Source organism: Ostrinia furnacalis, unplaced genomic scaffold (genome assembly GCF_004193835.3).
Source record: "Ostrinia furnacalis isolate ACB-3 unplaced genomic scaffold, ASM419383v2 OfSCF3052, whole genome shotgun sequence".
NCBI classification, from domain to species: Eukaryota; Metazoa; Arthropoda; class Insecta; order Lepidoptera; family Crambidae; genus Ostrinia; species Ostrinia furnacalis.
In genome coordinates this window covers 1-66,839 of record NW_021133291.1, presented here as the reverse complement: position 1 = coordinate 66,839, position 66,839 = coordinate 1, and the positions used below count along the sequence as shown (strand labels likewise).

General features: G+C 40.1%; 2 protein-coding genes across 3 annotated transcripts; one reads left to right on the top strand and one right to left on the bottom strand.

Annotated features, from left to right (window-relative positions):
• Positions 1-3,455: 3,455 nt before the first annotated feature.
• LOC114357139 (dipeptidyl peptidase 8-like) lies at positions 3,456-11,088 on the bottom strand. 2 transcript variants are annotated; one of them, XM_028310621.1, is made up of 3 exons: positions 10,491-11,088; positions 4,588-4,789; positions 3,456-3,671 (listed from the first exon to the last, which is right to left on the bottom strand). In XM_028310621.1, exons 1-3 carry the CDS (start codon positions 10,775-10,777, stop codon positions 3,471-3,473), a joined length of 690 nt encoding a protein of 229 aa, XP_028166422.1. In that variant the 5' UTR covers positions 10,778-11,088; the 3' UTR covers positions 3,456-3,470. The 2 variants fall into 2 exon arrangements, with proteins under 2 accessions (XP_028166422.1, XP_028166423.1); XM_028310622.1 differs by lacking the exon at positions 3,456-3,671 and adding an exon at positions 3,897-4,010 and having other exon boundaries at positions 10,491-11,082.
• Positions 11,089-14,861: 3,773 nt separating this feature from the next.
• On the top strand, positions 14,862-62,188 carry LOC114357138 (metal transporter CNNM4). The gene is made up of 14 exons (XM_028310620.1): positions 14,862-15,579; positions 27,510-28,109; positions 28,785-28,887; positions 31,364-31,936; positions 32,366-32,482; positions 34,067-34,238; positions 41,112-41,303; positions 44,156-44,302; positions 45,299-45,439; positions 46,585-46,724; positions 49,446-49,572; positions 50,150-50,279; positions 51,435-51,531; positions 60,907-62,188. Exons 1-14 carry the CDS (start codon positions 15,125-15,127, stop codon positions 61,105-61,107), a joined length of 3,195 nt encoding a protein of 1,064 aa, XP_028166421.1. The 5' UTR covers positions 14,862-15,124; the 3' UTR covers positions 61,108-62,188.
• The last annotated feature ends 4,651 nt before the right edge of the window (positions 62,189-66,839 follow it).

Below are 66,839 nucleotides of genomic sequence, written 5' to 3'. Positions count from 1 at the left end.
AGGCGCGACCGATAAGGATGGGTAGCTTGGGGTCATTGGACGAAATTCTATCTGCTCGGTGACCAGACTTTACACAGGAATTGCAGCAATGGGCACGAGAGGTGGAAATAGTGGCGTTGAGCACATTTATTTGTTGATTCACTAGGACATACACTTTGCCACCGCGGTCTAACTTAAAGACAGCGCCATCTAGTTTCCAGAAAAAGAAACTGCTGTTAGATTAGTGTTGTGTTTAAAATCGAATTACAAATTAGAACGGAAAATAGAATGACAGGTCGCGAAAGGCGATACAGTGTTGATCTCTTTTCAAGTTGATAGGTCTGTTATGACCAGTTGGCTGAGTGTGAGTTTACATAGAACGTCCTCACTAGTGAGCGCGTTGTAAAAATATATGAACATTTTAGTTTTTGAAAGCTTCCGCTAGGGGCGCTGTACAATCCGTCATACATTAAATGTCTTTTTTTACGACGTTTGATGCAAAACTCACACTAAGCCCTCAGGTCAAAAAGTAACCTAAGATAGAGAAACACGGGTCTCAACGCGACATTTTTTATCTGACTTACACTTTTACTCAAGGGCTTACGTTTCGGATGCTTTACTATGCTGCTTGAATAAAAAATGTAGCGTTAAGACCAGTGTTTCTCGTAGTTCAAATGAAACGCGAAAGTTTAAAGTTAAACCAACAAACCTGTCAGGGTGGTGTCCTTTAGCAGCGTACGTGAGCCTCGCAGGCCGCGCCACCGCTCCCGCCAGCCATACGTCGCCTCGCGCCGCGTGAGCCACCAGCGCCGGCGCCCGCGGGCACATAGCGGGCGTAAGGGCGCAGCCCCCGCCTGTGCTGAGCGAGCGAGGGACTAAAGGCGGAGACTGGAGAAAAAAACATGAAGCTTTTTACTTCTCTACAGCACTGCTAGAGAAACAAGTACTAAGTTTGATCAAGAGATGGCGCTGTTTTGCTACACGTCGCATGCGTCGCGTGAGCGAGTGCGGGAGACTAGGGGCGGAGACTGGACACAATAAAGTTCTGAGTTTGATCAAGAGATGGCGCTATTCTGCTATGTCTGGTACGTCGAATGTGCTGAGCGAGCGGGGGTCTAATGGCGGAGACTGCAGGAGACTAAAGTTCTGCGTTTGATCAAGAGATGGCGCTATTCTGCTACGTTGCCTGTGCTGAGAGCGAGGGACTAGGGGCGGCGACTGGAGAGAAAAAGTTCTGAGTTTGATCAAGAGATGACGCTGTTTTGCTATACGTCGCATGCGCCGCGTGAGCCACCAGCGCCGGCGCCCGCGGGCACATGGCGGGCGGCGTGAGGGCGCAACCCCCGCCTGTGCTGAGCGAGCGAGGCACTAGGGGCGGAGACTGCGGGAGAATAAAGTTCCGAGTTTTATCAAGAGATAGGGGTGTCCACTTTTAAAAAACATCGATGTTTTTTTCGATTCGATATTTTAAAACTGTACATCGATTTCTTTCGATGTATTGGAAGAAAACATCGATGTTTTGTATAAATCGAGTACTTTTTTAAGATTTTTTATAATCCACTAATTTAAGCATTGTACCTATTATTAAAAAACAGTAAAAGCCATACATGAGAAAAATCTTCATTATACAGTGTGAGTCACGTTAAAGTGCACATATGAAAATAGGTGAAACTAGACCTATTTTTATCGACAAAAAAGAGGTCAAAATTTTTTTTTAATTATTTTTTTATTTTTTATAGAATTTTTTTTCTTCCAATTACTTCTCGTAAAGAAAACGTAATAACTTTTAAACTAAGAGGTATATCCTTATCAAATGAAAATAGTAATAATGCTAAATAATAAGCGATACTAAAAAAATACATAAAATACCTAGAAAATGCCAACAAATAATAAAAAAATATACTTTTTGAAAAAAATCTGCTTTAAAATTCGTGTTTTTTTGGTTATTTGATCTCCAAATAATGCCCCCATAACAAAAGATTTCGAAGTAAAGTAAGCATTTTAGTTAAAATTAAAATTGTCTCCACCTGTAGTGGAGAATAATGTGTGTGGTGGCAGGCCTTTGTTTAAACGATCATAGCAAATGTTGTGATAGGGATTGAGACATGCAATTTTTGGTTTTACAAAAGTAATACGATAGAGAATAATACAAAGTAATAAAAAATACCTGTTAAAGGGGCATTTTTTGGAGAAATTTATCAAATAACCAAAAAAACACGAATTTAAAAGCAGTTTTTTTTTTCAAAAAGTATAATTTTTTATTATTTGTTGGCATTTTCTGGGTATTTTAGGTTTTTTTTTAGTATCGCCTGTTATTTAGCATTATTACTGTTTTTATTTTATCAGGATATACCTCTTACTGTAAAAGTTATTACGTTTTCTTTACGAGAAGTAATTGTAAGAAAAAAAAATCTTTAAAAAATTAAAAAAAAATCTCAAAAATTTTTTGAGCTTTTTTTTTGTCGATAAAAATATGTCTAGTTTCACATATTTTCATATGTACACTTTAACGTGACGTGACTCACACTGTATATTAAAGTAAGAACAAAAAAAAACATCCGCATTTATTTTTATAAGTTTGTTATATCCTAAGTATTTCCAGTGTTCTTTTGGAAGACTTTGCAAAAACAACAGTTTATTTAAACGTTTGCCTTTCAGCCTATTTCTTTGTTGATTGACACAAACAAACTCGCCAACCGACACGCGTGACGCGACATTGACATAACAGAGCCCCGATCATAGAGAAAAGTAATCCCGATTACGGTAACTTTTATAACGTCTACAATCCAGACGCGTTTCTGATTCTGCGATACGATTGGTCAAAACAGCTGACGTACGCTGTTGAACGACCAATCGTATCGCAGAATCGAGAAGCGTGTCTGGATTGTTGACGTTAAAAGTTACCGTAATCGGGGCTCAGTTTTTTTTTATTGTCACTAGAGACACTACTCACTGCACTCGTACGCAGTGTTGCCAACATTTTTAAAATACAAGTTGGGTTGTCCGTATAAGTAAAATTTTAGTGTTCAGACTTGAGTTTTATGAAATTTTAATTGGTTATCATCGATTCGATGTTTTAACACTGAAAACTTAAAAACATCGATACATCGAGTATTTCGATAGCTTTTCAAAACATCGGATCCATTCGATGTATCGCATTGTAAACATCGATGTTTTCGATACATCGATGTATATCGAATATCCCTATCAAGAGATGGCGCTGTTTTGCTATACATCGCATGCGTCGCGTGAGCGAGTGCGGGAGACTAGGGGAAGCGACTGCGGGAGACAATTAAGTTTCGAGTTTGATTAAGAGATGGCGCTGTTTTGCTATACGTCGCATGCGCCGCGTGAGCCACCAGCGCCGGCGCCCGTGGGCACATGGCGGGCGTGAGGGCGCAGCCCCCGCCTGTGCTGAGCGAGCGAGGGACTAATGGCAGCGACTGGAGAGAAAAAAGTTCTGCGTTTGATCAAGAGATGGCGTTGTTATGCTATGTCGCCTGTGCTGAGAGCGAGGGACTAGGGGCGGCGACTGGAGAGAAAAAGTTCTGAGTTTGATCAAGAGATGGCGCTTTTTTGCTACACGTCGCATGCGCCGCGTGAGCCACCAGCGCCGGCGCCCACGGGCACATGGCGGGCGTAAGGGCGCAGCCCCCGCCTGTGCTGAGCGAGCGAGGGACTAGGGGCGGCGACTGGAGAAAAAAACAAGAAACTTTTCTGCTAGAGAAACAAGTACTAAGTTTGATCAAGAGATGGCGCTATTCTTATATTCTGCTATGCCTGCTACGTCGGCTGTGCTGAGCGAGCGAGGCACTAGGGGAGGCGACTGGAGACAAATAATAACTTTTTCACTTCTCTACAGCACTGCTAGAGAAATAATCAAGTTCCGAGTTTGATCAAGAGATGGCGCTGTTTTGCTATACGTCGCCGCGCGCTGCGTGAGCCACCAGCGCCGGCGCCCGCGGGCACATAGCGGGCGTAAGGGCGCAGCCCCCGCCTGTGCTGAGCGAGCGAGGGACTAATGGCGGAGACTGCGGGAGAATAAAGTTCTGAGTTTTATCAAGAGATGGCGCTGTTATGCTATGTCGCCTGTGCTGAGCGAGCGAGGCACTAAGGGCGGAGACTGGACAGAAAAACAAGAAGCTTTTCACTTCTCTACAGTACTGCTAGAAAAATAATCAAGTTCCGAGTTTGAGCAAGAGATGGCGTTGTTATGCTACGTCGCCTGTGCTTAGCGAGCGAGAGACTAGGGGAAGCGACTGCGGGAGACAATTGAGTTCCGAGTTTGATTAAGAGATGGCGCTATTCTAGTATGTCTGCTACGTCGAATGTGCCGAGTGAGCGGGGCACTAATGGCGGAGACTGGAGAGAAAAACAATAAATTTTCACTTCTCTACACTCTATAGTACTGCTAGAGAAACAATCAACGCCACTCTTGTAGCGGAGTTTTGGGCTGACACTGTATAAGGTTTGTTGTCGCCACGACAAAAAGAACAATCAAATTAAGAGTTTGATCAAGAGATGGCACTGTCTTTCCAGCAGAAGTTGTTTCTTCGCGCGACCAAGAGATGGCGCTGCTACATTTTACATCGCGGTATTGTTAATTACCTGATTAGGTCCCTCTTCAGCTACGAACAGCGACGAAGCGCACGGGAATAAAACCCGTCCGGTGGCTGCATGTAGTTCGTACGATGCGATTCCCCAAGCGGCCACTCTCTGTCGTTCCAGTAAGAGTTGTTCTTCCCGCGACCACTTGCCAGATGTCACGCCGAGGGCTACGTTTGACTCGATGAGCGGCTTCCATTCTAGTCTGGAAGAGAATGACAATGATAATTAAGTTATTGTTTTTTTTAACATAAAGTAATAAACTAAATAAAACCGTTTAAAAAAAGTTACGAAACTCTGTAATTGGATTAAGTTTCAATGTTCCTCAAGCCAACATGTAAAATATATAATAAGCTGTTGAGTTTCTAAGAAATAAAATAAAATTAATATAATCTGAGGATGGGACCTATCTAGTCAATAAAGATATTACCTGTGGAATCTGATGCAGAATGAGCACTTTGCAAACAAGTTCTTAAAAAAGTGCGTATTCTGCGTCACTCTCATGTGAAATCATATTAAGGGTTTTAAAGATGTTATTAGCAATATTATTATTTGTATCTTATATGAACTTATTGCACTTGAAAAAATTTTGTATTGTGTAGACTGAATAAAATGTCACCAAAAGGTCTGGTTTTACATTCATTATAATAATACATTGAGAGATTGCTTTATAGTGATAAGACCACCTAAATTATACTGTCCTTTGTATCTCTTGTTTTCTTGTTTTTGAGTGTACACCACAGTACAATAAAGTATGTTTATTATTATTATTGATTGCTAATTATCTATTTACTTAACACATTTATTGAAGTATCAAAGTGTTTGTTTTTCTAATTGGTTGACAAGTCATTTACAATACTTTATGAATCAGTAAATCTATATACAGGGTGTCCCAAAAACAATGGATAACCCTGTAACCATCGATAGGCCTCGCCATGGTCTCCCTAACGTCCAATTTTGACCTCAGTAAAAATATCACCGTTTTCAAGATTTTTAAGTTATTGTGCATTTTTAGAAAATTGCCACCTGTGATTACTTTTTCTCATGCCATTTCTACAAATGAGGATACTTTTCAATCTAGTTTTTTTGGATTACTAATGTTTGGCCAAAAAACGTTTCCCAAATTATCACATCGCAAACAACGTTTCGCAAATTTTCATTTGGCAAATTTTCGTTTGGCAAAACAACTTATTGCAAATTTTTAATTCGCAAATGTCGTGTTTGGCATATTATTGTTTACCAAATTATTGTTTGGCAAAGTATGTTTTGCCAAATGTTTCATTTGGCAAAAATATTTCACGATAAACAATTTACAAAATAATTTGATTGGTGCATAGAATGGAATACATATAAGCCTGTGGTTATTATTTTGTTTCGTGAGTAGTAAATATAAAAAAAATCTATATTAATTTTCATATTTCATTCTTTTTTTTCGAAATTTCCAAATGATTCATTATCAATAAAAGTGATTCTAGCGCTTGGCGGCCGCTACCGCGGCACGCTTCGCTCGCCTTCGCGCGTTAAAGGTCACTGTTCTAACCTAACCTAACCTACTATTCTGCAATACCAACTTTCTGCAACCATACTGTTTTCTGCAATCTCTTTGTTTTACATAAAATTCTTGTGAAAACCATGATCATGTGCCTATGCTTTGATTTGTGGGTAACGGTGGGTATGTGAAGTGTCAATTTGACCAAACAAATTATTTGGGATATAATATTTGGCAAAATAAAACATTTGCTATATAAACATTTGCCAAGTAAAATTTGGCCAAATGATAATTTGTTTGTATTTAATGCCACTATGCAGTCCTAGTTTAACTATTACGAGAAAAACTCATTTTTGCAGTTTTCATACTAGTTGCTATTCAAGTAGCCATAAGATAAAAATAATACAAAATACATAGGCTTGTGATACCTTTTTAGAATCTCAATTAACCAAGGAAGTTTTTAAGGTAATGGGCACGATGGTCTTCCTACATTATTTTTACACGATGGCTGATCAAAAGTGCAAGACAATGAATTAATTTTTCCTTCTCTTCTGCAATTTCTTAAAATTTTCATACTTTCAAACTAGTTTGTTGAACTTTAATCTTTTCTTTTGATAGCCCAACTATCCCTTGTGATAAGGAAAAAAACTAGATTGAAAAGTATCCTCATTTGTAGAAATGGTATGAGAAAAAGTAATCGCAGGTGACAATTTTCTAAAAATGCACAAAAACTTAAAAATCTTGAAAACGGTGATATTTTTACTGGGGTCAAAAATTGACGTTAGGGAGATCATGGCGAGGCCTATCGATGGTTACAGGGTTATCCATTGTTTTTGGGACACCCTGTATATAAAAGAAAGTCGTGTTAGTTACTTCGCTTATAACTCAAGAACGGCTGAACCGATTTAGCTGAAAATTGTCCGGGAGGTAGTTTAGAGCCAGGAGAAGGACATAGGATACTAATTTTTATCCCTTTCGAAATTAAAAAAAAGTCTGCTTATTTATTGCCATTAAGGCGGAACAAAGTTCGCCGGGTCAGCTAGTTAATTATATAAATAAGATAGACTTTGTTTAACTTTAATCAACAAGTAAATTTTATGATATGTATACGGAATAGTTATGTTAATATTCACACTTTTATTATCTAGTTATTTTACTCTTGACCTGGTTTACCAGACCCAGAGTATTAAACACATGGTCAATGAAAGATAAAAATATGCAATTTTATCCTGTCAGTATTAATATTTGGTTTAAATATTATTTCTTACAATAATTTTAAAAATCAAAAAAGGCATATCAAAGCCCAGTTTAGTACCAAATAAACATTTTTTTTCTTTCTTTCTTTAAGTTGCCACCAAGGCGGAGCGGAGAAATGTTTTGAATAACCAATCTTTCAAATGCAAAATTCAAATAAATTATTCAGTACATAGGCTCTTTCTAGGGCACTTATACACAGTCAGATTTCATTCTTCAGAATGATTTGTTGGTAGTTTAATTTATAATAATGCAAAAACCAAGTAAAACAATCTATTTTACATTATTGTTTGAATTGTTGCTAAATCAAGGCTGTAGACAACAAAATAGCCCATTGAATCGCATTATTTTCAATAGCACAAACACCTGCTTATCTAACCTTGCACTGATTGTTGGGAAGGTTTCGAGGGAGGTATGTGCGTAGAATTGATAAGAATTCAATCCACTTGGAATCTAATTGTGAACAGGAGCATGCAATAACCAAAAGTTTATGGTTTTTTATTAGATCCTGGCATTGTCATGATTATTGCTGAGCCAAGGGCCTTTTGGCAAAAGACACTATGTTATTTAATTTTAACTATGTTATCCTCGTAAGCCCGGATGTGCATCAGAAGGAACTAAAACTTTGTAGTCAGTAACGCCGAGACATTTTCGGAGGTGATTTCGAAGTATCGCCGGATGTGCCTTCAGAGGAACTAAAACTTTAGCGATAAATTTAAGTTCAAAAATTCGCGCCTATCGAAAAAAAAGAGTGATAGTCTATGGCTTAAAGTATTCAAAATCAGGTATCCAAACTTATTAATATAAAAAAAACAAAACGTCACTGTCAAATTATCATTTTCCTTTGACAAGGTGGTTCGTCCGAGAAGACGTGATGTGCGATTATTATTTTTTCTTCGCATTAACGTAGTTTAATTGCAAAACTGATCAGTATAATTTAAGTTAAAATACTGCTAAACAAGCAAAAAAAATATTTTTCCCAATTTAAAGTAGTTTTGTAAGATTTTTTTTCGTTTGAAAATAATAGTTCTTTGCAAGGAACATTCGGTCTTGATGGTGAAAGTTTTATTTTTGTATATTTTTTCTATTGAGATGGAATTGAGTATTGGACTTTTAAAATTATGATATGATTGAGAAAATTTATCATGAGAACGTTCTGATTTTTAGTTTAGTAAATAATATAATTAACATGAATTTTCACTTTACTTCTTATACATTCTAACCTATCATTAGTGTATGTTATAAAACCGATAGTACTTTTAAAAGTACTAATTATGAAACATTAAATAAAATAAATACTAGAGATGAAACGGATAGTTGTTTGGCCGGATACCGGATACCGGATATCCGGCGAGCTGCTAGGCCGGATAGCCGGATATCCGGCGGCCGGATAGTTGTCCCATTGTCATGTTGCATGTCGTAACGAGTTTAGCGCCGCACAGGTGCTTCGAACGCGATCAGTGAGTCTAGTAGACTAGACAAGTCACACTTTTCGAAAATCGAATTCGTTCGAATAGAATGTCAGATTTTGCCACTCGCCTAAGGGGCAGATCAATTCGGGCGATTTCGGTTGCCATCGTGAGTATGTGATTGAATAGCGAAAATTCAATTAGTTTACTTGCTGCGTAATCTGACTGAACTGCATTATACAAAGTGACTTTGAAATCGTTGGCATTCTTTTTAAAATAAGACTCTACTCATGATTCCCCAAATATGAGTCACATCAAATGAATTAAAATTTCAATATTTGAAATCTTGTACAGACGACAGCACATCAATCTTCATACTGTGGCATCTTATTTCAATGTATTAAGTGTTATTTTGCAACAAAATGTATAGGATGATGTGCTGTTGACTGTACAATAGTTTTAAACTCTTTTTAAGAGCACACTAATACAAATACATAGTTAAAATAACGACAAAAAATCTCATTGGATTTGTCTCATATTTGGGGAATGCACTATGTATCATGAGTAGTCTTATATTAAAAGGATGCCAACGATTTCAAAGTCACCCTGTATGTCATCAGACCATCAGTGAAAAAAAGATCGCCTATTTTATTTGGCAATATTTCGACATTAAAATATATTTACTATGTATTTATGTATTCGTCATTAGAGTGAATAGCCCAGAAAGGAAATTAGTTTTTTGAAAGGCCCTTATAAGGCTTTTTTGTAACCTTTTGGACTTTAGATAAAAACCGTCATTATTATAAGCCATTTTATTGATATTTAACTCAAATATTATTGTGTTTCATTTTATTATAGGAAATTTTCGTAGATTTTTAATATCCGGTATCCGGCCGGATAGTGAGCTACTATCCGGTATCCGGCCGAATAGTAAATTTAGGCCGGATATCCGGCCTACCGGATAGTTGCCGGATATCCGTTTCATCTCTAATAAAAACCGTTGTACCTTTTCAGTTACATTTATTAATATCATTATTGTATCTTTATGTAGTATTAATTTATTAAGAAGGTTACATTTATGTTTTACTTTAAAGTATAAAATACAATTTATTTACTTTTCCTTTTTAAAGTCTGTAATACCGAATGTTCTTTTAAGAGAAAACATTTTTTTATTATTTTTCACCTAAAATAAGCTCTATGCACTATTATATAGGGCCCCTGAAAATATGAATGCAAAAGAAAATCTCTAACATAGAAATTTTTTTACTCGAAGTGCTCGGCGTTTACTACTTCAAATTATTCGTTCTTCTGAAAGCACATCCGGCGATACTTAGAAGTCGACAAAATTTACTCTTCGGTCTTACGAGGTTATGGATGTTTTTTTCCAATTATGTATTTTTCTGGTATTGTGTGCCTTCCACTCATATTGCTACAAAACCTTTAGATTTTATTACTAAGTAGTTTTTAAAGTTATAGTTTAGTTCTTTAAGTTAATTCTAATTGAAAATATAAACAAAAACAAAACTAGTTGGAATTTGGCTGTATGTTTACAATTTTAATTAATGATAGAAAAAGTCAATACATGAGAGTTAAAAAAGAAATAATTTGAAAGAAATCTGACCCATTTGCATAAAGTTCATTAATTTTCTAGAGTTCAGTGTGTATTATGTTACTAATGCATGCGGTACATAGTTAGAAAGCTGTAAATGTTACATATAAGCCTAGAGTAATGTTCTTTACATAACAAAACATACCTGGCATTAGTGGCCTGCGCTGTATGTGTTATATCAGTGTACAACAATGTAATTTCCCATCCATTCTGAGGAGTTCTCAAGAAGTAGATCCTCGTCTTTCCATTTCCAAGTTTTCTGAACGAAATTGCCATTGGTACCATCGTAGCCAACGACGATAACTCCTTCCTCAAATCATGAACTGCTTGTCTCACTTCTGCCCAAGTATACCTTTTTGAGGGCGGGCGCACGTATTCGGCGGACGCCGCGCCATCTCCTGCTTCCCGCACCTCCATACTGACAATATCCATCAGTAAAACAACTAATAAACTTCTACAAATCCCCTAAACAAAGCTATTCTCATAATGATATAACAATTTTCGCCTAACAAAGAACACTAAGCAACTCCTTCCGCTTTATTACACTTAGCTAATAAATTTGACTAATTAGCGCGAGTATTTACAATTGGACAGCATTATATGTGATAATTAATTACAGAATTAGTATAAATTAAAACTAGAAGTAAGCCAACACATTCGATTTCGTTTTTGACTTTTCTTGCCAAATGGTCGCTCGGCAGATTCTCTTTTGCAGCTGTCCGCTGCCATCATTGCAATTAAAACTCGAACGATTGTCGATTGAAACTCATTCTATTTACCTATCCCGCTCTATTTCAAACAAAAAGTAGAAATGAAAAAAATAAATCGGTCGAGTGAGTTTCTCTGTTGTCAAGTGAGTTTTGAGAGTACCGCAATACGTTTGGATACACAGTATAATAATTTTGTTGAAATATTTTTGTTGAATGTGTAGGGTGAAACACGAGCTGTAGTCCAGTAGAATTAGATTTTAAATCGGAAATAATTCCTATAGCCTGACCAGGAACATAAAAACCCTCGCCATGTTGCGGAAAACTAATGGTACTCAGGGCCGGATCGTGAATTTCTGGGGCCCTGGGCTGAAACTTCTTATGACGTTGTCACGTAAAAATATCGTCCGTAAACCGACTTTACAGACAACTATTTTTTTTTTTTTTTTCAAATTATGGCCTACTTTTTAGCGGGATCTGGGGGCCCCTTGTAACCCCGGGGCCCTGGGCTGCAGCCCAATCAGCCCATAGGTAGATCCGGCCCTGATGGTACTAATTTCTTTTAATGGCAACAGTAACTGAAAACTTCATTGACATGTCACCTTGCATGTCAGTCTATTGTTGTCAAAGTGTAAACAAACTTTATTTTAAATGTGTGCAATTGATTTTGTGAATTAAATTGCTAAAATATTTTTATAGTCGTGAAAGAAAAGTGGTTCACGATGTGTTAATGTATTTGTCGAAGAGAAATACTAAGGGTTCGGACAATATTTTCATTGAATAATGTTTCCGACAAAGGTTGTCAAATTGACTGACATGTTTATCGTATGGTACAGTCCACTATGAAAATTAGCTGTAGTCTGTTTCAACTACCTATTTTAAAGTTTTTTGTCACTTTCTAAGTTTTGGATTTTATGGAATTGGGAAAGAAGTACTGAGTTTGAAGCGTTCATGAGCAGACATTGCAGTTGAATTGAATATTCATGTTCTGAATTTGATTATTGATGAATAATAAAATAAATCCTACTAGCTCGATTGATGGTTTCATTTAATTTATTTAAACCAGGTTATCTTTAATAATATTTTTCGTTAATTTATCAAAATATCAAATTAGCCCGTAATCCTGAATCCTGATACATAAATTTAGCCTATTAATTTAACACATGTACGACTGTACTCAGTGTTGCACTATCAAATGCAATTGAAGCGCCTCTGTGCCAGGGTTTTTATGTTCCTGGTCAGGCTATACAAAAGATTTTATTGCTTTAATGGCTTCATTGGTTGCCCATTAAGACTCTCCTAAGTTTTCAACTTCGACGGAGTTGTGCTTAAGTGGTGGGGGCCCCCGAAAGGGGCGCTTTTTCGGTTTTCTGATTTACCGCGTAAAGGACTTACCCTATCGAAAAGTGGTCTTCCTGACGGTTGAAGAGCATTTAATCCTGCATTAAATAAGACTAAATTCATATGTTTTGGATAAACCGTTCTCGTGCAAATGTTCGGCAAAGTAGAAAATATGTGTATAATTAATGACCCTCTCCACGTCCAATAGCTCGTCACCCGTAGGCTCCCAAGCCTTTTAAAGGGTCGCCTTAACCAGCGTATCCCTGTCAAGGCTCACGAATTGGATTTGCTTATCCTTGTTCGTCCCAGCCGTTCCTTAACTGATTTTTGGCGACGAACCTTAGACCAGGCATAGGGCTAGGCAACGTAGTCGTGCAGGAGGATACAAGGAAGAGGGGCAGCCACAGTAGGTAACACAGAGTCGTTCAGGTGAGTGTCAGGAAGAGGTGCAGCAACCGCAGTTAAGGAACGGCTGGGACGAACAAGGATAGGCGCATCCAGCTCGTAAGCCTTTATGGGGTTACACTGATTGAGGCGCTCCTTTATAAGACTTGAAAGCCTGCGAGTAACGAGCCATTGGACGTGGAGAGGGTCATTAATTATACACATATTTTCTACTTTGCCGAACATTTGCACGAGAACGGTTTGTCCAAAACATATGAATTTAGTCTTATTTAATTCAGGATTAAATGCGCTTCAACCGTCAGCAAGACCACTTTTCGATAGGGTAAGTCCTTTACGCGGTATAACCAGAAAACCGAAAAAGCGCCCCTTTCGGGGGCCCCACCACTTAAGCACAACTCCGTCGAAGTCGAAAATCTAGGAGAGTCTTAATAGGTAACCAATGAAGACATTAAAGCAATAAAATCTTTTGTAGGAATTATTTCCGATTTAATTCATTTTTGTGTTTAATTCTACTGGCCTACTGGGGAACCGGCTTAAAACATTAATTAAGTAAAAAGGTATTGACATTTGAGATTTAAAAAACTAAAATCATCCAACTGCGGCTGGTAGTGTTTTTGTTGCCCTACACAATGAACAAAAACATAATAATCTCCTCCTCCTCTTCTTCTTCTCCTTCTCCTCTATGGCTATTGTGTTTCCACGTGTGCCTCAAAAAATATTTATTGAGCATTTCGCACGTCATTTAATATGTAAAACTCAGTGTTGCCAGAAGGTTACTTTTGTAACCTTTTAGGTTACTTTTGAACTGCATTGGTTACTTTTAGGTTACACTAATGAAAAGGTTACTTTTAGGTGATTTTTCAAAAATTGTAGAATCAACTTTAACCTGTAAAGGTTATTCAGTAAAAAATATTAATAGTGACAATTTAAAAATTATGTCATAAACTGCACTTAAACATGAATTTGATTTATTTTATGAAACGTTTTTATACGACTGGTCACTTTTCGGTCTTCATGGAATGGTCAAAATTTCGAATTTAGGTAAACGATTGATGATCAATTGTATTCATTTTCCATCCATGAACAACCTTACACAATCGCCCCGCCCCCCCCCCCCCCCTCCCCCGTATGAAGGTTACTTTTTATTCAAAAAGGTTACTTTTTTATATTTCTGGTAATTTCTGACAAGACCCGACTGGCAACACTGGTAAAACTACAAAGCGGAACCGTACACTGTAGGTGTGGCATCTCTCTTTGTTACTCTTGATCTTTATACATTAAACAACTTGAACAACTCTTTTTAGGGTACCGTAGCCAAATGGCAAAAAACGGAACCCTTATAGATTCGTCATGTCTGTCTGTCCGTCTGTCCGTCCGTATGTCACAGCCATTTTTTCCGAAACTGTAAGAGCTATACCAAAGAGCATAAAAAGAGTAAGCTATACTGTTGAAACTTGGTAGGTAGATGTATTCTGTTAACCGCATTAAGATTTTGTTTGATGCAAAAATAAAAAAATAATAATAAATATTGGGGGCTCCCCATACTCAGAACTGAAACTCAAATTTTTTTTTTCATCAAACACATACGTGTGGGGTATTTATGGATAGGTCTTCAAAAATGATATCGAGGTTTCTAAAATATTTTTTTTCAAAACCGAATAGTTTGCGTGACTGACGCTTCCAAAGTGGAAAAAAGTTGGTCTCCCTCTAACTTCTAAAATAAGAAAATGAAAAATCTAAAAAAAAACATAATGATGTACATTACTATAAAAACTACCAACGAAAATTGTTTTGAACGAGATCTAGTAAGTAGTTTTTTTTTAATACCTCGTAAATCGTAAAACGCTTATTACCGCGTATATAATCTTTCATAAAAATAATTTAAATAAAAAAAAAATCATAAATCAATGGTACGGAATCCTTTGTGCGTGATCTGACACGCACTTGTTTTAAACCTTAATGTGTGCATCCGATCACAAAAAGATACCAACATTCAGAAATGAACGCAAAATATTTTGACAGCTTCGTTCTGAAATAACAAAAAACAAGAAAACTTGAATGATTATTGATCGTGTTCGTGGGTGTAGTTCTAAATCAACTAAAAATAACTTACAGTTTTGCAAAAATCCGAATGAATTTTTCATTAACATAATCAATATAAATACTCACATCTAGTGCGGCGCCGGATATGACTAAAGTCCAATAGCACTGCAGTTCCGCTCGCACAGGCAACAATTGCCGCCGAACTGTCAATCGTAGAAAACATGTCGTGAAAACATTCGATCCGACTTGTCGTTTTCTTTTTGGATTATTAAATCTTGTGAAAATGGCAACAGTGTGTAATGTGTTACGGACTTGTGGCTTAACATTTTGTTTTGTGCTGTGCGCGTTCGCTGTGCCTGAAACGAACTTAGAACCGTGGATATCTTCGATTGAAATAGCTACGAAAAAATGTTCGCAAAATAATTGTAAATATTTACTAAATGTGCGCGGTGGTGAGTTTCTCGGGCATTATTCTTGGAGATTAACCCCTAGCAGTGGTTCTAGGGGTGATAATTGTGATACAATATTCCCCAATTACGAATTAAAAGAAATTCAAACGTCGCAATGGTTTACTAAAGTTGAGGTGACCGTGCCTTCTTCTGATGGTAGGATTTACTTCTGTCTGCATCATAGAAGAGAGAAGAACAACCCTTTCGGTGGAAAATGGGTTCACCAAGGCGAGAAGCTGTATTTGGATCCGAAATCCGATGACATTTCATCACCAATGCAGGAAAAAATGTAAGTGTTGAATATTAATAATCAATAAATAAGACAATACTCTCATTATAGGAAATTACACATGGAAAATTGTTAAAGATTATAAAGCAATTGGTATTCAGTAGGCTTAACAGGTTTTTAGGTCCAATTTAATTTAATTTTTTAGACTTCCTTTGTGTTTGCTATTAAATGAAAATTTTAAATTAATTTTTTTTATTAGTTTATATTATTGACAATTTGCAACGTTATTGAAATAGTGTACAATACAAAGTGCACATTCTGCATCAGATTCACCTACTACTGAAATTAAAAATTATACATCTTCACTTACACTTCATCAAATATTTAGTTCCTTTAAACCTTGATGCAGATTTCAGCACTATTACGCTACACGCACGCAGAATGGAAAAACATGTAGAAAATTAAAATAGTAAGACACGGTCTTAACGCGACATTTATTAATGAGTTACATTATGTACTCACGGCTTGACAAACGTCGCATTAAGACCCGTGTCTTACTATTTTAATTTAAATAGAACGCAAAAGTTAAAATCTTACATGTAGAAAATGAAATGCGGACAAACAGATATAGGCACTAGAGTTATTTAATAATATTGTAAACATTACAGCAGTCTTGAACATATCACATACCTAAACATAGTAATTGTATTACGCTCGAGCGAACAAATAATTAAATGGTGTGCGACTTTCTAAAACCTGTTAACAATTGAATATTTTCAGTGCGTACAGCAAAATCAAATCGTCTTCCCTTTCAAATATTAATGAAATTCTATTGTAATACAGAATTTTTCTTTGTGACTCACACTTTCTTACCATGGTTTCTTCTTCTTATTTTGTTTATTATCCAATAAACAAAATAAGAAAAGTCATGGGTTTAATTACCACCAGAGGCAGTAATTTTTTTTTCCTCAAATGTTTTTCTTTTAAACTCACTGCCAAACGAATTTTCCTATACATATAACCCAAAGGTTACCTGGCAGAGAATGCCCAATGACATTAAGTTCGCCTTATGTACCAACTATATGGCATGAAAGAATAAATAAATAATTAGTAAGTAATGCAAGTCATTGTAACATTCAATACATAATTTCAATGTTATCAAATGGCCTAGGATAAGGTATAACATGTCTTTGTTACAATTGGAATTTAAGTTTTGTTGCCAACTTTATGGCCACTTTGGGTGTCACAAGCTATTTGATGCTGACTGTACCATGACCATGACCAACACTATCTCCGAATCTGGCATTCACTCTATTATCAGCTAGATAAGCAAACCATTATAATGGAGAGGCTTATCTTCAGGATATTGCATTACCATGGTTTTGTTGATTATAAAAAAGTGGCACCAAATGGTTAGTGGAATATTACACTCGGCGCTGGCTAGCCAGTTCATTTGCTTGAACTTGGCTTGACACGCTGCCGCGTGTCTAGATTTTAAGCTTGTACAGCGTCACATTCACCTTGGGTTTGCCGACGATATTGTGGTCATGGCAGAATCGAGTTTCCCAACAGGTAGGCCTGCGAATGAACATGGACAAAACGAAGCTTGTCGAATATCCACGTTGCGCCTTACCCAGTTTCGGTTGGGAGCTCAATTCTAGATTTTTGACAAGTATGTCTACCTCTATGTATTGCACGGATGAACCAGGATCGCTGGGCCAGAAAGACCCTGGAGTGGAGACCCCGCAACAACACCCGCGGCAGGGGAAGACCGCCTAAACGATGGACAGACGATATCCGGCAGCAGGCTGGAGTGAACTGGATGCGTGTGGCCAGGGACAGAAAACGGTGGAGGGTTGAAGAGGAGGCCTATGTTCGAAGGCGAACCCAAAGGCTGACATAGATAGATAGATAGATAGATGTCTACCTCGGACAAACGATTCAGCTAGATAGGTCCAATTTCGAGAAAGAGGTCAATCTTCAAATCCAACTCGGCTGGACAGCGTTCGGGAAACTACGCAACATCTTTTCGTCCAAAATACCTTTGTGCCTGAAGACGAAAGTCTACAACCAATGTGTATTACCAGTGATGACTTATGGTTCGGAAATGTGGCTTCTCACTACAGGCCTTATACAGAAGCTCAAAGTTGCACAGCGTACTATGGAGAGGGCTATGCTCGGAGTTTCTTTACGAGATCGAATCAGAAATGAGGATATCTGTAAACGAATTAAAGTCGCTGACATAGCCCGACAGATTAGCAAGCTGAAGTGGCAATGGGCAGGGCACATACGCAGAACTGACGGCCGATGGGGCAGCAAGGTTCTGGAGTGGAGGCCGCGTACCGGAAAACGCAGCGTGGGAAGTCCACCAACAAGGTGGACCGACGATAAACGACGGTAGTCATAAAGGTAACAAGAAGGCGCTGGACGTAGGCCGCTGACATGGAAATCATTGGGGGTGGCCTATGTTCAGCAGTGGACGTCCTGTGGCTGAAATGATGATGATCATGACAATCAGCGTCAAATAATTAAGATACCCTAAGTAGCCAAAAAGTTCGCAACAACGTCTTATATGGTTGTGTTATATTAACTTTATAGCCACTTTGGACGTGACGATCTATTTGACGCTGTACCAGCAAAACCTTTTTCATATTTAATAAGAAATATATTTTTCCTTGAGACGCCCGCCAGTCATCTAAAAATAAAAAGGACACCCTTGAAAGGCATAAATATCGCGTTTGATTTTGAGACTTAATACGAGCCAATTAGCGTCGAAATACGATGCCGCCACCCACTGCCTTTTAAGGGAGAAGGTGACCCGAGTCCTTGTATACCTGGAATCAAACTACGCAGTAGTCGCGATACGCCTCCCACAGTTTTAGGGTTACCAAGATTTCGGTTTTCGGGATAGAGCACCTTCTTTATTGTCCCAAAAATAAGCATTTAAACCTAGGCGCAGACCACCGACTTTAAGCTGGCCGATAGTTGGGCCCGAATTTAATTTGTATGAAGAATCGGCCGATACCAAATCGGTCTAATGTGCGCACTTTCATATGACTCCATACTGAATTACTGATTAACAGCCCGACTCAACTATCGGCCAACTAAAAGTCGGTGGTCTGCGCCTAAATGAGGCTTTCGATTTACACTGAGCGAGCATCTTATTGGCATGGAAACTATGCGCCAAGTTTAATCGTTAAAACCTCCGTATTTTCTCTAAATCGCTTTTAATGGGATAACGGAAGGTCCATGTTTGGATGCACTCCTTTAACATCATCAACTTCGTCCCTCTAATTTACAAAAGAGGCAAAAATGGAATATTTGGCCTACACTCCCGATGCCTGGCCAGACGGGTTGACTAGGCTTGAAGTTCGCATATTTCTGCCTAGTTGCCTCTTACGACATCCACGGAAAGATTGTAGCCTTATTGTACTCACAGACATTCCACTATCGTTATGTGCATGTACACGTACACACACAACTAAAGCTCACTCGCCTTCGTGAGTTGCAAGAAATAATACGCGATTTTTTTAGCCGTTGCTGAAATATTTTCTTCTACTATCAAGGTGTGTCCTGTTTTTATCCCAGAATTTTCTCACCCAAATCTGGTCGCCCTACACCTTTTACGTAGGATTCGTATTATTATTGACACTCAATAACTAACAAGCTGCTACATATCTATCTAAATACAGACAGTAATTGCGAGTTTTCATATAACTTAGGGCTTGTTCCCATGGAGACGTCTGCAAGAAAGGATTTTTTTCCTGGCGGCTTGGTGACTGGGATTGAACCGCCACCGGTGCAGACGGAGAAGATGGTGGATTGTCTGCACGTGGAAAAGAGGTTGTCCGGCTTGCAGAAATTTATATAAGTACCGTTCCTTGTGTGAAATTAAAAAATTTAAATAAAACAGCTCCCTCTCAATTGACACAATTTATTTTTGTCTTGTAAGCTTGAATACAGTTGACAATTACGATATTATAACTACTGTAATAGATAGTGCCAATCTCAAGGGATTCAGGGTCGTTAATTAGGTTCGGTTTGGTGAATATTACTGCCACTACAAATTTCTTAAAACTCAGCCTAAATATTTAAAGACTCTAATAGTTAAGATAACTGCGCGATGTCAGGTCGGAAAGACTCCTACTTGAAGGATGGAAAAGTGGGTACCTTGGAAGCCATGCGGTTATAAGCCGTTACCCTGAACGTTCCTCTCTTCTTCCGGGGTCCAACGGGTCTCGCACACTTTTAGGTTACAAGCAGCGTCCTCCACGGCCTCAAGCGCGCAGTGCCAGATGAAGCTCTTGCATCTCTTTGACAGGTAAGCGTTCAAACTCTTGCAGAGACAGAGGTTTGATGACAAGGAGGAAATGCGAAGAGATCAGCAGTTCAAATCTATGAAATGTTTGAACTATAAGATATTGTGAAATATGAAATTTATGAAATATAAAATTTGAAATCCCGCATCTGAAACGAAAAATACACTGTCAGCATCACATGTGGAACGTGGCATTAGGTTATGAAAAACCCCATTGCGGAAAGAAATACTTACGAAGGCTGTTCACTAATTTGAGCTTCGCTCGCAGCCCTCAGCAACCCAATACCCTCATCCGAACAGAATTTAGGGAATTTCTGGAAGAAACCATCACATAAAATACCACGTACTGGAATACGAAAAATATCAATCACGAAAAATAAATAAATTCTCCGACGGGAACTTACCTCATGTGTGATTATTTTAAATTATATTATGAAATTATCGTGGATGCATTCTGCAACACACGATTTAAAACACAGGGGATTACATCCCCGAAAATAATAAAATTGCGGTTGCGCACGATCGACAAATTCCTAAGTGATTTGACAGCTCCACTGACAGCCGCTCTGTCATAGACATCGCGATACGTTTCGTTTCGCCGTTTGAAAAAGTAGGTAAATACTGTACTAATTAAACCATGATGAAAACAATCTCCTGAACACTGAAAATATTCTATTAAAAAATAGAATAATCAAAACAAAAACATTAGGAAATGTTTCAATAAAATATATTTGAATTGACTGAGCAAAAAGCGCCATCCATTGCAAATTAATTCAAAATCACGCCAATAGATGTCGCTAGTGGTATCCAAAATCAGAATATTGAGAAGAAATATTAATTTGTGAAAAAACAGCAAACGGCAACGTTACACGTCATACCATTTTTTTGTAGGATCCCGTTTAGTAGTACTAAGTTTTAAATATTAATTAACATTACGACCTGGCTTGGACTGAATATTGGAAGGCTGGACTAGATTGCTACGTGAATTAGTCAAAACCGAGGGAGAGAATTTACTGGAATACCCCTCCTCATGAACACAAACAAAAAAAGCAAGACAAAACATCTGATTATGACCTAAGTCGATTGCAGATATAAAAAGGGGTAAAAAAACATTACGACCTGAGAGTGAGAGAGTTTACGTTCTAGCACAGAATAAATTGGTTCTAGTTTTGGAATTCGAATTTCAAACTCATTTAAGTAATAAGTATCTTCACAGGACAGTCCAGTTTTGCGTGATCCCGTAAAACTGGATTGCCGTAGGAACGGGTCCTTAGACTCCTTGCAGAATATCTGCAGAATAGGTACAGACTTTTTAAAGGCTGATTGTTTGGTCGGCTTCTCATTTATATGAGAAATCAGCCATTACTGTGCAATATGCGTACTTCCATACGTGTTCATACTGATTAACAGCCCGACCAAACTATCGGCCGGCAAAAAGTCTGACTACAGCCGGGTGTCTAAGCTAAACGGGATTCCCACCTCTCGTTCCCACCGCTGCAACTCCTGTGTAGCCAGGATCTACAGCTTGACCGCCAATAAAAACCCAGTGAAGGTCAAAGTCCCGGGGGAAGTTAAACTCTCCTTGGACAGTGATCAGGACACGCAACGAACTTAATCCATCCATACATTGTCGACATTCCACCAGCTCGCACTAAGCGTTTCGATAATGCCAACAGCTAGGGACTGGAATTCGCTGCCTGCTGCGCTGCTGTCTTTCCTGAACACTATAATCTGGGCCTTTTCAGGGCGAGAGTGAATAGTCACAGGGCAGATTTTTTAATAAAATCAGAAGAACATAGGAGGAGTTCGAAGTTAAGGTTCGGGTGTCTAAAACTAGGCTCAAGGTCACCCAAAGGGTGATGGAGCGGGCTATGCTCGGAGTTTTCCTGCATGATCGAATCAGAAATGAGGGGATCCACAGGAGAACCAAAGTTACCAACATAGCTCGCAGAATTTCTAAAATCAAGTGGCAGTGGGCGAGTCACATAGCTCGTAGAGACGATGGCCGTTGGGGCAGAAAAGTTCTCGAGTGGCAACCACGGGCCGGAAGACGTCAAGGTCGCGGGAAGAACCTGGATGTGGGTAGCGCAGGATCGTGGTCGTTATGGAAAGCTTTGGGGGAGGCCTTTGTCCAGCAGTGGACGTCATTTGGCTGAAACGAACGTCTAAACTAGGCGAACTAGAGGCGTTCATTCGAGCTTAAATAGCAAACGTTACGTGAAATTCGACTGAGTTACGTGAACGAGGTTAAGGTTAAACACGTCATCGCAGTATTTGAGGCTTCCCATTTAAGTTCGAGTGCCGCCCTTGAAATATACTAAGGGTTAGGCACCCTTGGCGAATATTTCCGTGTTTCTTTTTATAGCGTTCTGTATTAAATTAAACTAGCGACCCGCCCCTGTTTCACACAGGTACTTACGCCCGTATTCACAAACGATGCTTGCGTGAAGCAGCAAATCGAAAGCACAGCGTTGAATAGAGCTGCTTGATTGGTTCGTGTGTCGCGCTGTGCGTCCACGCGCACTGTGAGACCTCATAGTTATGTTTGTGAAAACCTTCCTCTTGCTTGAATCATTCTATCTAATTAAAAAAAACCGCACAAAATCCGTTGCGTGGTTTCTAATAAGCATACATAGGGACAGACAGAAAGCAAAGCGACTTTGTTTTAAAATGTAGTGTTATGATATTATATTATTATGGTATTGGATATCACCAGAGAATTCACCAATAAATTGACGTATTTTTAACCGACTTCTAACAAAAAGGTTCTTGTTCGTCTGTATCTTTTTTATGAAATAGATTTTGCACGTCAAACCCTGTGACTTCTCTAGTGCACGAACGCAATTGACTAAGTAATTGTCTATTTTAAAGCCATTAAAAAATTTATTTATGAGCAAATAGAAAACTAACTGTGCCAAGGCAGAGATGAGTGTTTTCAAACTAAGTGTTTTTAATCTTTTTTAGTCCTTATTTAAAAAGTTTCATGGATTGGTTGTAAAAAGCCGAGATTCCAGATACATCATCATCATTTCAACCATAGGACGTCCACTGCTGAACATAGGCATAACATATGGGCCTCCCCCAATGATTTCCATAATGACCAGAGCGGCCTGCATCCAGCGCTTTCCTGCTACCTTTATGAGGTCGTCGGTCCACCTTGTGGGTGGACGTCCTACGCTGCGCTTTCCGGTACGTTTCCGTCGTCCGGTACCAACCGTGCGTCCGTCCAGACATAATGCGAAAATAATTACGTCACATCCTGATCAGTATGATTAAAAGTTGTAAACAAGATTTAAAATGCAGATATTTGACGCCAGTCTGTCTGATCAGGCGCGTTAAAAATAAACAAGTGACAATCAATGCCAGAATAGACAGACACTGCACAGTCACTGGGGCGTAACGAGGGCGGCCATTTTTTTTTCTCAAATAATAATAAGTTTCTTTGATGGGCGCCGCGGCGTCGTACAGTCTGAAACGAATCAATACGACCACGCGCATAAGATTATACATTTTTGTTTAAAAATATCATTATTACAACAACGTAGGTTGCCACCGTATAAAGCTTGATTGACTTATCTATTAAGTGGACAAGAAAGTTCAAATTCAGGCACAGACTGATGACACATAATTATATGTTATGTGCTAGCAGTTTTTTGGTCCTTCAAAGACGTGATGCTCTAAGTTCCTTTTTTGTTATTCCTCAATTTCTTAGTTCCTTTTTACTGTGATGCGGATTTCTGCACCCCTGCGGATCATCGGAGGAAAAACATGAATGCAATAATGAAATGCGGAGGCAGTCCGCATGAAGACCAGATCCGCACGCGTGCCAAAATCCGCATATACAGAAAAAAGGCACTAAGCAATTACTTAAGTAATTTACTTTAGGGCTATATTTCACCGGGACAACATGGCGGCGCAACCAGTCGCCGGCTACCAACAAATTATATGCAGCTCTATAGAGAGTTAGGGCTATATTTCACCGGGACACCATGGCGGCGCAACCAGTTGCCGGCTACCAACAAAATGTATGCAGCTTTGCGCAACCAAATGGACGCCAGGTGAGTAACTCTCTATAGAGCTGTATACATTTTGTTGGTAGCCGGCGACTGGTTGCGCCGCCATGGTGTCCCGGTGAAATATAGCCCTTAGGGTAAATCCGGCACTGCCAAGCAGTGATCTGACTACAAAACAAAGAAGCAACGTATTCTGGCAATATATCCAAAATATGATATAACGTATAACGAATACGCCAATATTGCGAAGGGCCGTGTGCGTCATTGCCCAGGAAATAGGTCACACGTCACAACACCGCCCGGTTGGAGAACTGCCGGTTAATGGAAAAATATTTAACCAAATAAAACCTGTGTGATTCCTGGATCACTTCAGAACCGTATTATACTAAAGATCCTGGGTATCGAAGGTCAAAGGGACCTTGTTCTTCTAAAACATTAATGCGGACAGCTAGAGACTGAAATTCGCTTCCTTCTGCTGTCTTTCCAGTACACTAATTCGGGTCTTTTCAAGGCGTAAAAGCTGATAGAAAGCAACTTTCTGGGATGTTCCCTCGTTCCCACCAGTGCAACTTCTGTTGCCAGGATCTACAGCTTGACCGCCAATAGTGACGTGAGTTTTGGTCCTGGAAGAAAGTTAAACTGTCCTGGGATCCGTAACCAAAGAACATAGGAGGAGTTTGAAGCTGTTATAACTGTTTCATCTAATTTATTGTACCAAATAAATGCATTATTGTGCATTCCTCATGCATCTGCTGCTTCTCATCGCGTGTCAAATATCAGAACACCCGCAGAACACGTGCGCCGAGAGTGATTTGTTATGCAAGCGTTATGTCTAGTGGGTGCACCATGGTTTGTTAATAATCGCGGATATATGGGAGTTATGGGACTGAAGACATATTGTGGGCAAGCCCCCCATTAGGTAAACCGACGATCTGGTGAAAGTAGAAGGGAAGACGGGAAGTACCTGGATGCGGGCAGCGTAGGACCGGTCATTATGGAAATCCTTGGCCTCCTGAAAGGCCTCCCTTTGTCCAACCGTGGACGTTATTGACTGAAGGGAGTAGCCAACTAGAGATGGGTTTATCTGTTCACAGATTCTGTGACTTTTTGCGACACAATATGGGTTTGGTTCGTCACAGACAATATTGGGCCTCGTTCACCATCTCTGAGTGAAGGCTGGCATCTCTGGCAAAAATCGGAACTCAGTATTGATAGCGCCCTACTTATTAACGTCATAATTTTATAGTTGTGCAACGTGGAAAAAATCAGAACTAGTACCTAATCCAGTATTAATAGTAGCGCCCTCATGACAATGAAAATACTGAGACGGTTCAGTGTTGGACAACTATACTATGGCCACCCCACTGCCATAGAACTTGGCGCGCCATTGGGATCACCGTCCAGTTTACTTGGCAACCTGCCAAGTGTACTACGACGGTTAGTGTCGTGAGTCACCCGTGATACCATTTTGAAGCTTATCTGAATGTTGATAAACGTTTTTATTGGTTGCACTGGGATTTTATAAAATTGAGTTATAGATGAGAGTTAAGAAGTGATATTGCTATTCGAATACGAATTTGACATAGTTTTTTAGCATCTTTTTAGCACCGCCTACTCAATATCTGTTTTGCTCAAGGTCAGCTGGTAGAGAATGACTTATGGCATTAAGCTCGCCTTTTTGTACTGAACATTGTTATGTGTGTGCAATAAAGTCTTTAAATAAATAAATAAATAGTTTCAACGAACTAAGAACTTAAGATTCGGAGTTTCCCTGCGTGATCGAATGAAATGACAACATGAATTGCTTTGCAAACTTAACACATAGCTCCTAGAACTGATGACTGCTGAGGGAGAACAGAAAACTTCTTAAGTGGCAACCACGAACCTAGGTAGACTGGCGATCTAGTGAAGGTCGCGGGGAATACCTGGATGCGGGCAACGTAGGACAGGTCTTTGTGGAAATCCATGGGGTTGGGGGTGGCCTTTGTCACAGTCAACAGTGGACATCATGTGGCTGAAACGAGCGAACGAAGACCTTAATTAGACCTGTACTTACTACACTACACTACTGCATCATCGTAGCTCGGAAAGTCATCTCATACTTGCCCCCTTTCCACTGCTTTCCTTGAGTTCGCACTTGACCGGATTTTTAACTACTACCGAACCTGGGACTTATTACCCTCGATACAACTCTCGAACTACTCGTCCATAGACCGTAAAATTGAAATAAAACTTTTATTGTTACTCTGAAGGTTGTCTAAGAGCCACAGCATACATACTACTTTAGTATCGGCGAACGGCGATTTAGGCTTTCTAGAAGCTGAAACGCGAAATTCAAGACCGAACACGATGGAGGTCTGTTGTGGACGCCATCTGCCCCATCTAGAGGACATAGGACAAGTCACAAGTAGAAGCTGAATGCAGGGACCACATATTCTACACTGCACACTTAAAAACGCCAAACGCGGCGATTGAGTCGCTTTGCGGAAGCCCGACGCAGCGACAGTCGCTGAAACGCGCGATTACCATTCCGCGTCCGAAGTGTCCTAAAGTATGAATGTCGATATTGTCGCAAAATCGCCGATCGCCGATACTAAGCCTAGGCGCAGACCTCCGACTTTAGTTGGCCGATATTTGGGTCGGGCTGTTAATCAGTAATATCAGTATGGACATGTATGAAAGTGCGCACATTATACCGATTTGTTATCGGCCAATAGGGATGTTTCCTGGGTCAAAAAGCAAGAGTTTTAATTAGTCCGTCAGTTAACTTATCAAAAAATACTCTACACGTATTTTTCACTTTTTCAAACTAATGAAAATTTAAAGAGATAAAGCGCGCCAAAGTTCATAAGAAGAGGCCCGTGACGTCAATGCTTGCATAAAAGTGCCGCACGTTGTGACGTTGTGCAGAACTTCAACGCACCATAACTATGTAATTATTTGTTATATTGACAAATAAAAATATATGTGTCCAATATTTTTTGATATTAAACATGACGGACTAAAAAAATTTTTTTAGGAAACTATCCTATTCTTTATACAAATCAGAATCGGGTCCAACTATCGGCCGACTAAAAGTCGGTGGTCTGCGCTTAGGCTAAGAGTACCATGACGTGTGTTGTGGCTCTAAGATCTAAACTTTTAAAGCAATGCGTCATATCAATAAAAATGAAACTTTAATAGAAAAGAATAACACATGAACAAATAAAAACGCGTAGTTCTTTAGTGCTGTCGATAGCACATAACACTGCATTTTTGTAGGAAAATAGCTCCTATTCTAACTAGGTGGTAGTGTTTACATTGAATGCCGTCGTCCGAACATAACATTTTTTATTGTGATGTGGATAGACTAAACATAATCTTCTGAAAATCTAAATGTCTGTCAAGTACATACTGTTGGCCATTTCACTATTATACTATGAAAACCTGTTTGTATTATACGAATATTTTCTTAAAACGAAACCAGACAAAACACGTCTTTTGTATGATCCATTTCCCCTTATATTAGTTTACTATGAACAAACTCTTCAGCTTTATAATATTAGTATAGATAGCGGCAATACATAACGTAGACAGCGGAGGCACTATCCTGTTTTGGTATCCATAAGGCACTGAATCGAAAAAAACTGTTTCTAACCCCATTCTCTTCTTGTCCACAGCCAAACCTCAACAGGGAAGGCAAATCTTGAAGCAGATACGCAATGGGCGGACCTATCCCATGACATCGACGTGAACCAACTGCCGACCGTCAACCGACCTACTAGAGAGGAGAGCAACGACATCGAACTCTTTATTAACAACCAATACGTACCTTTGAATAACGTAAACGACATAAAGAACGTCGACTTCAACGAAATCCAAGCGGATACTGAAGACTATGATAGGGATAAGCGCGATACCGACGAAGTTAATGATGATGATGTTATAGAAGAAATGTACCCTGACGAATTGGAAGGTTTAGAAGAGAGTACGGAGACAACCATTGAAGATTTGATTGAGGAAATAGAGAAGATCAAATCGGAGCGAACGAAAAGGGAGACGGGAGATAAAAAAGAAGTAGAACAGAAAGGGACAACGCTAGACGATTCCAAGAGCAGAACGGAACGACAAGTGTCGGGTGATGGAGAATTTTCGAGTGTAAGAGCTGTAAATCAGTTTGTGAGTGTGGATGGGATCAGGGTTGAGGATTCAGCTAAGGAGCCGAAGATCGTGGAGGATGGGGTACCAAGTGTATTGGCTGATACTGGAGTTACGCTCAGGTCAGTTGAAATAGTTCTATACCTGCTTCTATTACGGGACTATTCCCAACTCTTAAGTTCCCACCGCTGCAACTCGGGCAACTCCTGTGTAGCCAGGATCTGCTGCTTGACGCCAATAAAACCAACCAGTGAAAGTCAAGTTTGTTACCATCATGTTGCCATTCTAACGAAAAATGTTGTAAATGATACTGCCGTCTATACCGAAGTACATTTTTTTTATGGATAACAAGGCAGGTATTTGACCACAATTGCACCTGATGTTAAATGGGATGCAGTCTAGGATGGTACATATCTGCCCTGGAAATGCCTATTATTCTGTGTCTATACGAAACATGCTGTAAGGATCATTATTTCATGGTATTCTTCGTTAGGACGGCTAGAAGCTCTGTGGATTTGTGCTAAGACCTTAAAGAACACGGATTCGATTCCCAGTCATGATTTCAGGCATTTCATTTATACAAAGATCTCAAGGATTTCCATTTCCACAAAGAACGGTCCTTGCGCTGTCCGTATCCAGGTGTTTCCCGCGACCTTATTAGATCATCGGTCCACCGAGTGGGAGACCTGCTGTCTGTGATAAGAACTATTTCGCAACAGAAATAAAATGTATGTTGTTAGGAAAGTTATTAAAATTAGTGGCATTATTTAACATTTTTAACGTGATCTTTCTTACAGAATCTTCGGTGATGGACTGACACCCAAGACGGTCATAGCATTCACCAACTACCCGCAAGAATACGGCCAGCCTTGCAAGTTTATACTACCCGGGGAGTATATGGTGAGTTTAGTTCATCATCATCATCATTTCAGCCACAGGACGTCCACTGCTGAACATAGGCCTCCCCCAATGACTTCCACATCGCACGGTTGGTAGCGGCCTGCATCCAGCGCCTTCCTGCTACCTTTATCAGGTCGTCGGTCCACCTTTTGGGTGGACGACCCACGCTGCATTTTCCGGTACGGGGTCTCCACTCCAGAACCTTGCTGCCTCATCGGCCGTCTGTTCTGCGTGCTGTGTGCCCTGCCCATTGCCACTTTAGCTTGCTAATCTGTCGGGCTATGTCAGCGACTTCTCAGCACTTGCCATATGTTTGTGATTTTTTTGATTTTGAATAAGTTTTTTTTTCTTTTTGTTTATGTGGGCAAAACCGAATACAGCAGCTAGTATTGTTTTGTTTTAAATATAGACGTTTTCGCTTTGTTATTATTGTTCTGTTATCGCGGCAACGCTAAATGTTGGTGTGGTCTGCGCCAATGGACTATGGCATATTTTAAAGTTCAATCGTAATTTATGTTGTAATAATTACTAGATAGATGTTTATGATGATGATATGATAAAATGTTTTTGCAAAATACATTAACGTAAGTAAGATGCTATAAAAGATTAACAATACGGTTGAAATTGCAATTTTAATGTTTTGGCAAGCCATGCCATGCTTAGGAATACCAAAGCAGCAGCCTAGCGTTAAAACTAAAAGGTACATTATTATTCGCCACCTAAAGCAAAATACATTAACGTAAGTAAGATGCTATAAAAGATTAACAATACGGTTGAAATTGCAATTTTAATGTTTTGGCAAGCCATGCCATGCTTAGGAATACCCCCTCTGGACACGTGGTCCGACCAAAGCAGCAGCCTAGCGTTAAAACTAAAAGGTACATTATTATTCGCCACCTAAAATACTTTATCGTACCGTGTCCCGATAATGTGTGCAGTCTCTATGAGTGACTGCTATGTTACGTTACATGTCACACCGCACCGCTTCAGTGTATCGAATCAAAATTGCCGAACTCTATAGGCGCCACTACACCTTCACCACGCAATTCGCACTCATTAGCCCAATGCAATCAAATTAGAGCTCTTTATTTCTTAAGCGCTATACCTGTAGTCAACTTTTCCATCAAAATTGCCGAACTCTATAGGCGCACAACACCTTCACCACGCAATTCGCACTCATTAGCCCAATGCCATGAAATTAGAGCGCGCGGATGTTCCAATCAAGTGGTACATGCTTACAGAACTCTAACCGATTGGTTTGTAGGGTTCCGTATCTAAAGCATGACCTACTGGACCCTATTTTATCAGTATTTTAGTTTAATTTATGTATCCTGAAGTTAATTTAGCTTTATGACACAAAACATAGTGGAAAAACTACGCAATTTTAATAATTTTTCATTTATTAAAATGTAGTTTGCCCGCGACATCGCCTGCGTGAAATTTTGTCTGTCACAGAAAAACTTTATCGCGCGCGTCTCTGTTAAAAAAACCGGGATAAAAACTATGCTATGTCCTTTCCCGACTCAAACTATTTCTATGCCAAATAACATCGCTTCAGTGACTGCGTGACAGACAGAGTTATTTTCGTATTTGTAATATTAAGTAGATATCATCATCATCATATCAGCCATAGGACGTCCGCGCTTTCCTGCTACCTTTATGATGTCGTCGGTCCACCTTGTGGGTGGACGTCCCACGCTGCGTTTTTCGGTACGCGGCCTCCATTCCAGAACCTTGCTGCCCCAAAGGCCGTCAGTTCTGCGTACTATGTGCCCTGCCCATTGCCACTTCAGCTTGCTAATCCGTCGGGCTATGTCAGCGACTTTAGTTCATTTACGGATTTCCTCATTTCTGATTCGATCTCGTAAAGAAACACCGAGCATAGCCCTCTCCATAGCATGCATACATGCTTGCATCTTTCTTTTTTCCATAAAAACAAATCAAGTACTTTTCAAGATAATATTGAAGATTTTTTAACCAACCCTCTTTCTTTGCCATCCAGATGTTTCACAGTTTATGATATTGTCAATCAAAACCCGTGTTATTCATATACATATATGTGAAAGTAAATCTGTCTTGTTTGTGTGTCATCTTTTCACGTTTAAACTAATAAATCGATTTAGATGTATTTTATAAATGGTTTCTCATTCCCATACCGCATTTTGACTTCTTGGCTTAAGGTCCTATGTCCCCTAGAACAGTCCTCCATCTTGTTCGGTCTTGAGCTTCGCGTTTGATCTCGCTCCAAGTCTTGCCGATTTTCTTCGCCTCGTCTGCTACAGTGCGACCACGTTTGCGTTTTCCTTGGGGGTTCCAATCCAGAGCCTGCTTGGGGATGTGATCGGGATCCCTTCGGAGAGTATGGCCGAGATGTATTTTGTAAATGGTTTCCCATTCCTACATCACATAAATACAAGAAAATTCCCACTTTCAACAGTCATTTCATTTCTTCCCACTTAACACCTTTTTTTTTCAGGCCAAAGAAGACTCCGTCACGAAGAAGTCCGCACTCTTCGAGATCACAGCGCCATCTCCCGTCACTGGTTCCCGCTTATACCTCTGCATCAAGAACCTCGACTCAGGAGTGACTGACATATCCAAAGACGACGCGAAATACATCCACATGGGTTCGGAAAACTGGAAGATTCTGGCCACCCACAAAACTTTGCTACCCTTATGGGTTTCTCTTACTTTAATCCTGGTCTGCCTGATGTTTTCGGCTTTGTTCTCTGGCCTGAATCTAGGGCTCATGTCTTTGGATAGAACAGAGTTGAAGATCATATCAAATACTGGCACAGAACAAGAAAGAAAATACGCCAGAGCGATCATGCCAGTGAGGGACCACGGAAACTACTTGCTCTGCAGCATTTTACTGGGGAATGTCGCTGTGAATTCCACGTTTACCATTTTGCTGGATGAGCTCACGTCTGGTCTGTTCGCTGTGATTTTTTCGACGCTGGCAATCGTTTTGTTGGGCGAGATTACGCCCCAGGCGATATGCTCAAGACATGGTTTGATGGTGGGCGCTAAGAGCATCATGATTACTAAGGTGAGAACTGCAAAGAAAAACTAAGTATTTTTAGTACACACTACATATAGCTACCGAACAAATTCCATGAGCGATGTACATGTCAAAGTGAAATTATGTACTCCGTCAGTTTTTATACTATAGATGATATAGATAGTTTCATCCACGAAGACTCGCCCCACCAATTTTTGGTCGGGGGAAGCGCGGAGTGCGGGGAGTTTGATCCGAGGTCAGATTATTGTAGTGTGCGTGTGCACTCATGGATGATTTAGCGTGTACCGATAACACTCAAACATTAGCGGAAGAATGGTGGGGCGCGTCTTTGTGGATGAACCGATCTATACAGAAGTAATTCTTTGTTGACCATAATCATCTTAGGTCAATTTATAAAATACCAAAACAAATACATATTTGTCATCATGCCTTATTAATAAATAAATTAATTAACAGGCAGTGATGGCGCTCACAGCACCACTCGCGTTCCCGGTGAGCAAGCTCCTGGACTACTTCCTAGGCGAGGAGATAGGCAGCGTGTACAACAGGGAGCGGCTGAAGGAACTTGTGAAGGTTAGTGCTAAACCTTACTGCTGTAAATATATGTAATAAATATCTGTATTATTCAAGAAAATATAATACATTTGGTTTTTGCTGTGATGGTGTAGTGGAGAGGAAAATAGACTGTATAGTGGTAGTGGGTTTAGGGTTGCCAGGTTCAAAAACACAAAAGCCTGACTCTGTGCTTCATAATGCCGGACATTTTAAGAAAGAAAGAAAGAAAGAAAAAATGTTTATTCAGTATCATCGACAAAACACTTACAATACTTATTATTTTTTAATGAGAAGGTAATTACAATGACACTGAAAAGGCTTTTACCCTAAAAGCCGGACATATCTTTTTAATAGCTAAATGTCACAGGGGGAGGGGGTGCAATTAACGTCACAGCTCATGAATGAGTATTTTCATCTTCCAATGAATATTATTCTGTGGCTCGACTTTCGACTGGCGTGGCCACATTAAAAGCCTAACATAAGCCGGACAAGTCTCTATAAAGTCAAACATGTCCGGCTAAAGCCGGACACCTGGCAACCCCACTAGATGCGGTATATTTTTAAACAAGCCTATCAACTGTGTAATTTTTTTCTTTAAAACGATTTTTCGCATATTGTCCTTGAGCCGGCTAGTTGAAAGGTTAGTAGCGTGGAGTCCATTAGACTCTAAGCAAGTTTGTTCCATATTTAGGGAAACATTACACTTACGCGACTGTGCGTTCTAAAGCCCGGTCCGTGAGCACGTAGAATTTTGTCCAATGACCCTTTGGACAAAATTCTACGTGCTCACGGACCGGACTATAGTAGGTTCCTAGCTCACTTGTACCAGAGTAAATACAAATGAGTAGGTCATCTTCATAGAAACGCACCGAGCGCGGTTTGTATGTGAGCGCGCCAATATACACTGACAAAATTCGGCGCAACCACGACTGGCTCCCCGCTAATCCCCGCTAAATTTTGTCAGTGTGTGCGTGTCTTACACCGCTAATCCCCGCTAAATTTTGACAGTGAGTGCGTGTCTTACACCGCTAATCCCCGTTAAATTTTGTCAGTGTGTGCGTGTCTTACACCGCTAATCCCCGCTAAATTTTGTCAGTGTGTGCGTGTCTTATACAAACCGCGCCCGTGCGTTTCTATGAAGATGACCTACTCATTTGTATTTACTCTGCTTGTACTTCCCGTCATAGGGGTGCCCTAGCCACAACGTTAACTCAGGTGCCGCACGGAGGCGCTTGCTAGGAATCATACACACTTATTTTATTTGTAACTTATTTATAAGAAAATCCTGCGGTCCGTGTGGACTCCTAATCCAGGGTTTCCAAATTTTTTTTGCCAAGGAACCCTAATTGATTATACTTTTCCTAGCGTAACCCCCGTACTACTCCGCCCGCACGCCCTGCCCCTCCCTTGTGCGTAAACAAGTCGGTGAGCGCGAACGTCGGTCACGAAACGTGGGATAATATTTTTTACGGAACCCTTGCGGCCTTTTCACGGAACCCCAGGGTTCCGCGGACCACCTTTCGGGAACCGCTGTCCTAATCTATGCAAAGTACCCGAGAAGACACAGGTATTTAATTAATCCTCCAGTTCATCGGTTCGCAGGTCACCACCGACGTCAACGATCTGGACAAAGATGAAGTCAACATCATTTCCGGAGCCCTGGAGCTCCGCAAGAAGTCCGTTGCTGACGTCATGACGAAGTTGGAGGACGTCTTCATGCTGCCCATAAGCTCTGTACTCGATTTTGAGACGATGTCAGAGATTGTTAAGTCTGGTGAGTCTTCTATTAGTCTTATGCAAGCTTTACGGGATTTTTATCCCCTTAAAGGATGAGATTTTCATCCCCTTAGGGGGTGGGATTTTCATGGGGTAATAAACATTTTTCAAAATTCACCCCCCTAAAAGAGATGAAACAGAAGCCCAGTGTTTGTTTTGAGAAACGAAGATATACCCGAATTTAAGGCGAGTAATACCGCTGGCAATATCTAGTATTTTAATATGCGGAGCCCTAGAGTTCCGCAAGAAGTCCGTTGCTGACGTCATGACGAAGTTGGAGGACGTCTTCATGCTGCCCATAAGCTCTGTGCTCGATTTTGAGACGATGTCAGAGATTGTTAAGTCTGGTGAGTCTTCTATTAGTCTTATGCAAGCTTTACGGGATTTTTATCCCCTTAAAGGATGAGATTTTCATCCCCTTAGGGGATGAATGTAATAAACATTTCCGAAACACCCCCCTAAAAGGGATGAAACGGGAGCGCAGTGTTTTTATGGAGATACAAGGATATTCCCGAATTTAAGGCGAGTAAAACCGCATTGAATAGCTAGTTTTTTTTTATATGCGGAGCCCTAGAGCTACGCAAGAAGTCCGTTGCTGACGTCATGACGAAGCTGGAAGACGTCTTCATGCTGCCCATAAGCTCTGTGCTTGATTTTGAGACGATGTCAGAGATTGTTATTTTATTGGTGAGTCTTTTATTAGTCTTATGCAAGCTTTACGGGATTTTTATCCCCTTGAAGGATGAGATTTTCATCCCCTTAGGGGATGGGGATTTACTACATTCATCCCCTTAGGGGATGAATGTAGTAAACATTTCCAAAATTTACCCCCCTAAAAGGGACGAAACTGGAGTCCAAAGTTTGTAGGGAGAAAACATTAGATACTCTCGTATTTCCCGAATACTCCCTAAGAAAACATCATCTCCGGAGCCCTGGAGCTCCGCAAGAAATCCGTTGCTGACCATAAGCTCTGTGCTCGATTTTGAGACAATGTCTGAGATTGTTAAGTCTGGTGAGTCTTTTGTTATTGCAAAGCAAGCTTTACGGGATTTTCATCCCCCTAGCGGATGGGATTTTCATCCCCTTAGGGGATGAATGTAGTAAACATTTCCAAAATTTACCCCCCTAAAAGGGACGAAACTGGAGTCCAAAGTTTGTAGGGAGAAAACATATTACATATTCCCGAATTTCCCGATGTTAATATCATCTTCGGAGCCCTGGAGCTCCGCAAGAAGTCCGTTTGCTGACGTCATGACGAAGTTGGAAGACGTGTTCATGCTGCCCATAAGCTCTGTGCTCGATTTTGAGACGATGTCAGAGATTGTTAAGTCTGGTGAGTCTTATGCAAGCTTTACGGGATTTTCATCCCCTTAGAGGGTCAAATTTTCAACCCCTTAGGGAATGAAAATACCAAAAAAAATCCCAGGGCAAGCTTTACGAGATTTTTATTCCCTTATGATGGGATGAATGTAGTAAATATTTCCAAAATTTACCCCCCTAAAAAGGAATGAAACGGGAGTCCAAAGCTCGTAGGGAGAAAAATTACTAGATACTGTGATGCCGCAGGAAATAGCTATTATTTCTAACCAGCTTTGGTTTGTCACAAAAAGTTAATAGCCTATGTCACTCAGAAATAATGTAGCTTTCTAGTTCTAGTGGTGAAAGACAAGAGTTTCATCAGAGTAAATACAAATGAGTAGGTCATCTTCATAGAAACGCACCGAGCGCGGATTGTATGTGAGCGCGCGCCAATACGCATGCGGCGCGCACGCACACACGGACAAAATTCGGCGCTCCGCTAATCCTCGTTAAATTTTGTCAGTGTGTGCGTGCGCGCCGCATACGTATTAACGCGCTCACATACACACCGCGCTCGGGCATTTCTATGAAGATGACCTACTCATTTGTATTTACTCTGGTTTCATTCAACATGAGTCCGGTAGTTCAACAGATTTTTCCCTATGGGACCGTGCACGTGAGGTCAAACGTCAGCGAGACTTGAAGTCTTGAAGACGAAGAAATTTATATGCTCTATCACGTCATAATAGCTACGCTAGCTAGCGCTGTGTGAAAAAGTGTCCAAAGATTTAAAAAAAAAATAATAATATCTCAATGTCATACCTCAAGCAATGACTCAGTTAAGCGCTAGACTTACGCTCGCGACTACCAATACTGAACTCCCGAGTTTCATAACCGTTATAGCATCGTATTCTAAACATGGCGTCGTTTATTTAAAGCCGCGCCTTTTGGACACCCTCCAGATATTACGTCGTCGCTGGAGACATTCATGGTGGAAATATACTAATACGATCGCAGACAGACTTTTTTGTTTAGCTAAAATTTTAAATAACTTAAAATATCGAATTGACCAATGTGGTATTCGAACCCACGACCTTTCGCTTGCTGGGCATCGCTATCTGAGCTACTTGGACACTGATCTGCACTAATATTATAAAGAGGAAAGATTAGATTGGTTGTTTGTATTGAATAAGCTCCGGAACTACTGGACTAATTAGAAAAAATATTTCATCATTAGAATCCTACTTTATTTAATTTTCTGATAAATTAAAGCACACGGGTAGACGCAACATAGGCGGTACGAAGTTCGCCGATTGTAGATCCTTCTGTAACATGTAATTGTAAACTAAAAAAACCCTACTTGCAAAAATAAAATGAGTTTTTTGAGTTTTGACATCAGCAGGCAGCTAATTCCAATCCCTAGCTGTTCGCATTATACGAAAGGTTACAAAAATGTTTGCAACAAAAGTTTATGTATTCAGTTCGAAGGTCACCCTCCGATTCGACCTTTCGCGGAGGGCCCACCCTCCGGTGTGCGAGCTATATGTTTGTCATGGTGTCACTGTAAGAAATGAGCCAAGTTGTGTATAAAATGGTGTCAATTTCGGATTTGGTAGTCGTGTTTGGGCAACGGTGATGCTTGGGTTACTTGATGCAATATTAAGTTCGTTACTGGACTATTCTCATCGTTCCCGTCGCTACAACTCCTATTGATCCAGGATCTACAGCTTGACCGCCATTAAAACTCTAAAAACTCATTAAAACTCTCATTAAAACTCATTTATTTCTGTAAATAGGCTTAAAAAAAGCACTTTTACACGTCCCAGTATTAACCCTACCACTGCTTCAGGACAATAAATGGGCCAGTGCTGAGAAGAAGCAGCGCAAGAAACTCAGTCACTATTGTCAGCCTCTTTTTCAAAGGTTTACATGCTTTAAAATGTACAAAGTTATAAATATTTATGCGAGCTAGGCAGTAACGTATCCCAAACATTTTTATCTTTTAAATAATCATCGACTTTATAGTAGCCCTTTTTCATTAAGGTACTTTTAATATGTGCTTTGAATTTATGAATGGGTAGTTCTACAACAGTTTGTGGTAATTTATTAAAGAATTTAATACATTTTCCCATAAATGAATTACCAATCTTATGCAATCTGAAATTTGGAACGGCAAGTTTATTTTTGTTTCTTGTATTAAAGTTATGCAAATCGCTCTTTTTCGTGAATTGCTCTATATTTTTGCGGACATATAAAAGGTTTTCATAAATGAACTGTGAAGCTACTGTCAGTATGTTTATTTCCTTAAAAAAATCTTTCAAGGAAAATCGGGGTCCAAGGTTATAAATGGCCCGCACTGCTCTCTTCTGCAGAACAAACACAGTTTCAATGTCCGCGGCTGAGCCCCACAACAATATGCCGTATGACATTATACTATGAAAATAGCTAAAATATACTAGCCTTGCCGTTTCAATGTCAGTTAATTGCCTTATCTTTCTCACTGCAAAAGCAGCCGTACTGAGCCTTTTTGACAAAGTTTCAAAATGAGGACCCCATTGAAGTTTAGCATCTAAAGTGATTCCCAGGAATGGTGTGGAATTTATGCTATTTAATGGTTCATTCTTCACCATTAATTGCGTGGAAACCTGCCTCACATTAGGTAAGGTAAAGGATGATGGGCACTTTTCTATGGAATCTGGGCGTAAAACCAACAGAAATGTAACTACTATTATTTGTTAGGACTTAATATCAGAAATATATTTTCATATAAATAACTACCAAAAACTCCCGGGTTTGCTTGGAAATTGACATAATGTGTAATAGTAATAGGTGCTTTATTGCGCAAACAAAAAATATTATTAATTAATATACTTATCTACTTACTACTACTACATTAAGTTATTTATCCATTATTATGTCCAACAGTTCAGGAGTGGGGCCAACAAATGGTATATTTAAACCATGTTCTACATTATAAGCGTAGGACCATACCTAGGTACCATTTAGAGAAATAACATGATCACAGTCATGTTTCAATGGGATTTCTACCAGTTAAGTTGTAGTGTTGTCGCATAATCGATCACGGATCGATAATTATTAATCGATATTGCCAAATAACGATTTATCGATTAACAATTCGATTAATCGATTTGATTACCATCATCACTGTCATTTGATTGTGAATTCAATTCCTTATTTTCAGCAATATAATCGATTATTGCAATCGAATAATCGATTATGATTTATTCGGTATACATACTTACTAAATCGATAGTAAGATATTATACAATACTCTCAATATGATCAATAAAAGCAATATAATTGACCAAATACTATTTTTATAACCCTAATGTGATGTGAAATACTATGGAAACTTTGCATATTCAACGACCTCTATCTCCGTATCCCCGCGTATTTCAGGATTGTTGTCATACTATGAAATGAAGTACTAGTATTAAGCTTTAATTTAGTATACTTTTTGTCTCTGTTGGTTTAACGCCCAATATGCCCATCATCCTTTAATGCACTTAGTTTTGTTTGCATTTAACAATAAGTTGTTAACAGTGTCATCAGCAAATAACACAATATCACACAGATCTATCAAAAACCCAACCAGTGAAGGTCAAGTTTGTCCCGGGGGAAAGGTAAACTGTCATTGGACCCGCTACGAAATTAATCAGAAGATCAAAGTTATAGTTAGTGGATCCATATTATTATAACAAAAAAAAAAATAAGAGCCGATATTTACAAACGACACGATCGGCATTTTTAACATAGTAATTTTATTGGTACTTTTCTGCTACAGAAATGAACAAGACTTGACAAAATTTTTCGACATTGGACTCCTTGCGTATTGCTAAAGTCAGGAGCATAAAGCGAACGATTCTGATTATAAAAAAAACATGGAGAACTTGGCTCAACAACTACACTTAATACAACACCCTTCAGGTTATCGTTATATTTTGGTATCAGCGTAATGGGAACAACGCTGCAAATTGACTGGCCCACTTAATGTATTACTTTATGACATCGCTATTAAGTCACAGGATATACCTAGTACCTAAAAATAAAACACGTTAGATTGTACATCAACGTAAACACTGTATCTAAAAAATATCGATCGACTCAAAAAATGGGTCATTTTCATAAATTTTCAAATCTGAAGCAGGGATGTTTAGGATATGAAGTTTCAGTTATGGTTACGGTTACGGATATTAGAATGATATTATACCGGTTTCGGTTACGGTTACGGATATGAAATCATTTCGGATTATCCGAAAGTTTCGGATAATTTCGGTTACGGATATTAGAATTTTAAAAATGTAAAATTCAAATAGCAAGATTCTGCGCGACCCATATAGCCACTTTATGTACTATGACGACACTTATGATAAAGGTAAAACAGGCGGGGATATTATTGGTGCCAGGGAATGTCAGACAAGTAACAAATATTTAAGTTTTAAGATTTAGACTCCGCCTTTATCCGAAACTTTTGAATCGGTTTCGGTTACGATTACGGATATTTTTTTATTTCGGATATCCGATAGTTACGGTTAGGGGGCGTCCATAAATTACGTGAGACAATTTTGGCCATTTTTCAACCCCCCCGCCCCCCTTGGTGAGATTTGGTGAGATTTTGCCTGACCCCCTCCCCCACCCCCCTAATCTCACGTGATATTTAATAAAATGCCTATTTTGCCATGTCTATGCTTCGAGTCTATTAGATTTATATGAAAAAATCAGTAACCCAGTGTCGTGCCACGCACAGTGCAGNTCCGATAGTTACGGTTAGGGGGCGTCCATAAATTACGTGAGACAATTTTGGCCATTTTTCAACCCCCCCGCCCCCCTTGGTGAGATTTGGTGAGATTTTGCCTGACCCCCTCCCCCACCCCCCTAATCTCACGTGATATTTAATAAAATGCCTATTTTGCCATGTCTATGCTTCGAGTCTATTAGATTTATATGAAAAAATCAGTAACCCAGTGTCGTGCCACGCACAGTGCAGGGTTCCGTAGCTTCCAGTCGTTTAGTAAGACAAGCAATTGCTTACGGAACCCTACACTGCGCGTGGCACGACACGCACTTGGCCAATTTTTCACGCAATAGCGATGCCGATGACGTATTTTTTTAATTTCTTAATTTCGACATTTATTCTGCATCTTTAGTGTTCACAAATGCTGATGGAGGCATTTTTAGTTTAATTTGATTAGACGGTTTAGAATAAATTGTCATTATCATCATAAAAAAAAATTTTTTTTACTTCAATAACCCAGTTTTCTGACAATTTTACTCTATTTCTTGTAGGTAAAATTACGTGATATTTTCCGAGACCCCCCCTCTCCCCTACGTGAGATTTAGTGAGGTTTTCGTTGACCCGGTCGGGGGGGGAGGCCCCCTAAAAGTCTCACGTAATTTATGGACGCCCCCTTACGTGCGGATATCCATAACATCCCTGATTCAAAGTCCTACTTATAGAACAAAAAAGAGATTCCTTAATGTTTGTTTTTCCATCTATTTTCACATGACATCAAAACGTTCGTCTATTCTATTCTATCAACTTTGTCCCCAGGCTACTCCCGCATCCCAGTATACGAAGGGAGCCGCGGCAACATCGTGACGGTTCTCTTCATCAAGGACTTAGCATTCGTGGACCCTGACGACAACACGCCGCTGCGCACGCTCTGCCAGTACTACCAGAACCCGTGCAACTTCGTCTTCGAGGATGTCACGCTGGATGTCATGTTCCGCCAGTTCAAGGACGGTAGGTGATCAAAATAAACACGCGCAAGACACCTTAGACACGCGGGGTCACTGTAGACACTCGGGGTCACTGTAGACACTCGGGGTCACTGTAGACACTCGGTGTCACTGTAGACACTCGGTGTCACTGTAGACACTCGGGGTCACTGTAGACACTCGGGGTCACTGTAGACACTCGGGTCACTGTAGACACTCGGGGTCACTGTAGACACTCGGGGTCACTGTAGACACTCGAGGTCACTGTAGACACTCGGGGTCACTGTAGACACTCGGGGTCACTGTAGACACTCGGGGTCACTGTAGACACTCGGGGTCACTGTAGACACGCGGGGTCACTGTAGACACTCGGGGTCACTGTAGACACTCGGGATCGCCTTAGACACACAGTGCTCTTCATCAAGGACTTAGCGTTCGTGGACCCCGACGACAACACGCCGCTGCGGACGCTCTGCCAGTACTACCAGAACCCCTGCAACTTCGTCTTCGAGGATGTCACGCTGGATGTCATGTTCCGCCAGTTCAAGGACGGTAGGTCACGCTGCTGGATTACTTCCAACTCTTTGGGTCACTTTAAACGCTAGGCGGGGTCACATTAGACACTTGGGGTCACGTTAGACGCTAGGCAGGGTTACATTAGACATTTGGGGTCACTAAAGACGCGAGGCGGTGTCACATTAGACTCTTGGGGTCACTAAAGACGCGAGACGGGGTCACATTAGACACTTAGTGTCACTAAAGACGCGAGGCGGGGTCACATTAGTCACTTGGGGTCACTAAAGACGCGAGATGGGGTTACGTTATACACTTAGTGTTACTAAAGACTCGAGGCGGGGTCACATTAGATACTTGGGGTCACTAAAGACGCGAGACGGGGTCACATTAGACACTTAGTGTCACTAAAGACGCGAGGCGGGGTCACATTAGACACTTGTGGTCACTAAAGACACGAGACGGGGTCACTAAAGGCTCGAGACGGGGTCACTAAAGACGCGAGATGGGGTCACATTAGACACTTGGGGTCACTTTAGTCGCTAGGCAGGGTTAAATTAGACACTTTGGTCACTTCTTACGCGAGGCATGGTCCTATTAAACACTTGGGGTCACTTTAGATTCGAGACGGGGTCAATTTAGACGCAAGTCGGGGTCACATTAGACACTTGGGGTCACTTTAGACGCTAGGCAGGGTCACATCAGACACTTAGGATCACTTTAAACACTTTGGTCACTACTTACGCGAGGCGTGGACCTATTAAACACTTGGGGTCACTTTAGACGCGAGACGGGTCACTTTAGACGCGAGGTTAGGTCACATTAGAGACTAGAGATGGGTTATACTAGGTAAATTTGATACTAGGTGCACCTATTCCAAGTATTTATTAATACGTGATCCAAATACCTGTTCCACTTAGTACGTAGTAATTTACCATACTTGACGCGACTAGTGCGGACTAATCCACGTATTATGACTTTAAAATACAATTTTCTTTGAAAAGATCCACTCGTAGTATTAATAATGCAATTTGAAATTGAATAACTTGTAGAATAGAATGTTTCTTCTATAAAAAATAAACACTTCAAAAATCGGACGTGTGACGGCTCATGTCAAACTGAGAGTGTTCCATTTCAACATTTTTTCACATCGCTCACAAAACGCTTACAGATTAAAGAAATATCACAGATATCGCTAAATTTATCAACGTTGATGTCAAAAATAGCAAATCTCCATACATGTAAAGGAACACGCCCAAATTGACAAAGAAACACAGACAAAAAATCTTGGTGACAAAACTCCCCATGGGTCATCTACTACCAAAAATTTCTGGGAACTTTTGTCACCACCGGTATTTTAGCGGGTAACTTCTCAGAAACAGGAGTTAAATTCTATCTAATCAACACTCGAAAACTATTCCAATTTAATCTAATTATCAAATTACTATTTCAATACAAATTATGCAATTATCACGGACGCGTGACAACAAACCAAAACAAACCTGTCGGAAGAATAAAAACTGGTTTTTTACCGGCTAGTCAACAAGGAGTGAGCTGGATGAGAGAGAACAAAAATTAAAATATTCAAAACCTTACCTGTGTACAAATAGAGTTTAAATTACGTAATACATCAAACACCTATTCCTATCTCACACCTGCCTGCGCTCAAATTTGTTTGTCAGACAGAGACGGAGTGAATCTCTACGTTCGCACATAAGCTTAGCGAGAAATACGCGGTGCGCGTAATACACGCCTACGGATTATGCAATAATAACCTCTATTACTTTGATGGTAGGGTCGGAAATCGTGTAATTTAAAAAATACTTTGCGAGAAATACGCGGTGCGCGTAATACACGCCTACGGACTATGCAATAATAACCTCTATTACTTTGATGGTAGGGTCGGAAATCGTGTAATTTAAAAAATACTAGGTGGATCAAGTATTTTAAAAATTGGAATAGGTGCCACTTAGTACTTTAAAATACCTAGTGTGTGGATCTGTTCTAGTAAATACGTCTCATCTCTATTAGAGACCCTTAGATGTGCGGGTGGGGGACCTGGAGGCCTGAAATACAGGGTGACCCTAGTTTAGGCTCCAGATCGCACACTCAGAACAACAATTGTTATCTTCCAAAAAAAAAAAAAAAAAAAATTTTAATATACTATAATGAGTGTCTGATAAAATAAACAATTTTATTATTATTATTATTATTAGACACTCGGGGACACCTTAGACACGCGGCGCTTCTTAGCACTGGCTCATATTACTGTCCCAAAGCAGTGGTAGGGTTGGGTGGGACGTATAAAAGTGCTCTTTGGGAACCAACTTGCATAAATAAACCATTTGATTTATCTGTCCACAGGCCACAAAGGCCACATGGCGTTCGTCCACCGCATCAACAACGAGGGCGAAGGCGACCCGTTCTACGAGACAATCGGGCTGGTGACTTTGGAGGACGTCATTGAGGAAATGATTCAAGCCGAAATCGTTGATGAGACTGATGTGTTTTGTAAGTATTCATTTATTTATTTTCAAAATGCCCAGAACACACGGTGAAACGCAACTGCAACGAAACTGCAACTTCTAGTTACTTTTGAGTTGCATCTAAGTTTCTGTCATAACGTCCGTTGAGAGACCACACATGACGCGACCAGTTTGAAACTGGTCAAACTGGGCCTTACAGAAGAGCTTACAACTAATGAGTGATGATTGATGGATGATACATGATTTCCTCCCTTTGTAGCACTTTTATTTATTACAAACTATCTCTATGCTAAATTTTATCAAAATTGGTTTAGTGGTTTAGGCGTGAAAGCAAGATAGACATACAAAGTTACTTTCGCATTCACATTATTAGTATAGATTTTAGTTCTTTAAAGTTTACACTAGTGGCGCTGTACAATCTGTCATACATTTAGAGTAGGCGCACACCGTTGATTTTTCGTCGGCCGATAATTTAGTCGGGTTGGGCTCTCAGTGCACACACTGATTCAACTGAATTTCATGCAGGCGAAGCCGTGGGCAAGTGTTAGTAAAGTATACAGAAATAATAATATTTCTAGGAAACATTCCACGCGACTGCTCTCTTCAACAGCTCTCTATCGAATGAAGACAATCGGCCCGATTTCAAACCGGCGGTCTGCGCACCCACGCCCGATTCAACTGTTTAGTTGAATCAGTGTGCGCACTGAGAGCCCAATCCGACTAAACTATCGGCCGATAAAAAATCAATGGTCTGCGCCTACTCTTAATGTCACTTTTTACTCAGTAAACATCGAATGCGTTTGACTTAGGGCTGATTTTTCAATCCTCAGATATCTTTAATCTGAAGAATAACCTTGTCATTTTGACATATTTCCCATACTGAAACTGTCAATGTGCCAAACTTATTCTTCAGTTAAAAGTTATCTGACGATTGAAAAATCAGCCCTTAAACTTACACTACGCTTGCAGCTTCCTAATCCGTCGGGCTATGTCTAATTTTAATGACTATTCTTCCCAACAGTGGACAACCGCACCAAGCGCCGCCGCAACCGCCCGCAGAACAAACTGCAAGACTTCACTGCGTTCGCGGAACGCCACGAGAACCAACGCATACACATATCGCCGCAACTCACCCTTGCCACCTTCCAGTTTTTGAGCACTAGTGAGTGGTTTATTTATTATTTTCTTTTTATTCTTTATCTGCTTTTTTTTTTCTTTTCTTTTGTCTTTTCGTTTTCTTTTTCTTGTTCTATTTCTTTTTTTATTTTTCTTTTTCTTCTTCTAGTCTCAGATACTAAAAAATCTGACTTGACAGTGCAACGTTGATAAACTAAATTAAAAACCATCACTATCCAGTTCTAAACTAAACTATTCAATTCAAAGTTGCATATCACATGAGACAAACTATTTTTTCAAGTTATAGAAATAGCATTTATTACATAATAATGAATGTGAGAGTTGCGTTTTGACAGCTCGGGGGATATAAATGAGGGCTATGGTTTTTATACTTAACAGTTGGAACCACTGGCGATTGAAATGACCCCACTCTGTAGTGGCGCCACTGTCTTCACCATTACAGTGGTGCCAACTGGTGAGAGCTAAAATGGTAGTACTCATTGACTAAAGTCCGATTTTTAATTCGGCGGAATTCTGACAGCTGTAATTTTTTGACAATTCAGATGTAATAAGTCTTTTTTACTTTGAATTCCTAATAAATAATATGAAATGAAATTTCATCAAGTGCCTTACAAGAATGAACTATTGTTTGTTTTGTGAATTCAATGTACACTAATTATTATGTACATTTTAGAGATTAAATAGAAAAAAACGTGTTTTTAACACAGTAAAACAACATATTATCATAAACGAAAATATGTATTGATCATCAATCGTCATTATCGTCATCATAATCAACTTGGATTATAAAATTGGCATCTTGTTAGATTGGCTATTTTATGAAGCGAAGATTTAATTAACAAAAGGATTTTCATAAAAAAGTTTTGTAACCTATGGATTATTGGCCAGGGAGTCCAGTAATAGAAAAATAATGTCCCTAATTTTTTTTTCACTTCAAAAATGTGTTAATAAAAACTCAAATAACCATCTAGAAATGATCAGTACATTTTAAAGTCTTAGTTTTTCAATTGCAACCTTAAATTCAAGAAAGGATTATTTTTTAATTTGCGAAAATGCTCTCCATTCTTAGTAGGAATGTTTCAATGTTGGCAACACTTCTGAAATGTCAAAATTCCGTCGAATTAAAAATCAGAGTATAGAGTCAAATACACATTACGTTTATCCCGTCAGGCGTGGACGCCTTCCGTCCAGACACGGTATCAGAGACGGTCCTCCGCCGTCTCCTGAAGCAGGATGTGATTCACCACATCAAGCTGAAGGGCAAGACCAAGAAAGATCCCAGCACTTACGTCTTCCAGCAGGGGAAACCGGTGAGTTCTCTTCTATATCAGGAGTCAGAACAGGCCTGTTCATCTCCCCGAGTAAAATCCGGTCGCCGAGCAGATAGAATTTCGTACAATGATCCCAAGCTACCCATCCTTCTCGCTCGTGTGTCGCGCTCGCACACTCACTGTGCGACGAGCGGCCGCAGGGTAGCTTGGGGTCATTGTACGAAATTCAATCTGCTCGGCGACCGGACTTTCGGCGTACCCGACGGCGGGTTTAATCCAGAAGGGATTCATGAGCGAGTAGTGAGTGACGTTCGCGCGCGTATTCTCAAGAAGGATCCGAGCACTTACGTCTTCCAGCAGGGGAAACCGGTGAGTCTTAGCTACAGGTCTAGTGCACAACTGCGTCAGCGCCCGAGTTATAGGAGCGGCACGTCAGCGATTCTGATTTCTTTCAGATTTGCAAGGCTCGGATACCGGTTAATTTTTCAAACCGTTATAGCCCTAAGTATATGATAACGAAATAATTTCGTTTTCGTTCCTCGAAACCTGTATTCATAACGTTATTTTTCAAAACCAAGTTTTGGGTTACGTTTTCGTTCTTTACCACAATTAACCGTTTTAAACAAGACGCCGGCCCGCATATTTAACTATTTTTTTCGGTTAAAGAACGAAATGATTAACGTTTTCAAAACTAATGCAAAAACCGTTAAAGAACAATAATAACGGTATTTTTCAAACCGGTTCCGAGCCTTGCAGATTTGTATGCTCAGTCACGTCATAATATGTCAATGTCACCCCTCCCGTGCCGCTCCCATACCTCAGGCACTGACTCAGTTAAACGCTAGACCTATAGTTACAATAGTTCACGGCTTCGTAATACCAGTGGGATGAGTGTGAGTTTACATCAAATGTCCTCACTATTGAGCGCGTTAAAAAAATATATGAGTGTCCGGTTGTATTGTAAATAAGTTCTTGAAAGTGTCCGCTAGGAGCGCTGTACAATCATTCATACATTTAATGTCATTTTTCTACGCGCTCAATGTACGTTTGATGTAAACTCACACTAAGAGTAGGCGCACACCGTTGATTTTTCGTCGGCCGACAGTTTAGTCGGGCAGTTGATCAGTATGGGCATGTATGGGAGTGCGCACACTACGCCGATTCGATTTGGCCGATTCTTCATACAAATTAAAATCGGGCACAACTATCGGCCAACTAAAAATCAACGGTGTGCGCTTACTCTAAGCCCTCTGTTCATATCTGCGAGTATGCATCGAAAACAAAACACACACGGCGTGCTCTCCTGGGATGTTTAATCCACAAGGCATTCACGAGCGAGTAGTGAGTGACAAACGCGCATATTCTTCACCCATTGTAAAAAAATAAAGAAAGAAGAAAAACTACGCGTGTGGTGCGCTAGATGGCGACACAGTAGCTTCTTGTCAGAGTAAATACAAATGAGTACCGCACTCGGTGCGTTTCTATGAAGATGACCTACTCATTTGTATTTACTCTGTTCTGGTCCGTGAGCACGTAGAATTTTGTCCAATGACCCCAAGCTACCCATCATTGTCGCTCGCGCGTAATTATGTTGCTAACACGCTCGCACACTCACTGCGGGCGCCAGTCGCACAGTCGCGACAGCAATATAATTACGCGCGAGCGATTAGGATGGGTAGCTAGGGTTCATTGGACAAAATTCTACGTGTTCACAGACCGGGCTTTAGATGGCGACACAGTAGCTTCTGTATCCCTATCGCATCGGCACAGTACCGATCACTGACGTATGTAAACGAAACGGTGCTCGACTCTGAGACAGGGTGGCACTACGGGACTATTCCCACCTCTCGTTCCCACCACTGCAACTCCTGTGTAGCCAGGATCTACAGCTTGACCGCCATTAAAACCCAACCAATGAAGGTCAAGTTTGTCCCACAGGGTGGCACTACTCAGTTCACTTTCTCTTCCATTGTTATGTTTTATTTATTTGTTACCTGTCTTTTTTTTTAATTACCTTTTTTTGTCTTTGTGTGATGTCCATAGCGATAAATGTTTATTTCTTAATGTCATTATCAAATGTCAAAGTTCTTAATGTAGAAGTCAGAGATCTAAAAAATGCGTGGAGTTCGAAACCCAGTGTCGCATTAGAAATTCACACACACAAAGTAATCAAAATAAAAACAATACGTCGCGAAGACTGTGTGACATGCACACATTGCATTGAGTGCGACTATTCGTTCGCATACCAGGTTGCAAGTAACTTACGTACAGCACCACTACATACGCAGTGACGTTCGATTGAAAGTATCCTTATAGTTTGATTTCATTATTCACTGCAGTATCAGTACTCAACGTTTGAATAATCTTTAGTACTACGCAAGCGATGTAAACTGTTTACACATAACGTCGCTGCTGTCATCATTGCTGTCGCGAGCAATGTGTTCTGTTTTTGGGCATATTGCTGCGATACTGGCCCCGCCCCCTTTTCAAATCTCATTTTAGTTTCAGAGATCTGTGGTAGAAGCATTACGGACTATACTCGGCCTAAAGACTCGTGGCAGGCCGGCTATAAGTAATTTTTAAAATAGAGACACACTCGCCAATATTTTATTAATTGTTACGTATTATAAACAACGAAATGCCTGCCTCTGTGTGACGTCACCCTGTTTTTATTATGACACCGCCTGCCACGAGTCTTTGGGCCTATTATAAAAGCTTGTTTTTCAAGGTTTTCTTACTAATAATTGTCTTTTTATCCAGGTGGACTACTTCGTTCTGATACTGGAAGGGCGGGTGGAAGTGACGGTAGGCCGCGAAAACCTCGTGTTCGAAGCTGGCCCCTTCACGTATTTTGGTGTACAAGCGCTGACCCAGAACATCGGCGTCGGTAAGTATAAAAAACGTTTTTATCGTCATTTCGGTGACCACGGGCTGAGCCTCCCATTAAGTGGACCGACGACTTCATAAAGGTGTAGTCTGGTCCGTGAGCACGTAGAATTTTGTCCAATGACCCCAAGCTACCCATCCTTATCGCTCGCGCGTAATTATGTTGCTGTCGCGCTCGCACACTCACTGCGGGCGCGCGTCGCACAGTCGCGACAGCAATATAATTACGCGCGAGGGATAAGGATGGGTAGCTTGGGGTCATTGGACAAAATTCTACGTGCTCACAGACCGGGCTTTATCGACGCGCAACTACATACTAGTGGTAGTCTTCACCAACAGCAACCGCGCCTACAATCCTGCATCGTGGTATCGGAGTTTTTTACCCTGCCTAGTATAAATAGAAAAACTGGTCCTCGGTCCCCGAGAACAACACCCGTTTTTCATCCTTTTTCATGACACGACTTTTTAATTTTCTGACTTCACCATACCATTTATATGACCATGTTATCATGGGCTAGTGTCGGCTCATATACCCATTTATCTAACACCTTGTATAATAAAACATATTTTTCTTGCAGCGGAATCTCCAAGCCCGTCAGCCATGGGATCCCTACAGAACATCAACGTGGACGCCATGCTACGTCACACATTCGTACCGGACTACTCCGTGCGAGCCATCGCCGAACTGTTCTACCTGACTGTCAAACGGTGAGTGGTTCACTGTCACACTGCCACTATGGCTCGCTGTCACACTGACTGTGGCTCGTGGTCACACTGTCACTGTGGCTCGCTGTCACACTCTTACTGTGGCTTGATGTCACACTGTCACTGTGATTTGCTGTCACACTGTCACTGCGGCTCACTGCCACTATGGCTCGCTGTCATACTCCCTACAGAACATCAACGTCGAGTCCATGATACGTCACACATTCGTACCGGGCTACTCCGTGCGAGCCATCGCCGAGCTGTTCAACCTGACTGTCAAACGGTGAGTGGCTCAATGTCACACTGTGGCTGACTGTCACACTGTCACACTCACTCGTTGTCACACTGTCACTGCGTCTCGCTGTCACACTCTTACTGTGGCTTGATGTCACACTGTCACTACGCCTCACTTCCACTGTGGCTCGCTGTCACACTCCCTACAGAACATCAACGTCTACTCCATGCTACGTCACACATTCATACCAGACTACTCCGTGCGAGCCATCGCAGAACTGTTCTACCTGACTGTCAAACGGTAAGTAGTTCACTGTCACACTGCCACTGTGGCTCGCTGTCACACTGACTGTAGCTCGCTGTCACACTGTCACTCTGGCTCGTTGTCACATTGTCACTGTGGCTCGCTGTCACACTGACTGTCAGGGCCGGATCGTGAATTTGTGGGGCCCTGGGCTGAATCTTCTTATGACGTTGTCACGTAAAAATATCGTCCGTAAACCGACTTTACAGACAACTTTTTTTTTTCAAATTATAGCCTACTTTTTAGCGGGATCTGGGGGCCCCTTGTAACCCTGGGGCCCTGGGCTGCAGCCCAATCAGCCCATAGGTAGATCCGGCCCTGCTGACTGTGGCTCGCTGTCACACTGTCACTGTGGCTAGCTGCCACATTGTCAATGTGACTCGCTGTCACACTCTTACTGTGGCTTGATGTCACATTCTCACTGTGGATCGCTGTCACATTGTCAATATGGCTCGCTGTCACATTCTTACTGTGGCTTGATGTCACATTCTCACTGTGGATAGCTGTCACACTGTCAATGTGGCTTGCTGTGTCACTCTACACGACTATCAAACTCAGACCATGCCTTACTCTAAAACAGTGACGGTGCCTTAATATGATATTTATTTCTATATTTTCAGATCCCTCTATCTGGCGGCCAAAAGGGCTACTCTAATGGAAAAAGGAGCTCTGTCTAAAGGAGCCACTAACGAACAGTTCGACACCGAAGTAGATAAGGTGAGTGGTAAATTTCGACTATAGACTATAAATTAATACTCAATACTCAATCGTTTATTGCATAACCACATTAGCATTCACATTAGGTCTAATAAAGCCTCGATAGACAGTAAGCGCAAGAAAAGTGGGGCAATTTAACTTTTTTTGTTTTTATCCACAACGAGGAAGCTCTTGGCCTGTAACTCACCTGATGGTAAGTGATGATCAGGCCGAGTAGGGTTTCTGATTTCTCGACCTATTTTTTTTCTCGAGTTTCGGGAATTCTCGAGGCCAAAGTCTCGAGTTTTCTCGGGTCTCGAGTCTTTTAATTAAAACTGTTGAAATCGGTTGAAATTTAATAAAAACACGGGTTTTTATTAATGTTATAATGTGTCTGGGTTATAATCAATAATATTGTAAAGTTTTAACAAAATCCATTCAGTAGTTTTTGCGTGAAAGAGTAACAAACATCCAGACATCCACATAAAACTTTCGCATTTATAATATTAGTAGGATAATCATAACTTAGTTAGTAACTAAAGGAACAAAAGTTATAAAGTCGCGTGTACTTTAAGGATAAATAACCATAAATATCTGGAGCTCCAATTGAATCACTTGTTTTTCAAATAACACAAGTCCAAATTAATAGAAAAATTACGATAATAAACCTACATTTACAAAACAAACAAAAAAAATTTAATACATTTTTAAATTTAAAGATAACCACTTGAATGAACGTATTTACGAGTACCTAAACTAACAGATAGTTAACAAAAAATTTTCAGTCTTTAAATCAGTCAGTTATACAAACATAATAAACTATAACATACTCGTAGGTGAACATTATTAGTTTCGGTTGAGATCATTACTTGCAAATCAAATTAGTTAAAAAAAGGAAAGACTAGGCCAGTCTAAACGCAACGTTAACCTATTAAATAATTAAAAACTCACTTTTGTCTAAGAAAATAGGCTTTAAAAAATATTAATGCTTCAAAATCGAAACTCGAGAATTCTCGAGCTCCGGTAATTTTTTTCTCGTCTCGAATGAAGCCAAATTTCTCGAGTTTTCTCGAGTTCGAGAAAGCTCGAGCAGAAACCCTAGGCCGAAGGTGTAAGCGAGTTTCACCCGAAATCTTCAACCACAAAGGAACTACCTATCTTACCCCCTCCTTTTACCCTCTCCCTATTTTCCAGCACCTATGCCAATCAAGCGGTAATATACCCATATCAATGATATCCAAGAAATTGTTCGGTAAATCAACAAGCACGGCGTCTACTAACGCCGATGTATTGGAATCCACTTCTACGTTAAATAAGGTTAATTTATCATGAAGTTTCGTATTTAAACACAAATATAGTCTGGTCCGTGAGCACATAGAATTTTGTCCAATGACGCCTAGCTACCCATCCTTATCGCTCGCGCGTAATTATGTTGCTGTCGCGCTCGCACACTCACTGCGGGCGCCCGTCGCATAGTCGCGACAGCAATATAATTACGCGCGAGCGATAAGGATGCGGAGCTTGGGGTCATTGGACAAAATTCTACGTGCTCACGGACCGGGCTTTAGATAATTTTTATATCTCAATTTATAGGTCTTAACTTATGAAGTTACGTATTTAAACAATATACTACCCGTTCGCGCTAAGTTTGCCGGTCCGTGGAATGCGCGTCCCCTCCCCCAACCGCGATTAAACGCAATTAGTTAGTGATTAAACGCAATGAGGATTTTCGCGAATGAAAGATCCGCTAGATGGCGGGACGTGGATGTGGGGTCTGACTGCTGCGTGATTGGTGGATTTTGACATATCTGTCAATGTCATGTCAAAAATAACCAATCATGCAGCATTTGGACCTCGCGTCTACGTATTGCCATCTGGCGGATTTTCCATTCGCGAAAACCCTCATTAATGTGTCTTATTTTACGCAAATACACAATTTTTATCAATAATAATAAATAAAAAATATTTTAATGTAGTTTGATAAAGTTATAGATGCTTTTCTTCGAGTGACGTCATATCGCCAGCGGCAAAATTAAAGCGAAAAGATAGTAGATACTTTTTATATCTCAAATTATAGGTTTAGCACAGTGGTTCCTAACCGGTGGTCCGCGGACCACTGGTGGTCCCTGGAGGCATTCCAAGTGGTCCACGATGGTCAAAACCACTTTTAACTGTTTTTTGCAGTCAAACTGGTTTTGACCGATTATGAGGTGGTCCCTGACAAGACAGAAATTTGGTAAAATGGTCCCTCATGACTTAAAGGTTAAGAACCACTGGTTTAGCACATAACTCAGTCATTGCCTGAGGTACGGGAGGGAGCGGAAGCAGGGCCGGATCTACCTATGGGCTGATTGGGCTGCAGCCCAGGGCCCCGGGGTTACAAGGGGCCCCCAGATCCCGCTAAAAAGTAGGCCATAATATGAAAAAAAAAAAAGTCTGTAAAGTCGGTTTACGGACGATATTTTTACTCGACAACCTCATAAGAAGTTACAGCCCAGAGCCCCGATTACGGTAATTTTTAACGTCTCCAATCCAGACACGTTTCTCGATTCTGCGATACGATTGGTCGTTCAACAGCGTACGTCAGCTGTTTTGACCAATCGTATCACAGAATCGATGAAGCGCGTCTGGATTGTAGACGTTAAAAGTTACCGTAATCGGGGCTCAGGGTCCCACAAATTCACGATCCGGCCCTGAGCGGAAGAGTGTTTTTGTTGACGTGAAACGTCAGCGAGACCGGATTTGTATGCTCTGTCACTGTCAATTCATAATGTCAATGCCACCCCTCCCGTGCCGCTCCAATACCTCAGGCACTGACTGAGTTCGCTAGACCTATGTGCTTCTTCTCAGCACTGGCCCATTTAGGCGATTATCACACTGCACCGCGCTCCGCCGCGGTACGCGGGACGACAGATTTACACCTCAGTTTGTATAGAAAACACGCGCGGCACAACACACTGACAACGCGTTTGCGCGCGGAATTCGTTATAATTATGTCGCCACGCGGACCGCGGCGGAGCGCGGTGCAGTGTGATAATCGCCTTATTGTCCCGAAGAAGTGGTAGGGTTATAACTGGGACGTGTAAAAGTGCTTTTTAAAAGCCTATTTGCAAAAATAAATGAGTTTTATTTATAATACAAATCTTTGAATAAAACAACTTATCCACTCGTAGACGTCACCAAGAACGAACATAATCGAACTAATGCAAGTGTTGCCACAACAAAATTACACGTCATCAGAAAAAATCGACGTCACGTCCTCCGCTAACGATCCTAGCAACACCGACAGCAGACATTTTGACAAACACGGCAAATGTCTGCCCAACATTGGACCCAAAACTGAAAAGCGAACAGACGGCAAATGTTTGGCCCAATCTTGGTCCAGCCCCTACGAGTTTTGTTCAGAAAAATATCAGTTGCAAGATTTTAAAATAAATTATCAAGAGTATCCGATAATCGAATTTAATCAAGATTCTAAGCAATTGAAGAGGAAAGAGAAACTGGACACAGATGTTTGTGATGAATGTTTGAAGAACGACTACTGGATGGCCAAAACCGTTTTGAATAAGAGCGTGGATGACATTAAAATCAATGGTTAGTTTCTACTTTTATTTTAAAGTATATTTGCCCGTGTTAATTTCAATCTACAGGGTGTTAGGTAAATGGGTTTATAAGCCGATACTAGCCCATGTTAACATAATGCATATAAATGGTATGGTGAAGTCAGAAAATTGATATCATCATTTTCATTATTTTAATTTTCATACAAATCTGACCATAAATTATATTTTGAATGAAAATTTTAAAATAAAAATTATGATATTAAAATAAAAATTATAAAATCAGATTTGTATGAAAATTAAAATAATGATAACAATTTTCTGACTTCACCATACCATTTAATACTGGGACGTGTAAAAGTGCTTTTTAAAAGCCTATTTGCAAAAATAAATGAGTTTTTTAATTCAGTCAGTGCCTGGAGTATGTCAGCGGCACGGGAGGGTGATTTTGTGAGACGGTTTTAGAGTAAGGAATAGTCAGCGTTTGTCAGTAAGAACCTTAACTTTGAACTTGTCCTATGTTCTTCTGATTTTCGTTGCGGGTCCAATATCAGTTCAACTTTCCCCTGGGACAAACTTGACCTTCACTGGTTGGGTTTTTATTGGCGGTCAAGCTGTAGATCCTGGCTACACAGGAGTTGCAGCGGATGGAACGAGAGGTGGGAATGAGTTTTTACAATGAGATAAAGGTGCAGTGTGACAGCCAGGCACAGTGAAAATGTGACATCGAGCCACAGTGACAGTGTGACAGCACGCCACAGTGACAGTGAACCACTCACCAGTGTTGCCAACTTAGCTACTTTATAGCTAGATTTAGCAACTTTTTGATGTCAGGCAGCTACAATTTTTTTTAACTGTAGCTAAACTTTTTAGCTACTTTTTCTAGCAACTATTGATTATGATATATTTTTACAAAGTTATGGTAGCGGCATACCCGACAAACAAAATTAGTATTAGCAATTACGATTCGACTCACTTAAATCGGTAGATAATAAAAATATTGTCTTCTTTTTTTGTTAATTAAGTAGTCACAGTATTAAAGTTAAGTTGATTTTAAAGTTTATAGCTGATTTATTAACTTCAGTGTTTTATTTCTTTAGTATTTTATTTAACGGAATTCAGCTACTTCTAGCTACTTTTTAGGGAGAAAAAATACTCAATCTAGCAACTTTCTGTTAAATTCCTAGCTACGAGCCTTTGGTAGCTGTTGGCAACACTGCCACTCACCGTTTGACAGTAAGGTAGAACACATATTATGACGTGACAGGGTCTTCAAATCTGAAGTCTCACTGAGACGTTTGACCGTCTCACATAATCACCCTCCCGTGCCGCTCCCATACCTCGGCACTGACTGAATTAAGCGCTAGACCTATCACCGTCTCCACCAGATACAGAATTCAGTAAAAAGAAGAAGACAACCTTTCACACGGACTCTTCACTCTTAACGGTACATAATCTGACCCCCAATGATGATGATGAGACGAATCAGCGCGCCAACAAAGGTTAGTTCGTATCAGAACGATGTTTCGAGTTGAAATCGATTTTTAATCGATACGTAGTCCAGTGACAGGCTAAGAACTCGCGGCGCGTTTTTTACCCGCGCCCGCGGCGGTTGTGGAATTGCGGTTTTATTTCAAAACTCACGGGAGCGGTTAATTTGCGCGGTTATTCTAAGAACTCACGGCGCGATTTCCGCGTGCTAAGTCACTGGTACAAAATGGTCGCCCGCCGATCGGGCGGTTTTCGCGCGGGCGAAAACCGCAGAGCGGGACCCGATTTCAACCGAGCCCGCTGCGGGTGAAAACCTCGTCGTGAGTTGTGCATTAGTTTTTACATAATAAGTATCTGCATTATACAGAAGCTGCGGGCCCGCAACCGCTGCGGGCGCGGGTGAAAATCGCGCCATGAGTTCTTAGCCAGTCAGTGTCAAATATTTCGTGACACGTCTTTGTTGCAATTGGAATAAGGTTGTGTTGTCGACTTTTTGACCACTTTGGGTGTCACGGACTATTTGACGCTGACTGTAGTTAACCGAAGTTCCTACCCTAGTAAAAGAAGATGAATTCTACGCCATATTTGGGCTTATTTTACCAAACTACAAAAACCTTTCTTTGGACAATAAAAAAATTGTAGTTTTGTATCTGACACCGTAAAATTGTGAATTCCGTCAGATTTTAGTCTGACGTAGTTAGATAACAATCTAACCCACCGGTAGTTTACAATCTCACGCGTTATATTATAAACTGACGGAGTTCACAATTTCACGTTGAAATATCGATAAACTCATAACGCAGTGAGATGTTACTCAGAAACTATACAATAAATATACAACAATATTATTGAATTATTTCCCATATAGATGTAACTGAGTACGCTCGCTCGTCGCTCGATGATAGTGACCGACTCGAATACGAACGGGAATCGATCGATTACGACTCGGTATCGAGATATGAAAGAGAGAGGGAGAGAAGAGCGGAGACGGATAGACTGGTTCTGATGCAGCTGTCGAAAATCATCAGGATATTGGAGAAGAAAGATCAGACTTGAGGTTTTGATTGACATACGTCCGTATTCACAAACATTGCTATGAGGTCTCACAGTACGCGTGGACGTACAGGGTGACACATGAATCACAGAGCTCTATTCAACGCTGTGCGTTCGATTTGCTGCCTCACTTAAGCAAGCATCGTTTGTGAATACGGCCGATAGTACCAGCAGGCCTGTTCATCTCCGCGAGTTTACATCGAAAACAAAACACGCACGATGGCCCACCTACAGGATAATATTCGACAAGGCCTCACATGAGCGAACATTGATTCACGCACGCGTATTCTTGTGTATGATGGAAGAAAAAGGTGTACTAAATACTGTGCAGTATTTAACTGCCTAAATAATAACAAAAACACAGAATGTACGTTTTAAGTTGCCTCAAGACACTGAGAGGTAAATAAGTAGTTAATATTATTCATGATAATTCATTCACATTTGGCACCTCACGTCACATCATTTTACCGAAGTCAGCCCTATAGCTTCGGCGCAGTGCCGATCACTGACGTTTGTCAACAAAATGGTGCTTGACTCTTGAGACAGGCTAAATTACACCATTTTGTTAATGACATTGAGCATACATTTTTTTAAATACTTTCGCGAAGTAAAACTTCTGTACGTAGTACTTATTATTATTCTGTGGTACCAGTTACAGTCAAATAGTTCGTGACACCCAAAGTAGCCGAAAAGTTCGCAACACGTCTTTGATACAATTGGAATAAGGTTGTGTTGTCAACTTTTGGTCACTTTGGTGTCCCGAACTTTTTGACGTAAGTAATAGTAGTATAGTTCCAAAATACTGAACTGTCCTATCCATGACATTGACAGTGGGGCGCCACCGTCAATACTGGATTGCTGGTTCCGATTTTTGCCATGTTGGAAACCATATAGTTGAACGATGGTAGCGCCCCCCTGTCATTGAGTTTGGTGGGACAGTTCAGTGTGGGTCATCTTTAATATCATCTGTATTACAACCCGGTCCAGTTAGCTGCGTATCTGGCGGCCGTGACGTCACATCGACGCTCTGGCACGGGCGGGAACGCAAGGTGTGCGGTTGAGTGCAAGGAAGAGTCGCATTCCAGCGAAATGCGCAGTTAGCTCGATCGGGTTGTATTATCTGTATTTTTCCCTCGTCTTGTAGAAAAGTAAACGTAAATCGAAAGTTGGTTAAATCATTTTAGTCGTCAGTATTATTATTAATTAAACAATGTAAATAGTTCGATTATAGTTCTAACGCTTAACTCAATCATTGCTTGAGAGCAGCACGGGAGGAGTAACATTGACATATTATGACATGACAGCTGTTCCCAAGAACATCACTACGCCGCGTGCCCCACCGCCCGCGCCCGCTGGGCCCTCGCGCGCGGCTGTCACGGCTTTGGTTTTTGCATCGTTCTAGCAACTACGCAATTTAATGTATTTCCTTTTAACAAGTAGTAAACCGTTTGAAACACGAAACAGTGTCTCCTTCATCGAGTAGATATCTATAAAGAATCCCGAACAACAGCATTCAAATGTGAAGCATAATCTGAAGTCGATACTGAAGCGGACTAAAATTGTCTCCTTGAAACACTTGACATTGGCAGAATCACTACCTAATAGTAAATATTATTGGCAGGTAGTTGCTAATTGCTCATAAGATAGGCCCCCTTAATTTAATTTATTGTCCGTGGTGCATAATCTTTTCTTAAAGGTTTTAAACCTTTGTTTGTCACCTGTCATCCGCTTTGCAATGGAGGGAAGTCGAACCTTAATTTCGAACTCTTCCTATATTCTTCTGATTAATTTCGTTGCGGGTCCAATGACAGTTTAACTTTCCCCCGGGACAAACTTGACCTTCATTGGTTGGGTTTTTGTGGCGGTCAAGCTGTAGATCCTGGCTACACAGGAGTTGCAGTGGTGGGAACGAGAGGTGGGAATAGTTCCGTACCTAATAGTAAAAAAAAAAAAAAAAACTGAAGTCTCACTGTCGCTTGACGTCTCAAAAACACCCCCCCTTGTCGCTAGCCAAATATTTGAAACAATTTAAATGTGATGTCACGAAACTTAGGACCCCTCCCACCCCTTGTCACACCATGTCACACTTTGTCAACCCCCTCCCCCCCTCTTTACGTGTGACGTACTTTATGGATGGCCCCTATGTTACAACGTGTTACGTTCCCGTATTGGGACACTTGCGCGAAAAGCCATTTGCACGCATGGTCACTTGCGCGAAAAGACACTAGCGCGAATGGACGTTAGCGCGAAAAGACATGTGCGCGAAAGACATTTGTACCAGAACCTTGTTTCCCATTTCCACCTATCCTATTCCAAATCGTATATTCCCCGTAGTTCAGTCAGCGTCAAATACCTAGTTCGTGACACCCAAAGTAACCAAAAAGTTCAACGTAACCTAATTTCAATTGTAACAAAGACGTTACGAACTTTTTGGCTACTTCGGGTGTCGGTGTACGAACCGGGTGTTGATTTCAATCCTCGCTATATTTAGGGAGTTGATTAAGTAGCTTATTCTGATCGAATCAGTAAAAAAATTCGCTTCGAAAAAATTTAAAACGAACTTGAACTTTAGTTAGTCAAAGTAAAATACCTATTTACACTACCTACTTTACGTGGCTTGCCTCAGTAGGCTATCCGATATGATAAGCGAGCGATCCGCGTAACTCGATAGTGCCGCAGTGTAAATTGCAATATTGCGAGCCACAGTACAGTTGATGTCGCACGGAAAATAATCTAATTGTTCGTTTTTTTTATTTGGTGGATAATGCGTTTCTATAAGTCATAATAGATCACCAAAATAAATATGGCGAGGATTGAAATCAACACCCTGTATTTTGACGCTGACTGTCCCCCACCGGTGGTGAAAATCGTACAAGTAATATATAGTACATGATAAATAACATAGATGGCGCTGATTCATAGTTTCGTAACTAAAAAAATTTCAAGAAAAAAAGTAAAGTATGTTTATATCCGTTGTCTAGTACCCATAGTTCAAGCTTTGCTTAGTTTGGGACTAAAGCCTGGTCCGTGACCACGTAGAATTTTGTCCAATGACCCCTAGGTACCCATCCTTATCGCTCGCGCGTAATTATGTTGCTATCGCGCTCGCACACTCACTGCGGGTGCCAGTCGCACAGTCGCGACAGCAATATAATTACGCGCGAGCGATAAGAATGGGTAGCTTGGGGTCATTGGACGGGATTCTACGTGCTCACGGACCGGGCTTTAGAGGCGCAGTGTAAAATGTCCAAGGATATTTATTATTTAATATAATTTATTGTTTTGTTCACAGTTGCTCCAATCTGTAGATGAGGACACCAGCATCACTGGTGAACACCGGACACCATCCAGACAGGTATCACCCAACCCACTGCCAGTGTCGGCGTCTCCGAACACTCGTGCTTCGTTCGTATCGCGCGCTTCGCCCGAGCAGCGTAACGGCGACCTGCGCTGTCTCGACGAACAGCGCCGATTGCTCGACCACTCCGCGTGACCCGGGATAAGTGAAGCGGCGGTCTCTTTACACGTGGAGACGGAGACAGTGTTTATTAATTTACAGTAGAACAGTTCGTAAAATGTGCAGGCAACTAACTAAGATGGCGCAGCGACCCAAAGTGGTCATTTTGCAGGATCCCGCTTAACTTCCTCCTTGCAGTGTCTTAGTGCCACAAAGTGTGTCCCGTTTTTTGCAGTAACTTTTTTTGGATCTCATTTAGTACTGCATTTTGCAGGATCGTTTAACATCCTGTTTGCAGTGTCAGAACAACAGGCAATTATTAACAAACTATGTAACTAAGATGACGCCGTGACGCAGGATCCCGTTTTAGTACGTTTTCAAATAGCATACGAACATCCCGTTTGCAGTGTCCCCCAGCGACCCAAAGTGAGTTCCGTATATTGCGGGATCCCGCAAAAACTGCATTTAGTAACTCTCTCTTAGAATCTTCATCCAGTTGACTGGATCCCGCACCACTGTATCAGCCCTCCCAGTGTCGGCGTCTCCGAACACGCGCGCTTCGTTTGTATCGCGCGCTTCGCCCGAGCAGCGTAACGGCGACCTGCGCTGTCTCGACGAACAGCGCCGATTGCTCGACCACTCCGCGTGACCCGGGATAAGTGAAGCGGCGGTCTCTTTACACGTGGAGACGGAGACAGTGTTTATTAATTTACAGTAGAACAGTTTTCGCAAATGTGCAGGCAATTTATTGTAAGTAACTAAAATGGCGCAGCGTGAGCCCTTAGAATCTTCACTCTGGTCTACTACGAGTTACATTAGTCACTATTAACGAATCCCGCAGTTACCGGATCCAGTTTTGCTGGAGTCGAGTGCAATTTTGCGGAATCCTGCAAAACCGGATTGCTGCAGTTACGAGTCTATAGTGAGAAGTGAGTCCGGTTTTTTGCAGGATTCCGTCTAACATACTGTTTGCAGTGTCTTAAGCCTTGTCCATCCACTTGAGCATGCTCAGGCGAATGAGCGGCTCATTTGGCCGAGCCGCTCAAGTGGATACAAGGCTTTAGAGCAACAGGCAATTATTAAGAAACTACAGGGTGTTACTTTGCATTCTTGCCATATTTACAGAGGTTACTATATTACTGATACTGAACACAAATCCGTAAAAAAATAATGCCCGAAAATTTTTTTTTTTAATCTAGAGAATTTTATTTTATCGACAATCTGTTAAACACACCACTAATTATCGTAACGCATGCACATCACTTGTTGGCGATGGCGATGGAGACTTTTTTACTTTTTATTGTATTTTTAAATATCTATTGCAATCTATTGTCTTTAAAATGTCTTTTTGACACTTGTAAAAAACTGAGAAATCCATCAAACACAAATCACGTTATAAATAATACAAAAATGAGTGAAGTGTATTCAAACAACGAATAATTTAATCAAAATGGTGCTTGGAGTGTCTGCAAGACGTCTTAGACGAAATGCTTGATGACGTACCCTTAGCATTACACCAAATGCTCTACTACCAGCAGGATGGTGCTCCCCCACAATAAGGACGTCAAGTGCGCGAATAATACGTTTGGTGAACAGTGGATTGGACGAGGGGTCCAGTAGCTTGGCCACCACGATCCTCGGACCTGACACCAATGGATTTTTGAAGTGACTTGAAACGACTTCGAATAAAGCTTAATTTATAGTATGCATACAGGACTATTTGGCACAGTTATTTTTTTTTTTATAAAACTCCGGACTTTGACGTAATTTTGGTTTAAGTGAAATGAATGGTGTCCATTGGCATAGCTACAGGTTTTACCTTAGAATACTTGTTTTATATTTGTGGATAGTTACCCTGCCTAAAAAAAACCCTAGCTACGCCAAAGCTAGCGTTATTTGATAAGGATCAGATATAACACAAAATAATCTTGCGTGCATACCAATGTTATTTATACCATTTTGCAAGCGGAAAGGGATTTGTGGTTAGCCCTGACTACTTAAGGACAGGAAAAAATCAAATGATATCGCGATCTAACTACGAACAGCGCCATCTATTGACAACCGTGCGAACTACGTAGTGTCGTTGCTCGGTGATAGGTGTTGCTGATTGCAGCTCATTGTTACAATACTTTTTATTAAAATCGGATTTTATTCCGGAGGTTTTACAATTTCTTACTACTTTCGCAAATCATTACAAATGAAGAAAGGAATTTACGGTGTGGTACCCTCAATGTACAATTAGATTTCGAGCGATACCACTTTTGGGCATTCTCCTTTCCTAGGAAATTTATAAACTTACGGATCTTGTTATCTTCCAGTGACATAATTATACAAGGAATTAGCGGTAATGTCGCACTGTTCTTTAGACTAGTGTTGTTGCGTCATCTTACACAGAAAGTTTATGTAATCGATAAATCGACAACACTATTTTAGGCGTTCATAGCAGGCACACGTATAACGATAAGCGAAATTTAGCTTAAAAAAAGTTTTAAATGCAAAACAATAGAAAAGTCTAAACTACATGCATTAAATTCAATTTAAAAGGGCCTACTAATAAATATTTTGAATTATGCTGAAAAAACCAACACGATTAAAAATTTATTGTCAGCTTCTTTTTATTTTTTATAGATTTAAAAAAACTATTTTTATTATCGATTATTATAACGCCCATTATTACATTATAATAATGCCTGTTGTTTAGATTTTTTTATGGTTATTTTCTGCAAAATGTCTCAAAACTTTTTTGTTCCATTTTTCGGCCAAAGTACTTAAATATTTAATGAACTAGTCCAAAAATACTCTATAGTAATAGTACAATAGTTAATGGTTTTAGTTTTTAAAATAACATTATGAAGAAATAAAAAACTAAAAAATCTTTTTCGAATTATAATAAAGTAATTGTAGCGAAAAAAAAACTTCCAGTATTTAAAATGTATGATTAATACTTTTATACTCTGTATTAAAATATTTAACAAAAAAAATAGATAAGTAAATAAAAATCGAAAACTTTATACCTACTGTTTTTTTTTACTATTTTTTGGTCAAAAATTACTCTACTTTGATTTTTTTTTCTCAATTATAATGTATCTAATACTAATTATAAATTAAAAATTATAAATATCCTAATATAAATTGGTATTGTACCTGTAAATTGTACAGTCGGCCACACATTAGTGTACATTTTTATTGAAAAATAACATCCACCGCCAACGACTGTACCTATTTATAGTTTTATACATAGTATATAAATAAAGGTGCAAATATTGTATTATACACGACCAAATATACATGTATTTCGGCTGCTATTAAAGATTTTAGTTCAACTTTTAACCTATCGAATGGGGTTTAAAAAATTGTCACGTGACACTAGGTGTAACAGATAACTGTAAAATTGGACAAAGTCACGGTTTAGACAGTAGTGTTGCCGAAACATCGATAGTTTGTGTTTCGACAGTTTTAATCGGGAATTTGTTTCAAAGTCAATATTCCTTTATTTGCATGGACTATTAAAATAGTGGTTCTATGTATGATAATATTTATTTATTCCAGACTTGTAACTATTTACAGGTTGACGCCTAATTCGAAATATTATTTTTATGTGTGTATTTGCAAAAAAAAAAAATTAAGTATGTTTAAATCCGTTGTCTAGTGCCCATAGCACAAGCTCTGCTTAGTTTGGGACTAGAGGTGCAGTGTAAAATGTCCAAGGATGGCCTAAAGAAAGTCAATTGAGTAATTTCACTACGCTTATCTACTTTTATTTTGCTCTCTGATATATAAATAGGTATTTTTATTTTAGAAATTTTATAAAATTTGAAAAAAATGTTGCGTCCAGGAAATTCATACGAAATTACGAATAAATACCATGCAGGATGGATACAAAATTACTGAGCTTTTTCTCTGTATGTATATACAAAAAAAAAAATGGTAGCTGGAAACATTGAATTTTCGGATAGATCCAGTTTGTTCTGTAACCTTTTATTGATACCGTTTGATAGAGCTCGTGAAGCACTTTCAGGATCAGTGACCAGTTTTTCGATATCTTTTTAATTTACAAATAACCGAGTGAGATCACTTATCATTTCCACCCTGTATATTTATGCCAATATATTCTGTATCCATCCTGAAACTGGTGGAGTTGATATACGTATTTGAAAGTAATATTAACGTTATGTATCAAAGACAATAAGGAACATCTGATTATATTAAGTTATTTAAGTTTGAAAGGTGCCGTAACTATAACGTAATAAAGCTTATATTATTTGTTATAAGTTTACAGACAAGAACGAACTGTAAAACATATTTTGATGATGTTGGATATCACCTGTCACATCCGCTTTGCAAGGGAAGTCGGACCCTAACTTCGAACTCCTGTGTTCTTCTGATTAATTTCATTGCGGGTCCAATGACAGTTTAACTTTCCCCCGGGACAAACTTGACCTTCACTGTTCGGGTTATTGGCGGTCAAGCTGTAGATCCTGGCTACACAGGAGTTGCAGTGGGAACTAGAGGTGGGAATAGTCCCGTTTTTTACTATCGATAGTAGACTGTTATATGCAACACTTGCCCTTACTTGTAGCTTACTTGATGCTTTTTGGATTTCTCATTATGGATTATTGACAATTTACTTTAGTTTCATCAGTATTTTTTGCTTTAGTAGAAAACTTTAATATAGAATTATAATTCAATGTCTAATTAAAATCATGTACCTAATATTTTACTAAATGTTTGTCTATTAAATGTATGATTAAAATAATTGATGTGAAAATAATGGAAAATGTATAAGTAAGTACTGTTTTATATCTTGTTTATAATGTTTTGTTAATTTATTTAAAACGCATAGATTCTTCAATGTAACAGAAATCTGTGAATACCTTAATAGGATCTTTAAGGACGAAGCACACTTATCAACCCGGCAACGGATCTAGGCGGTCAGTATTCTTTGTATGAAACTCCGTACTGAAACGCACTCTTATTCGCACCGTAACGTAAACGCCTCGCCTGGCAGCGAACGGCGATACGGTGTTGATCCCTTTCTGGGTTGATAAGTGTGTTAGGACCTTTAACCTGGCTTTCAACATCTTTACAGCATAAAGGTGAAAAAGTGGGTCTCTTCACCCATGACTTGTACTTAATTTATCGTATGAATAAAAAAATGTAAGCATTTTTTAGTGTTTTGGAATGTCACACTTTTGCAGATATGAAAATGTATGGTTGCTAATCTATGGCGATTATGTAAGTTACTTGTAGTATTTATTATACAGGAATGTATTATCTATATGTATAGTTGTATTTGAGGCATTTATGTTTGTTTGTTTGTCGCAGTCGATTGGTGAAACTAGAAAAAAAATAGTTCTTTTTGTGAAAAAATTACAACATAAAAATAAGTACCTACTAAAGGGTACGTGGCTTAATATGGAAACTCACGTAGTCACTTTTGAATAAAATATAATATATTGTAAAATCTCCTATTTTACTACTTGACGTTCTCCTGACATCAACAACAACCTGGTTACCATCGCAACCGCCGTAGCCTATACCCGGCGCAAAGAGTTTTGCTTACCGCTACACTACCCCCCCACGAAGAAAGATAGCCCACGGCAAAAAAAAACTAAAAAAAACTTGGATCCACCATAAGAAAGAAAAAGAAAAAAAACTTATGAAACTGCGGGGACTTTAAACCTCACCCTACGGCCTGACCGAGTGGTATAAGCCTTCGTGATTGGTAGAGGAGGCACAATTGCGGCGGGTTGTGATGAAAGAGGCGA

What these genes read in the sequence shown, in the direction of transcription:
- LOC114357139 (XM_028310621.1), bottom strand. Translation starts at nt 10,777, where the DNA reads ATGGATATTGTCAGTATGGAGGTGCGGGAAGCAGGAGATGGCGCGGCG. An exon ending in GCGCAGGCCACTAATGCCAG is followed by an intron (nt 4,790 to 10,490) that starts GTATGTTTTGTT and finishes ATTCTCTTCCAG; the next exon opens with ACTAGAATGGAAGCCGCTCA. An exon ending in CTGAAGAGGGACCTAATCAG is followed by an intron (nt 3,672 to 4,587) that starts GTAATTAACAAT and finishes TTTTTTCTCCAG; the next exon opens with TCGCCGCCCCTAGTCCCTCG.
- LOC114357138 (XM_028310620.1), top strand. Translation starts at nt 15,125, where the DNA reads ATGGCAACAGTGTGTAATGTGTTACGGACTTGTGGCTTAACATTTTGT. An exon ending in TCACCAATGCAGGAAAAAAT is followed by an intron (nt 15,580 to 27,509) that starts GTAAGTGTTGAA and finishes TCTTGTCCACAG; the next exon opens with CCAAACCTCAACAGGGAAGG. An exon ending in TCGACACCGAAGTAGATAAG is followed by an intron (nt 51,532 to 60,906) that starts GTGAGTGGTAAA and finishes TTTTGTTCACAG; the next exon opens with TTGCTCCAATCTGTAGATGA.